The sequence below is a fragment of the Astatotilapia calliptera genome, chromosome 1 (assembly GCF_900246225.1).
Source record: "Astatotilapia calliptera chromosome 1, fAstCal1.2, whole genome shotgun sequence".
NCBI lineage: Eukaryota > Metazoa > Chordata > Actinopteri > Cichliformes > Cichlidae > Astatotilapia > Astatotilapia calliptera.
Genome location: NC_039302.1, coordinates 7571331 through 7643419, shown reverse-complemented (window position 1 = coordinate 7643419; position 72089 = coordinate 7571331). Strand labels below are relative to the sequence as shown.

Sequence of the window (72089 nt, the reverse complement as noted above, 5' to 3'; positions counted from 1 at the left end):
CTGCATTTAATCCTCGCAAAATTCTGCATAGTGGGTGATGTAAATGTTAACTCGTGACCCCTAATTATGTTGACATAATGGCATATTTTTAAGGGCACTGTGAGTCTGAGGAAATATGAGAACATCATATGTAGTCAGCAGTGTGGAATTTTTAATACAAATTCATCAGTGAGGATTTGAGGCCGTGTAAAAAGCAGCTATTCATATATAACTTGTAGGTGCTTTATGCCATCCATTAGAGGCAAACTGTATAAGATGATTGTTTGTAGACCAAACTTGACAAATGGTGGCTTGTTTCAGACAGTTGGAAATACAATGTGGACATAAAATGTGTGGTTTTTTCCCATATTACTAACATGCCAATTTGTTTGTTGTGATTTATTATCAGCCAGACCCATATTTGCTTTAAATGACAAATTTATTTAAGACGGAGTGATTTATCTAAGTCTGGGATGGTACGTGTTAATGGCCGCTCATAGAGCCTACCTGCCGGATCTTCTTTTCATTGATATTGCTGTTATGACTGATGAAGCCGAGCTGTTGATTACCTGGCTTCTGTAAAGGCACAGTTACTGTACTGGTGTTAGTTTATGCTTGTGCAATAAAACTTATAAAAGGCAGCAACCAGATGTCCGAGCCTGAGTACGACACAGTTTCATCAGTTAGAACACACCCTTACGGTGGGAGTTTACTAAATTAAAGGTAGTTAGCTTAGTAAAAACCGTACATAAAATGTAAATGAATGTAAAAAAAAAAAAGTTACAAAATTAATTTAAAAATGTGTAATTATAAATTTATACATCTTCACAGGCCAGTGTTTAAAAATGGCATAATAGCTTGTAGGACCACATTTCAAAAACAAAAACTTGAAGTAGTCATTTTCTGTAAGCCTTTATCAGTCTCTTACGTCGCTGTGGATGTATTTTTGCCCACTTAGCTTTAGAACATTTCATCAATTCAGTGATGTTTGCAAGCATTAATTTTTGCTAAGTTTTCCTACAGTTCTGCATTTCAGTAAAGCAGATATCTAGATTTTGGCCTGCACATTGCATCACCTTTATTTTTTTCTTTTTCAGTCATTTTTGTTGTAGATTTGTTGCTGTGCTTGTCCTGTTGCATGATTTGGTTTCAGGAAAGTTTTAACTGTGGCCAACATGGTCTATCTGCAAGGTGTCTGTAAAAAAAAGCCCAAATCATCACCCCACCACCGCCATGCTTGACAGTAGGTATAAGGCATTTGTATCAAATGTGGAGCAGTGCATTATGGTCAAAAATCTCAACTTTTGTCTCATCTCTTCAAAGGGCATTGTTCAGAAGTCAACTTTGTAAACCTAAGCTGTACTGCCACATTCTTTTTAGAGACAAGAGATGTTCACCTGGCAGACCTTCTGAACAAGTCATACTTGTTTCATGTTTTTCTAATTTATTCTCTAATTATAATGACATAAACATGGAGCATACTAAATGAGGCCTATAAGGTCTGAGATATAGCATAGTCTGGTGTAGGGATGGATTTTCTGGGACATCACTTTTACTCACACTTGCTGAATATAACGCCATAGAATTTCCTCTTAATTCTATGGAAGCAGCAGGGGTACACTTAGTTTTTCACAGGAATGCAAAGAGTCCTCTGAAAAACTTTCTTCTACACATGACTGTGTCTTATTCCTAAAAAATATGGTTAATGGACCTAAAAACGGACCTTTTCTGGCTGTTGGTAGTATTTTCTGATTTATGGAGGGGTGACAAAATAGTGCTGTGACTCCAACATGTCAACAAAAAAAACAAAACAACAGAAAAACCCCAGCATTCACATTTCTTGTCTTGGGTGTGAGTCAGACTATTGTATATTAGACAAATAATACCTCCTTATCTACACATATTCAAACATTTCTGGGGACTTGTAATCCAAAAAAATACGTTGTTAACATAAATAATCAACTTGGGAAATTTCACAGTAATATGACTTGTTAGAACAATGACCTTATTCTTGTGTGCGCTCTCTACGTGAGAGCACACATTCCTAAATTGTGTATAGAAATTATTAATTCAAAAGCCAAAATTATCAGCCCATGCGCACACATGATTTTTTTTGTTCCAACTAGTCAGCTTGGGCTCCTCAGTGATTTGAAATCACTAAAGTTCATGTGATGTGCTGCATTTGGAAATAATTGCTTGTAGTTAGGTTGTTTTTTGTTGTTGTTGTTGACTGTTTTGAGGATGTTCAGTTATTTTTGCTGACTCCTATGCAACATCTGTAATTCTCAGATAAAAGCTGACTCTAAGCCTCACTGGAACCTTCTCAGCCATCTTGCTTTGCTTATCCCCACATGCCATTCGCTTGGTTACAATAAGGAAGCGATACACAAACCTTCTCTTAAAATATAAATTTGGAGCTCTAACTTTCCAACATCCATTAAAACCAAAGCAAATGTTTCAGCAACATTCCATCCCTTCTCCATGGCTGCGTTTTATCTAATTGGATCACGTCATCAAACATTTTTAGAATTCTCTTGGGGAATTAGTGCCTAGGCCTTTCAAGTTATACTAATTTATTTTTTAGTTGGTTGGTTACATTTATTGCCAGCATCGAAAACAAATACTGAATTGTATAAGCACTGAACAGTTAGATTCCCAGGGGCTTGAGAATATTCAAAACGGTTTCAGCAGTACCTCGTATTAACAGAGATTTCGTCAAGGTTTGGCCTGTGATCCACTTATAGACTTGATCCAATTAGTTTAACAGTTTGGAATAAAGGGATCTCAGTGAAAACACAGTGAGTCACAGTCACTTCAGTCACTCCCTTGTTCTGTTCCTGCAGTTCCTCCCTGTAGCTATCTCACACAAACAATTGCTGCTCCTGCCTTCCCCTTGTCTTCTCTCTTTAAAAAATTCTCGGTTCACTTTTTTTGTTCTATTTTACACAATTCACTATGCATCATTCTCCCATTTCTCTGTTGTCATCCTGTTCTTCCTCTCTCCGGCTCTCACTTTCCATTCTTCCTTTGCTCGTCTTCCGTCCCAGACAGGACAGTGCTGTATGATGTCAGGGTAGGAGTGGAGTACTTCTGCTCCATAGCACAAGACAAGACCAAAACCCACACAATGCACATTTCAGAGTGCTGAGCATGTTGACTAGGCTAGCACTGGGCTGAGGCCCAGAGTCTTACAAATTGATCTGCCAAGCAGTTGAGGCATTGTTTCCCTCGTTTCAGTCTTCCAAACAGCACAGTGAAATGAAATCTGTATCAGACTGAGAACGGACACAATGCATGTAAACAGTTAGAAAAGAAACATCTCAAATGTTATGGCATAACTTGCACACCTTGCATCTAGAGAATATTGATTTGAAATCCTTGTTTACATCAGTCATCTGGAAATAAAAAGTCAGTGTCAAATAAATAGAGATGCGGTACGTCGTTGCCAGGAAGTGACACAAGAGTGCAAGAAAAATCATGTTATTGAAATGCCAGTCACAACTGCTGCACAGGCAATAACGTCTTCAGAATCAACCTCATCACTGGATTGCACCTCAAAAAACCCAGCAGACCAATGCTCCATTAGAGAGTAGGCAGTTTGTTGCGTGTTTGGGTCAGCCTCGAACAACAACTTTTAGTCTTAGCTGGTTTAAGTTCTGCTCATCTGACCACACAGAGACACCGACCTCAGGTCACATAAGACAGGAGGACATTTTCCAATCCTCTGATGTTTCAGTTAATTAACTCAGGACAGAAACCTGTTAACCACAGTCTCCACATAAAAGGTAGCCATAGCAACCAGTTTAAAGCCCTAACTTCGGGATTCTTTCATCACCTTTTTTGGTTTTTCAGAACCAGATCTAAAATATCAAAAATATTTAAAGATACAGTAAGTAAATACTGACTACATTTTCGGCTTATCTACTTCTTTCTATTACAGCCCAATGCACAACATATACTCAATGAAACTGCTTTGATTTGCATGTACGTGGGACTTGAAATGCGTTTTGTTAACACTGGATATGACATTCAAGCCGGTAATCAGAGTCTAACAAGCTGAAAATGCTTGTAACTCTATTAGATCATCTAAAAATGCCCAAGTGAACCACTGCAAACATTCTATTATTTGTGCACAGATTCACAGACAGGCAATTCTCCTGTTCCAAGCCAGAATCATGCTGGAGACCTGGTGGAAATTAGATTTGTTGTGTCTTTTAAAGACAGAGTATAAAGGTTTTATGTCGTTTAGATTGGATTATTCTTGACTGCTCTGAATGCTTTAGAGTAATATAAGACTTATAACATTACTGTTAATAACTGCTTGTTAGGCTTAGATTTCATTTTAATATTTGACTGATTACTTTCAGTGACTGAACCAATGTGGCTCCCATGTCTTTCATACAGCACTTTATTTTTTGTGCTCTTTTGAATATGATCATGTGCATCGTCCAACCATAATCTGTACCTGGCAATACAGTTAGGTCCAAAGGCTTTTTTGACATTTCTCCTCTCTGTACATAATTATGCTAAATCAAATAATCAGGATGATTGAAGTGCAACCTTTCAGCTTTGATTCAAGGCATTTAACACAAATGTTGCATTAACTGTTTTTGAATTACAGCCATTTTTATACAAAGTTCTCCTTTTTCAGAGGCTCAAAAGTAACAGGACACAGGTTTACTGTTTACCGATGTGGCTGCACATCTTTTTCTTTTCCCTTGGAAATCACTAAATTCTACGTTTCTTCCTTTGAGATGCTCTTCAAGGCTTTTACTGCGGCTTCTTTGTGGATCTCGCTGCTTTTTTGCCTTGAGTAACTGAAAAGCATGATTGAGATCAGGTGACTGACTTGGCCATTGAAGAGTATTGCATTTCTGTTTTGTGAAACCCCTGGGTTGCTTTTGCAGTATGCATTGGACCAATATCCATTTGCACTGTAAAGCACCATCCAATCAATTGTGCAGCATCTGGCTGAATCTGAGCAGAGAGTATAGCCCTGTACCCTCCAGAATTCATCTTTCTACATCTATAAGCAGTACCATCATCAATAAATACAAGTGACCTGGTTTCATTGGCTGTCACTGCCTGCACCATGTTGAGAAATAATGAGAGATGTTTCAGATAATAAGCTGTTTCTTTCTGACTTCATACGTTTTGCTTCTTTTTTAGATGTCTTCTGATTATCTAATCTGACCTTATTGTTCTTCAGTCTCAGCGTTTTGCACCTGTGCGTTTACAGTTATTTATTGAGTGTAGAATCTAAACTATTAATGCAATAATTTTTAGTTAAATACCTTGAATTAAATATCTTCTGCAGTCACATGACTGCTTTATTAAAGATCCACCCTGGTGGTGTAAAGAGGCAAAACACAAAACAAAGTGTCATTGTCCAAACCCTTGTAGACCTAATGTAAAGCATCAGAATAGTGCTGATCGGATAATTATGCAGTGTAATTATTGTACAAATGTTTAAATTCATGTCTTAATGAATACATTAGATAAATTACATTTAAACAAAGGCAGGGGCTAGATTGTAGACGGACAGCTTGATAGTCAGACAGACCTGATCTACAAAAACATGACATGAACAAGTGACACCCATTCTTGAGATCAGTTGTTATATTATTGGGCACACATTGTTTAAATAATATTTGCTCCCATACATTTCTTCATCTCCTAACTTTTTTTCCCTCTCTTATAGAACATTTTTGGAAAATGTCATATTGCATAATACTGAATTTCAGAACACAATGGCCAAGTTAAAAATAGGCGGGGAGACAATAACAGTATTCTCCATTGCTGCTCTATGCAAAGATCACTACTGCAGGGTGCCAATTTTACAATAAATCAATCACGATAGTGGACAATTGTTAAAGCTTTGCATCCAGTTGGCTTTATCTGAACCAAAAATCTCCAATACTCCCCAACACTGATTACATAGTGATTTTGCACACATTTGTGCTCATTGTCACAGAGTATAAATGTTTGTTTGAGAAGTCAAAGGAGCTTGCAAAGAAAAGCATCTGGACTTCTTTAAGTTACTTGAAGATGTTTCACCTCTCATCCGAGAAGCTTCTTCAGTTCTAAGGTCAAATGGTGGAGAATCCCAGATATAAACCTAGTGGGAGTTTCCCCCCACAGAGGGACAAAAGGACCCCCTGATGATCCTCTAATCGCCTGAGCCAAGGTGTGAAACTGGGTGTGGGTCCCAATCAGCCAGAGTTTGGGTGAGTTCATTGTGAAACCTGGCCCCACCTTATCATGCGAATTCCTGAGATCAGATGGCCCAGGATGTGAGTGGGCATTAAGGCGTCTGGGAAGGGATCTCAAAACTGGATTATCGATGGCAGAGAGTTGGTGTCGTAAACCACCGCCTCTGTTCAAAGATGGTCGCTCACAGTGGACATAGATGGCTTCTTTCAGTCCTCTTTCAAACCATCTGTCCTCAAGGTTCAAGGTTCAAGGTTCTTTATTTGTCACATGCATAGTTATACAAGTATAACACACAGTGAAATGTAGCCTGACACGCTCCTCGACATGTGCAAAAAAATTGGGGGGGGGGGGGGGGGGGGTGTAGAGGAAGAACATATATATATATATATATATATATATATATATATATATATATATATGTAGTATATACATTGGGTGAATGTGCAGTAGTAGCAGCAAGCAGGTGAATTCTGTACATTAATATGAATAGACATCTGACTATTTTACAGGATAGACAATATAAACATATTTAAAATTAAAGGAATTTGAAATGTACATTGTGCCTTGGTTTCGTGTCTGGAAGAGTCCTGTCTCAGTCAATTATAGATGATGTGAGAGGGCGGGTGTGTGTGTTTAGGGCACGGATGGCTTGGGGATAGAAGCTCCTCTTGAGTCTCTCTGTCCTTGCCCGGAAGATGCGGAACCTTCTACCAGATTGCAGAAGTTGGAACAGTTTGTTGCCAGGATGGGACGGGTCCTTCAGTATCTGCGCTGCTCTAGTCCGGCATCTCCTGGTGTAGGTGTCCTGAAGCGGGGGGAGAGCAATCCTGCAGCAGCGTTCTGCTGTACGGATCACTCTCTGGAGAGCTTTTTGGTCCTTCACACAGCTGTTCCCAAACCACGATGTCATGTTCTGTGTGAGGATGCTCTCCACAGCGCCTGTATAGAAAATCCTGAGGATCTTTGGAGAGACCCTGAACTTCCTCAGTTGTCGTAGGTGATACAGGCGCTGCCTAGCCTTTTTGGTCTGGACCTGAATGTGGGCAGCCCATGTCAGGTCTGAGGAGATGTGGACACCAAGATACTTGAAGGACTGCACCCTCTCCACTGGAGCTCCATTGATGATAATGGGCTTGTAGTCTCTGTGCTGACTCCTTCTGAAGTCCACCACCAGCTCCTTGGTCTTGCCGACGTTCAGCTGGAGGTGGTTGTCCTGGCACCACGATGCCAGATTCTTCACTTCATCCATGTAGGCCGCCTCATCGTTGTTGGAGATGGCACCCAACACCACTGTGTCGTCAGCAAACTTCACAATGGTGTTGGAGCCATGGGTGGCCACACAGTCTGAAGTGTAGAGGGAGTAGAGCAGTGGCGAGAGGACACATCCCTGAGGTGCTCCTGTGTTGATGGTGATGCTGTTGGAGAAGCACCTGCCCACCCTCACCACCTGAGTTCTGCCAGTGAGGAAGTCCAACACCCATGCACACAGACGGCTGTTAAGTCCCAGATCCCTGAGCTTTGTGAACAGTCTGCAGGGCACTATTGTGTTAAACGCTGAACTGTAATCAACAAACAGCATTCGCACATAGTTACCCTGTTTCTTGTCCACGTGGCTGAGTGTGGTGTGTAGGACGTGGGCGATGGCATCCTCTGTGGATCTGTTGGATCTGTAGGCGAACTGCAGCGGATCTGTGGTGTCTGGGATGGAGGAGGAGATGATGTTCTTCAGCAGCCTCTCAAACACCTTCATTACTACCGAGGTCAGTGCAACTGGCCGGTAATCGTTCAGGGATGAGGGTTTGCTGTTCTTGGGCACAGGGATGATGGTGGATCTTTTGAAGCATGTGGGGACCACAGACTTCGCCAGGGACTCGTTGAAGATGTAAGTGAACACACCTGCTAGCTGGTCAGCACAGCAGCAGAGCAGACGGCCGGTGATGCCGTCTGGCCCCGCCGCTTTCCTTGTGTTCACTCTCCTCAGTGCCGCTCGGACGTCATGCTCCGCGATGCTGGTCACCGGTCTCTCGCTGATGACGTCACCGTCCTCGGTAGTCAGGCGGTAGATAGCATTAGCCGCCTGGCTAACCTCGAAACGGGCGTAGAACTGATTCAGCTCGTTGGTGAATGCAGAGTCAGCGTTGATCAGCGCAGTGTCCCTGGCTTTGTAGTCCGTAATGGTGCGTAGTCCGTGCCACATACTTCGTGTGTCGCCCTGGTGGAAGTGGGACTCCACACGTTCCCGGTACCAGTGTTTGGCATCTCACACCGCACGCCGTATGAGGCCGCTTTGTAGGCGCTCATATCGCCAGTGGCGAGACCCGCGTTGTAGGAGGCGGTCCTGGCGTTTACTGCAGTGCGGATTGATCTGTCCATCCACGGTTTCTGGTTTGGGAATGTGGTGACTCTCGCAGTGGAGATAATCTCCTCCGCTAGCATATTGACGAAGCATACTGCTACTTCCGTAAACTCGTTGATGTCGACTGCGCATGCTCTGAACATGTCCCAGTCGACGTCGTTGAGTGCGTCCTGTAGCGTAGCTTCTGATTGGGCAGTCCACCGTTTTACCTCCCTCGTGGTCACGTCCTCCCTCCGTATGCTTTGTTTATACTGGGGGATGAGGAAGATGGCGTTGTGGTCAGACTTCCCAAAAGCTGGGTGTGAGACAGCTTTGTAGCCCTGCTTGTATGGCGTGTAGCAGTGATCCAAAATTCGATCCCCTCTCGTTGGACACGAGACATGCTGGTAAAAGTTTGGCATGGCTTGTCTGAGGTTCGCTTTGTTAAAGTCTCCTGCTACAATGAGGGCTGCGCCCGGGTCCTTGTTTTGAAGCGAGCTCAGCACATCATGTAATTCGGACAAAGCCATACCTGTGTCCGCTTGGGGTGGGATGTAGACCGCCGTGGCGATGACCGAGGTGAACTCACGGGGCAGATAGAAAGGGCGGCACTTAATGCTCAGGAACTCCAGATGTGGCGAGCAGCCGCTGGAGAGAGTAGAAATGCTCCTGGCATCACACCACTTTCTGTTTACCATGAAACACACTCCCCCACCTTTGGTTTTGTTCGACTCTGCCGTTCTGTCAGCGCGGAGCACAAAGAATGAATCCGACGGAGTTACGGCCTGGTCCGGCATGGTGGGGGTCAGCCATGTCTCCGTGAAGCACAGAATGTTGCAGTCCCTCATGTCACGTTGGAAGGTGACCCTTGCTCTTAGGTCGTCGAGCTTGTTCTCCATGGATTGTACATTGGCCAGTAGGATACTGGGCAGTGGTGCGCGATGCGCCTGCTGTCTCAGTCTGTTCCTAATACCAACGCGTTTCCCCCGGCGCTTCTTTGTTCTGCGCCTCGGATGAGCGGCCCATCCTTTGTTGTTCTCCGCGCCGCGTAGAATCTCTGACGGCCAGGAAGGGTCAGGTTTAAAAGTGTCCAAGATTAGATGTGCAACCTTGGCACCGATGTTTACAAGTCATAAACTATAAGACTAGAGGATTTTGGGATGAAAACCAGAGCAAAAAATAGGTAAAAAACAAGAAAAGTAGATAGTCGGAGCGGAGTGGTCAGGAAGGCGTCTGGACGTGGCCACGCCATCTCTGTCCAAAATGTGAACGTTGGCATCCTCGAAAGAGTGTCCTTTATCCTTAAGATGCAGATGAACAGCTGAGTCTTGTCCTGTGGAGGTGGCTCTTCTGTGTTGTGCCATGCGCTTGTGAAGTGGCTGTTTGGTTTCTCCAATGTAGAGGTCTGGGCATTCCTCGCTGCACTGTACAGCATACACCACATTGTTAAGTCTGTGTTTTGGCGTTTTGTCTTTCGGGTGAACCAGTTTTTGTCTGAGCGTGTTGCTGGGTCTGAAATACACCGGGATGTCATGCTTGGAGAAAACCCTCCTGAGTTTTTCTGAGACACCAGCTACATAGGGGATGACAATGATCTCAGGCCCTTTTGTTTCAACTGTAACTAAGCATCTATAGTTGTATATTTTATAAAGCCCAGATCATTTCCTGCTGTGCACTGCAGTTCTGTTCAAATATTAGTCACACCAAAGTAAATAATGCATATAATATGGTGCATTTTCAGCCATGGATTACAAAAGTGCTTGGTATATTTACAGCAGCAGGCTGTACTAAGTGAAAATAAATTTCAAGGAGAATTCTTATGACGTGTGCTGACACTAAGGAAAATACATTGTGGAATATATCTGGTTTTGTCCTTTAATCTGACCAAAATTATCCCTGCATGTGTGTTGTATATACTGTTAACATGTCAATGTTTAATCATTTTCCAGCAGTTGAAGCCATTTCTGATGCTCTAACTACACACAGTCATACACAAGATCAAATCATTTTCTTTCAATATGTCTCTACAGCTGCCGTCTATCTTGAAACCATCTTAAATGGAAGTTGCTTTTGCTACCTCTCTGTAGGCGACACAGCACATGTGTCATGGAGAGCACCAGCACCCGGAGGACACAACAGGAGCAATTACACTTAACTCTTGGCATTTGAGTGACAAGGAAACTGATTCAGAAATAACTCGTAGCACAGAGCGCTGTGAAGTACAAATATCTTTGCTTAAAGGCAGTTTTAAGGTAGCTGAGCCAAAACAACAAGCATGTTGAGTTACTATTTTACACAGAAACTCTTCTTGTTAAAGAATTTCAGTGGGCTTCAATACAACAGTCTGCTTTCTAAGACCAACACAGCATGCTAACTGGATAAGATCAGACAGTTCTGCTTTAATATTGTACCAACTTTTCATTGCATGTTCTGCTGATGAGACCGTATTGTAAACAATGGATTTGAAAAATGGATTATATATAATCTCGCTCTCACCCCTGCTGCAGAGGCTGGTATGCGCATGTTCCTCAAGCGCTGGTTCTTTACCAGAGGCCTGGGAGTTTGAGTGTTCTGTACAGTATCTTAGCTGAAGCCACTCTTCAGGTTTCTGGATTTCACCTCCTAATACTCCTATTACCACTGGGATCACTTTGGACTTTACCTTCTACATGTGCTCCAGTTGTTCCTTCAGCCCCTGTTATTTCTCTTTTTTCTTGTGCTCCTTCTTCCACATCTATCAAAACTGTGTCAGTGGTCATCTTCTCCTTGCCAACCAGCGCTATGTCTGGTTGGATCAGCTACTACTGTCTAGAACTTGAAGTCCGACAGGATCTTATTGCTGTTGTTCTCAACCACCTTTGGTCTCGTCTCCCATTGGGACTTGGGGACTTCTGGTCCATATGCAGCACAGATATTTCTGTACATTACCCCTACAACTATGTTGTGTGTCTCAGTGTATGCAGTCCCTGCTTGCATTTTACATCCTGCTGTGTGTTGGATAATCTCCAGGGAACCTCTGCACAGTCTGAAACTTGGGTCCTGTCAGCTGTGGTGATCTGGTACTTAGGGGCTGTTCTTGTGCTGCCCCAGAGTCTCTGTGCTGTCCTTTAAGCTTGCCTTTTCTAGCCACTGATAGGATTTCTTGATATTAGCTACTTCCTCTATCTGTTGATGGGGCCCCATGTAAGGGTTGGTTGTCCATGATTAGTCTCTCATCTTCCTGTTCAAAATCACCATCTGTCTTCAGCTGCCTGAGGCATTTTTGAGGCAGCTTATCCCAGGAGGATATCTTTTATCATAAGGTATTTACAGAAGCTCCAGATCTGGGATTTTGGATTTTTGGACAATCGCTAATTTTCATTCCCTTTCTTTCTGCTGATCATAGAACCTCAGGGTGTTGGACTCTGGGTGAAGATCTTTGTACACCATGAGGAGTTTTTGTGTCATAACATCAGTGGCATCTATCTCCTCCTGCAGCCAGCTTCTTATTCCAGCTGTCTGTCTGCTGACAGCTAGGGCATACGTATTGATACCTTGGATCTTCCTACTGTTCAGCCAGCTTCTCAGCACCTGCTTTAATTTCTGGGGGTATTTGACTGTGGCAGACCTTCACAAATTTTTGTGTTCCTGTTGATTTGCAGGATACCCAGGCAGTACTAGTTGTTCCTTATATCTGCTATTCTGCCTTCTGGTAGCACCACCCATTCATTCATTCTCACCATACCTCTCTTTACAATCATTCAGCTACACTTATCCAGTTGAAGTGACATCCCAATTTTCTGATCCTGGTGAGGTGGAGCTGTGAGTCAATGTTTTGCTCAATCCAGAAATACAGGTTGATGGCATCCATGTACCAGGGGTGGCTGATGGTCACTCCTGTATCGGTATCGTTATCCACTATTAGTGTTGGACTGGCTTAGAAGGGTTGTTTATTTGTGTTTAAGGGTTATTTGTGCTACCATGGATCATGGAGCGCTGTCAGCTTCTTCACCGAGTAATAATGGATTATTTCTGCCATCTTTCAGTATTGCTTAGTTTCAGTTCTTGGTGTGTCTGTCCTTTTGCTGTGCATCCCTTTGTAGCTGAGAGTATACCCTGGATGGATCTGAAAGTACCGGGACATTTATCCTCTTGGCCTCTGCTTCTCTTGTACATCTAGTCTAGTGACCAGACGTATGAGTCTTTGTTTGGCAGTTTCTAAAGCCTCAGTAGTAGACATCTGAGTGTATTTGTTTTTCATCCAGGATCTCTATCTCTCATGCTACTCTTCTGCATCTCACTTAACTGACTAACGTCCTTCCGAGTTTTACTGATTTTGGCTTCAGGCCTTCTTCTTCACAGGGGGCTTCCTCTGCCTGAATCCTTAATCTTATACTCAAGGGCTTCTGGGATTACTGTTAGAGTGGTATTTATGAGCTCACTGGTTTCAGTGATACTGGTATTGGGGATTGTGCATCGCTTCTGAAGGGACTGTCAGTGAGTGCAGAGTCCTGCACTTGTTTGGGTGGCTACCTTGAGTCTGACCACAATCTGCATTTGTCATTGCAGGTAGTTGGGCATTGTGTAATTCAGTTCCACTGCGCTCTTCTTCCAGGGTTGGCACATTATTTCAGAACTTCTCGCTGTTGTTGCCACTGTACTGTATCACAGTTTTATCTTGACATTACTGCACTGAGCTATCCGATATCAAACAAAATTAGAAGCAGCCCCCTTCTCTGGTGGCAGCACACAGAAACAAATACAGTAAAAACTTTAAATTATGAATAACAATAAAAACAACTCTAAAAATACCAAAGTATACAAGTATACAAAGTTTGCTTTGTATTATTGCACTCAGTACTTGAAGGTAAAGACTTGTTAACATACTGGACAGGCAACAATCACAATCAACACGCAAAATTATAATTTCCTTGTCTTTTGAAAGTTTTTAAAACATGTTTAATATCATAATTATGTGAACTGGTACTCTAAGCACTACAGTATTTACACAAAAGTCAACATACATACACGCAGACATGCTAGTATACATAATTTGGCCTGAAGTCACAATAAGCCATTGTGTTTCCACAACACAGTTACACATTTTTTGTTTGTCCCAGCTGTTCTGGTGTCAGTTTTATTCCCTGCTTCCCTTTGTGTGTGTATGTCTCTTTTTCAGATGCTGACATTTCCCACCTGTCCACCAGCCACCCCCATTGTGTTTTCTCTTGTGCCTGACTTCCCGCACAGCTGGTACCCCTCTCCTCTGCTGTGTCTCAATCACTTATTATATGCTAATCCTAAATGTGTTTAGATTAGGTAGTGGTTAGCATGGGATAAAATGGTGGAAAAACAGAAGGATGTTAAGCTCTCTGCCAAAGAGTAACGAGTGTGTATTTGTGACCATGTTGCGTTTAGTAGTACAATTGAGAAATGGAGTAAGAGTTCTTATCTTTCTTTTTTTTATTGCATAAAAATCTGTCATTTGTTTATATTCCTGAATTTTATTTTTGATTCAGAGGAGGCTCAGGTGTATGGTGTTTCATAAATAAAAGCGAGCGACAGAGCAAGGCTACAATATCAAAGTGCTCAAAACAATAATCATCAAAGGAATCTTGACTCATGATAGTAAAAATCTGTATTGCATATCCTGAATACCACAGCATCGCTCAGCATTGTTGCAATACAGAAGCATCCGCTCATGGTCACATTTTTTGCCCTTTTCCAAATGAATGCTTCCTTGAAGAAAATATAACATGACATTGACTTACATTTACTCCAATAGCCGCCACAGTGACTGCATTCAAAGCCAGCAGAGAACCTGAGTTACAATAGGTTAAAACATTTGCAGGAAATATGTGATAGCATCATCAAGAAGAATGTTTCATGTTTACATGGTGGGTGATTGTTCAGTTATGGCAAAATGCAAATATTCAATATTTGTTTTCACTCTTTCATTTACTGTTAGAAGATAATGTTTGGTGGGTAATGTAGCCGGTCTGCCATTAAGTTGTAATGTTATCAAGCTGCTCGAAGCAGTTAATGTTTTGTTTGTTTTTTTTTAAACAATTTAGGCTGTCAGTTTAATAGACTCGTTCATATGAATTTTCTTGTAACAACCTCTTGCATCAGAGTCATATACAGCAAATATGTTGCTACTTTCTGGTTTCCTGTACCTCTGTCCAGAAGGTGATATTTTAGGTAATGCTTGCAAGCGTATCTGTCATTCTGGGGGGTCATGTTAACAATCCATAATCTGGGTTACGTCCGCCACGGTCTTCAAGGTGACCTTAACATGATTACTTGGTTGACAAGTAACAAAAAAACTTTTAAACTATGATTCTTACAATTATAAATATTACCAATATATAGAAATTCCCTTCTAAAAATTTGAAATAGCATGTTGATATGAAGGTCAAAGTGATTATAGTGCAATATAGAACTATTTCAATCTATGTTTCTATTGACATTTATGTTTGTAATGACAACATTTAGGGCATCAAGGGAATGTTATATGGGGATTCTAAGGTTCACGTTACTTTGGACCCCTGACCTCTTCAACGTCAAATAACCTTTCATTAAGTCATTTCATTTGCATCCAATGTTTCACATCTGCCTTTCTTTCAAGTTAACCTCAAAATGCATTCTATCTTCAAAGAAAGTATTCCCAAGAGAAATTCAACGAGCTGCTAAGTTTATTCTAAATATACTGTAGTGTTGTTTAATGAGCTCAAGTTGTTCATGTTCAGGTACTTATAGTAAATACTTATTATTCATAAACATCCTGTCATGCTACTGGATTTTTACAGTAAATTATTTAAAGTATGTACAAAAAGAACAAACAAAACAATACTATTAAATAGGGCTGCACGATTTTGCATAAAATGAGAATCACGATTTTTTGGCTTAGAATTGAGATCACGATTCTCTCACGATTCTCTTTTCCAGTATAAATATTTATTGCACTTATTAACTGCACATCAACTTCGTAACAGTTGAGACTGAACATAAAAACAATAAATAAACATAAAAACAACAAATGTCTCACGTTTTGTCGTTGCCGCAAAATGTTGTACTGCTTCTAATTCCGTCTCCACCGTTGCTCGACACTGCGTGTATAGAGCAGGTAGTGCAACAATAGAAAAATAGTTGCGGGACGGCACTGTGTAGCGTTTGTCTAGGGTGTTGATCATTTTCCTAAATCCCTCGTTTTGCACAGTGTTGATGGGAGCCATATATTTGGTCAGGTGATAAGTGATAGCCTCCGTAATTTCTTTGTGCCTGCGGGAGTTCGACGGGTATAGGGAAGCGCTGTATAAGGTTCCCGTTATTGATGTTTGGGTGGTTGACCGGGACGGATTTTCTCCTGTCACTTTCTCGTCATCCCTGACGTGCTCTCCGTTGTTTTTTCCCTGCTAATTTTAGCATCACACGGCACAGCTTCTGTATCACGTGGTATAAGGCTCCGCCCTTGTCATTTGTTGAGCAGGAAGCGTGAGCGCTTGTTTTCATGCAGATTACGTCCCGGATCAAAATGCGGTACAATCGTCGTCATCTTTTTTTTTTTTTTTAATCGTTGTCATTTGGAAATGAGATCGCACATAAGTATGAATCGAGATCGTGATTTTCTAAAGATTAATCGTGCAGCCCTACTATTAAAAGTGAATATTGGTGGAAGAGTGAGCTTGGCAGAGGTTTGCACTCTCAAAGTGGTTCTTGTTTGGTATGAAATAAGGAGGGACAAGCCTCATCTGGCCATAAAACTGCCTGCCAGTCAACTGTCCAATTTTGTCTGAGCCTCTGAAAATGGGGTATTAAGTATTGAATTTCTGTAATTCCTAATCACCTTATGCAATGCTCTTGCCAAAACCCTTAAATAAAGCTAAAATTCTGCACTTCAGTCACATGTTGAGTGTTTTCTTTAATAACTACTGTGGTGGTGTACAGAGGCAAAATCACTAAAAATGTGTAAATATTCAGAAACTTATGGACGAGACTGTAGCTACTTACCAACAAGCTAGCTATGAAGATGATAAAGCCACCTCATACAAGTATTCAAATGCCTCCATGGGCAATGGCAAATGGCACAGAATGGCACAACACCAACGTTTGCTATCAACATTTTGGTAAAGGTGTTTACAGTACATCCTTTTACTGTCACATTTGCAATACTGTATTGCATTCTATCTGTAAAAGCTGCATTTCTCTATGTTGTTATGAGTGGATGGGGTTGAAAATAGGATCCAAAATAAAGAACAGCAGGCAGACAGCCAGAATGAATAAACAAAAGTAAACTTTAATAAAAACTTACTTGGGAAGTTATAAAAGGAGATGGCAGGAAAAACAACTATAAGTCCAAAAGAAAGAAAGAAGTAGTAATCTGATGAATAAAGAGCATAAGTCCGAAAGGTTAACCAAACACTCCAGCAGAGAGTAAAGAGACTATGAGACGCAATAGCATGTCGAGATGAGCTGACAAATGAAAAAGGATAAAGTTTAGAGTATATACACAGATAAAAAGGTTAACGACGGATAAAAAGGTTAACCACAGATAAAAAGGTTAACGACAGAACAAAATTTGAGCAAAAAGAAGCAAAAATAATAAACCAAAGTAAAACAAAGTGCCAACAAAGAGTGAGACCTCACACACAGAAAAACAGGGTTTTCTGTTTTGAATTTATAGGTGCCAACATCCCCTGAATTGGATAAGTAGTTAAGAAAATGAATGGATGGATGTATTGCAAAATTCTTGGACATGGTAATAAATCTACAATGAATGAAAACTGAATAATTTATAATAAACTACATGTCTAAATTATCTCGGATAAAGATCATTTACACCCATGTTGAAAGTAAGCTGTACTGAGATGTTTTGCACAGCAGAATTTTGTTCACTTCCTGGCATGCACACAGATTTACGACAGAGACATGGGGAACATGGGGAGATACAGTATCTCCAGAGCTGGGATGCAGTTCATCACGTCGCAGAGAGCCTAGAGAGCCTGATAATGGGGAGATGTATGGGTCTGTATATGTGGGAAGTTTTGTGTCTGTGTGTGTAAGAATGAGAGAAGATGAGGCAGAACTAAAACATGGTGTTCTGATGAACTGTGGGAATAACAATGGAAGAATTATATTTGTGACCGTGATGCCGTGTCTGGCTCTGCTCACAGTTAAGTCTGATTAACCCCTGTTACTTTCTTTTCTCTCTCTTTCTTTGTCTTTTTTTGATCTTGAGATCGAAGCGCAGACCCTTCATGATCTGCGGGTCCTCTGCAATCTTAAATAATAACAGCCCTCTGAAACGATGGCAGATCGGTTACAATCAGTTTGTCACTTTTATTGTTAAAGATTGAACATCAAATTTAGACCATTCCTGCAGAAAGTTGGTTAAATGGAGCTGTTTTTACTTTTGTTGTTGTAGCTTGGTATGGTACTTTACTAAATGTAGAATGTCTGCAACTAAGAAAATTATAACATTGATTTGTTTTTTCTTTTCTCTCTTTTTTTTTTGCCAGGCTGCCTCTTTGGCCACTTGGACACCTCAGTGCTCTTTGGCATTGGTCCTGCTTTGCCTGTGTCACAGCAATAGTGAGATTAAACCTATCCAAACAGTGACTAAACGCAAAACTAAACCAGGAACAACAAACGCAAACAGTGCGAGGAAAAAACAACAGAAAAGATCACAGCCATGCAAATTACCCCGCAGTCGCTCCATCTGCCTTCATATGTGTGCTTAAATCAAGTATTTTAAACATGAGTTCTAATTATACAGCAAACACCGGAATAATGTTCATAGATGCACTCGAGGAAGAGCAATGTAGCTTCTCTTGTTATAATTTTACCGCATGTGACGACAGTAACTAAAGCTAATCAGGTAATGTTTCGAGTCATTCCCGTACCCTTTAGTGCTTTGACTGTTTGATCTTGTCACCCCATTGTTGTTTGCCAGAGTCCTTGATCTCATCATTATTAGTGCCTGCATGCAAATCACACGCAACCCACTTCCTCTTGTGTGGTGGGGGTGGCAGTCTGTACAAATGTGATAACTTCCGGTTGGTGGGTCTTACATACATAATAGTTTAATTTTTTTTATGTGTTCCAGTGCTGTTCCCTCACTGGCGTATGCACACTGCGAGGGATACACCAACTTTTGTTCTTCAATTGCAGGCAAAAGCGACAAGCATTTCTCAGGCTGCATTCAGGAGAGCCTTTGGAAGGGGACAGCCTTGTCATATCTGGTAAAGAAACACAGACTTCAAAGGATGCAGCCCTGAATGGGGCCACAGACAGCATGTGTACGAGAGCATCAGTGCACAGTGACGCACGCGGTGTAGACATTATTAATTGGGTTACATCATAAAACGTACAACACGAACACGTCTTCACGCATTATATGTTGTGGCTTCATTACTAAGGTCTTTACATGAATGGGCTTTGTCACTGATCATTTGTTTATAAAGCCATCGAGGGATGGAGCCCATTTTCTTTATGTGTTTATATTACTCATAAATATGGAGGACAATAAAGTCTGAGATCCCATGACTAATTTCAACTGACTGGGCTGAACGCTTGGACAGACTGTTTAGAAAGACTATCTGTGGAGTACCCTGCGGAGACATTTCAACCTTATGTAACTACTTCTAAGTTCAACATATTTATGACCAGGAAGATGAGTCTACTGGAAACTGTTTGTATTCCACTGGTAATCTTTTTAAATGTTCTCTCTGTTCTCGCTCTCCCCCCCCCCCCCCCCCCCCCACACACACACACACTTTTTTGTGTGTGTGTATTTGTGATCATTAGTTGGTTACAGTGCAATATTATTTCTTGTCTTCTCACTGCAAACTAAATTACGAGTTGCTGTTTTCTCAGCTGGGTGCCTGGGACAACAACAAAAAAAGAATCCCCTTTTCTAATCTGGATATGCCTGAGTGAATAACAATAGCTTTCTGACTGCCCTCTGGTGTCAACTTCAGTAGGAGGAGGGTGTCTTTTCTTTGAGGGGATTCAGTCTTCCAAATTGGTTGTTGAACATGAGTAACAATAACCAAAATTTTAATATTATTTGCTCACAAGAGTACAAAAAAGAAATAAAAATTAAAAGAAATTATGCAACATGACTGCATTAGGTGATGTGGAGTTGGAGTGTCCTCCGTTGATCATGTTGAATTCAGGTTGTTATTTACATTCAAAAATGCAAGTAGATGTTATATTTTTTTAATGCAGCAAAATCTTTTGTCTTTTTCGCTTAAAAAATGATTTTGCTGACTAATTGATAATCCAGATCTCATTACTTTTGCAATGACTAAGCATCTCTAAGTGTTGCCATTTTTGCTTTTAAATAGAAATTCAATATTTTATTTCCTCCGCACAATAAAATGCACATTGGAATGATGACATTTAGAATAATTGCCCTTTTTTATTATGAACAAAATCTCAAATGTAGCAGTGGCATCTAACAGCAAGACCCAGTTAGAATTGTTTTAATATCTACCTGTCAACAGATCCTGTCATCACGTGGATGCCACTGGACTCCTATTAAAATCTGCAGTGGGGGACTTGTTTCTTCCTCCTTGCACTTTCTTAGTCAAGGTCACAGCTAAAAATGAATGAGTAACAGGCTAACTTTGTCAAACTAAGCTCCATGTATAAGAGTTTTCAATTAGCCTAACACCAGTGTTATTTTAGCTCATGTAAAGCAAGTAACATCCACATGTTCATAGAAATTTTAAGCTGCAGTAGATCGTATTATTCCAGTTTAAGAAGGTGATAATAGTAATACGGTCTCTCTTGTCAGTTGTTAAAAGCTATTTCATATTTTGTGCACTCTGGTCTGAGTGGATGAAAGAAAGAGATAAGAAGAGGATATCAAAAGGTGAAAAACCTAATAAAAACACACACTGGTGCACACAGTGCAGCGATGTTTAGTAGTTTCAATGGTGGTGTGGGGAACAGGTGTGCAGAGGAGAGCTCTGTATAGCTCCCAAACACCAATGACTTTCACACAATGACTGCTAATGTTAAACTTCAAACTGGCAGTTTAATGATGGAAAATGACTGAGGCTGAATGCCTCTTCAAACAATGGAAGGAAATTCTACGCACTTCTTAACACATTAATTCAGCCAATCAAGTGGTTTCTTTGCAGAAAAGGGGTTGGAGACACGTTTCGCACACACTGCTCATTACACATTTGTTCCAGTAGGCGTCTGTGTGTATGTGTAATAAAACAGGTTACTGAGGTCACATCCTAACCTGCCAATATAGCAGTCGCATCATATACTGACAATATGAAATGATTAGCGCTGAATGAGACCTCTGGCCTTTATATGATACTGAATGCTCACCCGCTGTCGATAGAGACATTTAGGGAATCTGCAAAAAAGAAGAAGCCATCACATACCCATCTATCTATTCTGCGGCTTATCCAATTCAAGGTCGTTGGGCGGCTGGAAGCTATCCCAGGCAAAAAAAACAAGGTACACCCTGGACAGGTCACAGAGCTAACTCAAAGAGACAGACAACCATTTGCATTCACACTAACACCTATGGCCAGTTTAGAGTTTAGGATCACCAACCTAACCCCACTCAGTGCATGTCTTTGGACTATGGAAAGAAGGCAGAGAGAACCCACGTAAATATGGCGGAGAACATGCGAACTCCGGCCAGATGGTGGATTCAAACCCAGGAACTTCTTGCTGTGAGGCAACAGTGCTAACCTGCCCTAGCTTCCTACCCTCAACCCCAACTGGTCACAAATCACTGCCCCTCCCCTCCCCTGGTTTTTCTGGAAGTTCTCTTATGTCAAAAGGGAATTTTTCCTTCCCAGTGTCACCAAGTGCATGCTCACAGATGATTCTATGATTGCTGGGGTTTTCTTAGTATTATTGTAGGGTATTTACCTTACAATATAAAGTGCCTTGAAGCGACTGTTGAATTGAACGAAATATAAACAACAACTTTAGTTGCTGTCTAATAATTTAATATCGATATGAAAAGACCTTTGAATGAAACGGGTTCCTTTTAATTTATATCGTGTGGTCACCCTTTTGTTTACACATTTGTTCAGTCTCTGCTACTTAAAGTGATTTATTATGCAGAAGTGAAACTCCATTAACATGTAAACTTAAGGTGCGAGGTGTCCTGATGTGCTTTGTTAAGAAGTTCTGGCCCAGCTGGACACGCGCGCATAAATGAACAGTGGCAGTTTCATTAACGTCGTTATAAAGCCAACTCTACTTTTAATAGAAATGCGTGTCACTGTTTTGCAGAGATGGTTTAATCCAAAGCTCGTCGCGCGACTGTGATGGAGTTCGCCAGGTTCAGATTGTTTTAAGCAGTTCTGCATTACAGTAAATAGTCTGAACAGCTGGCGGCTCGCAGCGCACCGCCTGGCGACAGCTCTCCAAGCTGATAAGTGCCCTGAAAGTAGCAAGGGAGGGGGGGGGGGTTCCATTGAAGGCTGGGACTCGCCATATCCTCGACAACCCGGAGAGCTGTAAAGTTAAATTAAAGAAACCCCGCTGGTGATCTGGAGCATTAATAACTTAGTTTATGTTACAGTTTTATGTGCCTTGGTGCGATCGGGCGCGCAACAGAAGGTGAGCGCACATGGGCGAACATTTGTCCGTTTGAGTCAGTGACCGAAAAAAATAACTGTGAAAAAAAAAGTTAAGCCAGCGACAGAAGACTAACGGGAGGCTATAATGTCTAATTCTTCCGACCCTCGTCAGGAGAACACACGGAGGGGTTCTGGTTTGGCACGTGGAAAAAGACCACCGGATCTGGAGCTGTCAGAAATTACTTTTAGTGAGCCCGAAACACCTGTGGGCAACAACACGTTTTGTGAAAGGGACAAAATGCCAGAGGACGGGTGTACCCCCAACGATATACCTCCCGTTCACCTCCACCCTTATTTTTCTCATCCCCGGATGTCTGTGCGGATGTCGGTGTACAGCACCGGGGTTCGTCCAGTCCTCACCCGAACCTACATCCAAGGGCGCGTGTATAATTTTCTGGAAAGGCCGTCTGGCTGGAAATGCTTCGTGTATCACTTCACAGTGTGAGTGTTTTTATTTTCCTAATCACCCAGATCCACTGGGTATTCAAGGGCATAATTGCAACTCTAAGATCCTAATTAAACAGGGAGTTAATTGCTCATGTAGAGCCTTGGAAGTCCTCACTACAAAGAACTGTTAATCCTATGAATTTTATAAAGATGCTACACAGATATCGCAGCACAACCGGAGGTCCCTTTAGGAACATTATATGGATATTTTAGTCTTACCGTGGCAGATTTTTAAAAAATGCATGTAATTCATCACAGACAAGAGAGTCTTGGACAAAACAAGACTTCACAGGAGGAGTATAGGAATATTATACAGATCTTTCATTTGGGAGACTATTTTCCTCAGCACCAGTGGGCATTTAATTTTGCAGAACAGTTTGTGTGCAGCAAAGAGGTGTTTTGTATTCAGCAAGCCTCTGACAAGAGAACTTTAAAAACCAATTCAGCCCAGCAGGAAATGTTTCAGTGTTTTCCCTTCCTGACAGCATGATCGGTATGAAGGACTACCTTTTATAAAAACATAAAAGTGGGGTTTATCAAGTGTGGCTCAGGTTATATGGGATAAAGTACCACTGTCATGAAAATTAGAAAACTGATACTTTGTCTTTCTTGGCAAATGAAATGTTGTTACTGAGGATAAATACTGTACACCACTGATATCATGCTATCTTTGTGTTTCTTTCGTTATTTTTCTAAGTGTAACCCATGTCCAGTAAACTCACAGTCTGATATATCCAAGATGGAGATTTCAGGCCCAGGTTTAGGAATGTGGGATATGATCTCCGAGCACAACCCCACCGTGTGCTGTCTGTCCCCACTTGCTGGCACTGATAGCAGGCAGCTAAACTTGGCAGCATGTGTGCTTTAGAGGAGGTAGTGGCCCTGTCTGGCAGTGCCACCCGGTGACCCTGTGGTGTCGGAGGTGATGCAGGGGAACTCGGCCTGTCAGAGCGGCTTACTCTCAGTGGCTCAAAGGGAGCAAAGGCAAACACAGTGCAACTCAAACATGTTAAAACATTACTGAGAATGAGTTGACACTGTAAAGTTAGTACTGTACAATTATAGGAAAATCTTGCAATGGTGTCTCAAGAAGGCAAAATCACAGGGGTTTGATGAGATTAGGTTACATGTGCAGGTGATCATTTTGGAAAACTGGGTTACGAGGTTTCCGCTCTCCTGACATTTTTTTTTCAAATTGAGAAATTCTTATTTGTTGGGTTTTTTTGTTGTTGTTGTCTGGGTTTTCTTTTTGCATGTAAAAGAAAAGATGTAAAAGTAAATGCAGGGCATCATAATACTCTGGGGATCACTGCGAGAGTCACACTGTACTTTGTATTCTGAAATTTGTACTAAATATAGTGATGTGCAAGCAGAATAATCACTTTCACCTTTCTAACTGTGTCCCTGTTAGCAGTGTACATGGTCAAAGGTAAACAAAGGAGAAACTGCCACGATTGGGAGATGGAGGGAGTCTTTTTTTCAGGACATAAAGGCAATTCGATGGCACCCTTTAATGGCAAAAATATTCTTAGTGCCGCACATACAGATTCAGCTTTTTGAAAAATGGAGTACATTTGAAGATATTCAAAACGATTAGATTAGATCATTAGGTTTAATATGGTGGCGTATTGTTGTGCATTTAAGACAGAGCTTTATTGCTACTATGAGAGCAGCAGGTACTTGCTGTAAGTATAGTGTGTAACCATGCAGCAGGTTTTTAGTGTCAGCTTAGTACCTTGTTTTGCAAATGTTTGAGTGGGAGAAAGGCAGTTAGGAACAAGTACCGCCTTATCACTGACCCAGAACTCAAACACCAGAGTGACCCAAAGCCTTATCAGAAGCGCGTGTGTGTGTGTGTGCGCGTGCACGCAGGTGAATGCATATGTAAGTCAGTTTAGTGATATAGCATGCTTTAAGGGTCTGAGGAATGTTTCATTATGTTTAAAAAGAAAGGGCCCATGCATTTCCTTTGAAATGATCATAAAATATACTTAGCTATTGGAAAGAAAGCCTCGCTCCACATATTGCTTTTCTTGTAGCACCACATTTAAAACGAGTCTTGAGTCCCACAGTAAACTCAGCATTGTGTTATGAAGCCATTCCACATGCTGGTGATGGATCAATCAACTGGGAAATGAAGAGAAAAATCAAATGAAAAGTGTTTGTTTTTTCAGACTAACTAGCAGAGGATGTTCAGTCAAAGACAACTTTAATAAGAAGATTTAATAAGAAGAGACATCAAGTTATTCTTTTCAATTAAGCAACTTTTTTTCCCTCCAGTTTAGATGGAGCTAAGATCTAAGTTACCCAGTGAAGCACATACACAAGACTACTCATCATCTAGGAGCTGGTATCTCTGAACTATTAACCCTAACCCGATATCGGCCAAAGTTTTGGCTGAGTTTTCTTTATAGTTTTCTTTTTCTTTTGATTGATTTATCTCTGTTTTATTGCGGGGGGTTTCATGGTACGTGACAGCTGAATGAAAGAGCTAGTTATATGGTCAGCAGCATTGCTACTCTTATCCTTTCCCCCACTTTGTCTCTACACTCGCTGCACAACAGACTGCAAGTGAATGTGTCCATCAATAATAGATAGGAGCAAAGCTTTGAGCTTTTGTTTAGAGTTCAGTGGTGCCTATGTAGCTTAGCCGATGTATTATTTTGTCCGTTGCTACACCAAGCCCACGGGTGCCAGACAGCAACACAGAGCCTGTATTATCTATAGGCCTGGAGGTCAAGGAAGTGAAATATGATGGTGCAGTTATAGTGGAGAGGGACTGACAAGTTAGATAGTCTCCGATGAATATAAAGAAAGCAGAAGTGTATGCTCAGCATACCGAGTGTGTATGTTTACAGGGATTTCAAACGCTCTGAAATAATTTAAGCGGCGCTTCACTGACAAATTACAACCATTAGCATAACAGAGTGTATGGTTTGGAAAGTTTGATGTTCAGCTGTGTTTCTTTTGATCTTCTCTTTAACTGCCTCTGTCACAGATTAGCATAAAGTCTGACAAATTACACTATGTTCTTACCGGTGAACATTTTGACCTTTTTTGTGTAATGTGGCTCGCTCTTCCTCGATGTATTTACTTCCATTTTTACAGGCAGCAGTCTGAAGATGTCGTTTTGAAGAGTCAGCTTACTGTGCTGCATTATCTACTTGTTCGGTCCTTTCAGACAAGACAAGCTGCTTTAGCTGTGTTATGCACCAGCCCTGAGCAGGTTTCTCCTCAGTCTTTTATCTGTGTTGATGTGTGGCGTGCACATTCATGCCTGTGTGTGCGTGTGTGTCTGTGTCTGTGTTTAAGCTAAACACAGACACACACAGGGGGTTATTTCGATTCCTGGCCAGTCTTCAATGAACTGAAGCTGTAGCGTGTGGCGATAAGGGTTTTCGTGGTGCAAACACTGACTGGAAACTGTAACTCTCCACATGTAAAGTTTCCATACAGGAGTGTTTTCACATTGGAACAAGACAATGAATATTTAGGGCTGTGGTGGCTTTGGAGGTGATGGGGTGAGTTCATGTAGCTTCAGGTTTCACTCGCCACTAAAGCTGCAGTGTCCCTGATATGAGTCTGGATTGTACTTAGTGCCAACTTTGGCACCTAAAGTAGATTAGACTAATAAAATTGGGTTTTTTTTCTTTTCCTTTTCTTTCTTTTTTTGTTGGTCGTTTTATTTTACATTTTTCAATCATCTAAGCATTTTACAGCTCCAGCTGTCACCATATTTGTGTACAGTTAAATTAGTTACAGCTGTCATTCTTATATAGCCGGGAGTATAGAAACAACTGAGGTGTTGTTTTTCTCGCACATACGTACACACACATACACAGTGTCTATGTGTGCACTGCAGTGATACAACAGATGGACTCTCTGCAGTAAATGTAGTTAGCATTGTAATTTCCAAACTCTACAGCATTATAGCTGCTGAAGGTTCTCTATGTCGAAGAGCAGCAACTCATTTAGAAGAAGACTCACTTATTCACAGATGTTGTCACCGAGGTCAGCGTTGGTAACATTATACAGTGATATTTCCTTAGTAAACAAGAGAAATTTCAGTGGGGTCCTGCAATTAATCCTGGAACTTGGAGCTATGTGAAGGTTAATCAGCTGAAAGTAACGTCATCCAAATAACCTGATAATGTTATCTCTCTAAATGTCACAGGACTAGCTGCATGTTTGCAGGTTGTCTCGGTTTTGGTTTAATTTGTAGATTAGGTAGCTCATATGTCACTTTCATCCAAGTGGTAACTTCAAACAGCATTACTCTTAGCCCTCCTCCGAAAGAAAGAAACACTTACTACATTTGCAGTTTGCCTTAAATAAATAATTAAATTAAACTTTTTCTTTTTATCTTTGAAAGATTTTTATTTCACCTGTTTAGTTATATAAAAAGTAAATTTTTTAAGTGATGTTGTTTGTATTCATGTTGCTTTCCGTGTGAAAAACGGGTAATTATTCACTATAATTCTGTAGCTGTTTGGTTAAGTAACATACACATATCCACTTGTAAATCTGCTTTTCCCAAAAGAAACAAAAATCACACATAATCTGGTGTTCTTTAACATGTGTACAATGTAGATATGTTAAAGATATGTGCAAAGCTTTTTTGTTTTATTGGGGTTTTTTGATCAGTGAGCCACTTAACACTGACCTATGATTCATTCAGGTATAACCTAACTCACTGGATCAAGCAGTTTTGAGTTTACACACACGTTAGCAGACAGCCCATTTTAAAATGTATCTTTAGGCACTCTCTTACTTGCAGCCTGTCACAAAAGCACATATAATTCTTTCCTTGAATCTAAAATAAATAAATAAATAAATAAAATGCCAAGAACAGCACAGTTTGACAGGCATAAAATAGCATTTTTGTACCAACAGGGTGATTCCCAAAGAGCTATTGGCCAAAATCTTGGCACATCTCAGCATTGTGTACAGAGTGTCCTTCAAAAAATCAAAGGAAACTGGACAAGTGGAGGACAAAAGAAGAGGCAGCCCTCAAAGAAACCATCTGCAACAGATGAACATTATAAGAAAGTCGTGTACTTGGAAAAATTGAGAAAAAAAAAATCTAGCAATGACCTGACACAAGACCTGAGAGATGTATCTGGCCCTTCATTTGATCCAGCTACTGTTTACTGAAGCCTCATCAGAAATAGTCTCATTGGAAAAGCAGCTGTCAAGAAGCTATTCTTAAAGAAAGAAAACAGGGAGAAAAGGCTGAGGTACACGAAAACTGGACTGAAAATCAGTGGCAATAGGGCTTAAGGAGGGATGAACACTATCAGTCATGGATAGGCTTCCTCAGAGCCCAGAGCTAAACAATACTTGAAGCAGTGTTGGGTTGTCTTGAGAGAGAATGGAACAAAAGGCACCCAACGTCCAAAGAATAGCTTTGAATGTCCTTCAAGAAGCCTGGAGAGGTATTCCTGAACACTAAGAAATTGCAAAAAAAACTTGCTTAAGAGAGTTCAGGCTGTGTTTAAGATTAAAGGTAATCATAACTCTGTTGACTTCCAGGCTTGTTAGAATTGTACAAACTCTGTTTTTCCCATGTATGTTTGCAGAGACACAGCAATACATTTGTGTCTGAGTTAGTCGTCAAAGTTTTCTTCTGTCTGACGGCAGGCAAAAACACTGACATTGAAACAAGAATCCATTCAGAAGTTTTGCCCTTTATCAGCAACATTCCATTCCCAAGGTAACGGAAATGAAAAGCCAATCATTTTAACCTTGGCCCTCCTGGCAACTTTTCGGCGAAGTATCGCATGACAGTTCTGTTAAGCTGCCAAAGTGCGAGTACACTGCTCGGTAACACGGCCGTGGCATCACTGGTGACATCATAATGAAGTGAAAGAGGACAGTAAAATACTATCTTAACTGTGGTGTCATATGGGATCAGAGATATGACTAGAAACTGTGTTTAACTCTGGTTCTCAGCAATGCACCCTGTGATTTAAAAGTAGATCATATGTGATGAGCAGCTGTTGAATTATTGGCTAAAGAATTGCAATGCTTAACACTAGCATTACTTGAGCTCTGTAAGCTGAGGTTACTGCAGTACTGCAATGATAAAAATTTAAAACACGAACGTCTGTCTTGTTGGACTGAAGCACATGTGAGAAGGTTATGGGTTTGAAAATGGTTTATCACTTATATTACAGTTAGTCCTGCTTTTCCACCTTCCTTTAATGTCGTCAAATTAAACAAAACCTTTCCCTTTGACTTTTATGAACAGCAGAGGGAAAAAATCAATAAAATTGATGTTATGTTACAAGGTACTGTGTAGACTTTTTAAATAAAGTCTGCTCTTTTCTTTCAAATAACAAAAACATTGTTAGAATTTAATCTCAAGGTCACATGGGTAGTAGGTTTTTGGTTTAGTGTCACAGCAGTTTAAAGCTTTATATCAACAATATATATTACTCAAGTAGTATGAGGAGTTTCAGACATCTCATTGTTTCTGCATTTGAAATGCTTGTGACCTTGAGAGGGATAAGGAGAATGTTAAAGAGCAATTTCATGTTTGTTGATACTGCTTGTGGGTTGTGTGCAAACCAGTGTTCCTATTATTTGACAAGTTTATCATGTGCTTTGCATTCATATGGTTGAGTTCAAAAGGTTCCTACTATTTCCTCCAGAGGGCTGTCTTTGAATGTTTTCTCAGATTCAATCAAATACTTTTCATGGTAAAAATACAACATAATGCCATGCTGTCTGGAACCTTCTTTTTTTTTGTAAGGTTGTTCAGAAGCTTAAACCCAAAGCAGACACCAAAGCTGACTGAATTTTTGCAGCTTAAATCAAAGTGTGAACTGCTGACATAAATATGAGGTGAGGTATTGAAAAATGGAGTGAGGATTTTGCAGTTACATGTCTTGACTGACAATTTATGCAAACTTTTGACTTAGGGAAAATAAAACTGATTGATAGTGAATATCCATTTGGCTAGTAGTATGCAATTGGATGTTATAAAAAATTATGGTGCTATGTATGAACTGTATTGTAAAACTTCATAAAACCTTTTAATCAAGATTAATGTATGTTCTCTTTCATTCTCTGCAGATTTCTGATAGTTTTGGCCTGTTTGATCCTCAGTGTTCTCTCTACCATTCAGCAGTACCAGGCCCTGGCGCATACAACACTCTTCTGGGTGGTGAGTGTTCAATTTTAAAATTAAGAAAAGGAACAACTGAGATTTTCTTAAAGAACATTGGTTTGTGCCTGGTTTGTTGTTATTTGGGCTTTTTCTTGTGTATAGAGCTTTACATAGCGTGGACAACAAATTTTACAATAGCTTTAATATTTCATCCAGAAGGTACCCCTGTCCGATGCTGGAACCGCCTCAACTGTTTAGACAAACAGTGGCTTTACTCTGAGCTCCTCCAAAATGACCAAGCGTCTCACCCTATCTCCAAGCAATGGTCAAGACATCCGATTCTTGTATCTCAGATATTATTTTTTTGGTCATAGCTCACAGCTTATGCCCATAGGCAAGGATAGGAATGTTACCAAGTAGATGAGTTAAAGTATCTCTGTGTAGACTGTGTAGACATTAACATCTTTAAATATACCTTGTCATTATATAAAATTTTAGTGATACTGACAAGAAATTTTCATAATTACGTGACATTTTTTTATATTGTGTCTGTTTATGTAAAAGCAAAAAAGGTCCTTTAGTAGCCATTGTGATTATGACAATAGAGACAGACTGAGTCAGATACTGTATTCTGCAGGTGATTAGTTGTTTGCTGTTCTTTTCCCTTTTATCAGTTAATGTTTATTTCATCTAACCATGGCCATTCCATGACCTTAGCTTAGAGTGAGGCCTATAAATAATGCAGCATTCTCATGCTGTAATCTCCTCTGAAGTGCTGAAGGCTCAGTTACCACCTTTTAATACATAATCAAACCAACCAGGACACAGTGACTGAAGATACCACGGGGGAAGAAAGAATTAATACTATGGATTCCAAAAAAAGATCTGTTTGCACATAATCATAAAGAAGGTGTTTGCTAGATGCTCAGTGACCCAGCGAGTTCTAGAGGGACTACTCTCTCTAGAGGTACCAAAGTTTATGACATAAAAACAATCTGATTTTGTTCCTGATGGTCTGCTGTAAGCTTCAAGTAGGCATACAAGGAATAAAAAAGGAGTCACTGTGGAACAGGAGGTCCTGCTACCGTACCTCATGTTGTGCTATAATAACCACACACATCCACAGGTACAGTCACGGCCACAATTCACATTTCATTTGACAACAGAAATGAGTCATGGGGCTCATAAGCAGGGGGCTACGAAACAGGTTTGCAATTATTTTATGAATATATTGTTTGCTGTATTGAATTCACTGACAGTTTCCAAGGTCCTCGTGTCAAATCTGCTGTGCCGTATGACCAGACAAACTACCAAATACACGTCACAACAACACTTTCAAGCAATTACTGACAGTATCGGGATCTTCATGCTTGATGGTTGCAGTGATCCACGAAAGGTAGCAATGTGCGAGTACAAGATAAGGAAAAGAAGACAGTTCTAAAAAAATGTATGGATATATTTTTTAAGGTTGTAGACTTACTTGTTAGGCTGTAAAGATATGCAGGGTGCGTTTGCCAAGAAATGCTGAATCTAAACTGGTTTTGTGTATTTTTAATTATCCTGATCAGCAGTCTGTGACCCACTTGTTTCTGAAAGACGGAAGAAGTGTGACCGAGGTTTAAAAGAATACAAATCAAAAGCAAGATTCACCTCTTTTTCTCACAGCCTGTCCTCCCTTTTGAGTCTCCTCATCCGATCTTTTATATGACTTCTATCATCTGCTCGGCACCTTTGTTTTGTCTCTTTGTGTTGGCCTACGTAACACAAACAAGCCCAATTGGGATGCAGAAGGCTTCTGTTCTTTGCTAAACAGCTGTCTTTAAATCAGTTTTTAAAAATGATGATGGTGCAATTAACAGTAAATGGTAAATGGCCTGTATTTATATAGCGCTTTACTAGTCCCTAAGGACCCCAAAGCGCTTTACATATCCAGTCATCCACCCATTCACGCACACATTCACACACTGGTGATGGCAAGCTACATTGTAGCCACAGCCACCCTGGGGCGCACTGACAGAGGCGAGGCTGCCGGACACTGGCGCCACCGGGCCCTCTGACCACCACCAGTAGGCAACGGGTGAGGTGGACGACCGAGACTGTCCAAGCCGGGGCTCGAACCGGCAACCTTCCGATTACAAGGCGAACTCCCAACTCTTGAGCCACGATCGCCCTCAGTGACCGAGTTACGATGTATATTTTGATTTTGTCTGTGCGATGTGATACGTGGATAAAGCACTGTCTAAATGTCAGTGTCACGGTTCAGCTGGTCGCTGATCAGCTGTTTCGCTCTCCCTCTAGTTCTCTTTCTCTCTCTCTCTCTCTCTCTCTCTCTCTCTCTCTCGCCAGGGCGGAACTCATTATGGGTTCACACCCTTGGCCTCCGGCGGAGGTATGGCAAGTGGAATGGGAAAACGGAACAGGAATTATGAAGACGAGAGTGAGCAACCCATGCAAATAGGACGCTCCAGATTAACGCCGGAAGAGCGACAACGGCGTTGGAGAGCTGGTGAATGCTTCTACTGCGGCCGTAAGGGCCATATGGCCGTTTACTGTCCTGACCAGCCAAAAGACCGCGCCCGCCAGTAGAGGGGATAGTACGGGTGGGCGAAGTTTCCTGTTCACAATCTCCTCCTCGCTTGATGCTTGCGGCTAAACTAACGGTTCGTTCTGTTTCTCACCCACTCCACGCACTAATTGATTCAGGTGCAGAGCAGAATTTCATTGATGAGTCCCTCGCTCAAGAATTAAAACTAAACACTAAACCACTGCCACACTCACTCCAAGTTACCGCCCTCAGTGGGCAGCGTCTCCCGGATATCACCCGTATTACTGAGCCAATATCATTAACCCTCTCTGGTAATCATTCTGAGATGTTGCAGTTATTTGTGTTTAAGGCTAGTCACCACTAGTCTTAGGGTTCCCCTGGTTATGCCAACACAACCCAGTCCTGGATTGGAGGAAGTAAAGCATTCTAGGGTGGGGAGAGGAATGTCATATGTCTTGTCTAAAAGCCGCAACTCCACCCGCGAACCCTCAGAGTAACCCCCCACCATCAGAGTCACCCGATCTCTCATCTGTGCCCTCAGTCTATCACGATCTTAAGCAGGTTTTTTGTAAAGATAGAGCACGTTCTCATTCCCCTCACCGGCCGTACGACTGCGGAATTGATCTTCTCCCAGACGCCCCATTTCCTACCAGCCGATTATACAGTCTTTCACAGCCTGAACGGAACAGCATGGAAAAGTACATTAACGAGTCGCTCGCCGCAGGTCTGATTCGCCCGTCATCATCCCCTGTTGCGGCGGGGTTCTTTTTTGTTGCTAAGAAGGACAAGAGCTTACGGCTGTGCATAGATTATCGAGGCCTCAACAATATCACCACCAAAAACAAATACCCAATACCACTACTGATATCACCCTATGAACTGCTCCAAGGGGCCACAGTTTTTACAAAGCTGGATCTGCGTAACGCGTACCATCTGGTTAGGATACAAGAGGGGGATGAATGGAAGACGGCTTTTAACACATACTTGGGCCATTTTGAGTACCTCGTTATGCCGTTTGGTCTAACCAATGCCCCAGCTGTGTTCCAGGCTTTTGTCAATGACGTGCTCCGAGACGTCCTTAACCACTTTGTGTTCATCTAACTTGACGACATTCTCATCTTTTCACGCTCCGTCTCTGAACATGAACGTCCGGCTGGTTTTGCAACGTCTTCTCAAGAACTGTCTCTTCATGAAAGGTGAGAAGTGTGAATTTCATGTGACCACCGTTTCATTCCTGGGCTACATCATTGAACAGGGTAATCTCAGGCCCGACCCAGCTAAGGTCCAAGCTGTCAATAATTGGCCCGTCCCGACAAACCGCAAGCAAATCCAAAGTTTCCTGGGTTTTGCTCATTTCTACAGACGATTCATCCGTGACTACAGTAAGCTTGCTCTCCCACTAACTCGTCTCACATCTCCCAAGGTTCCCTTCTGCTGGAAGGAGTCAGCACAAAGGGATTTCAGCCTCCTGAAGGCTCGTTTCTCCTCCACACCCATCCTGGTTCAACCTGACCTCGGCCTGCAGTTTGTCGTGGAGGTGGATGCCTCGGACACAGGGGTGGGGGCCATTCTATCCCAGCAACAGAAGGGTAAGCTCCATCCCTGTGCCTTCTACTCTCGCCGTCTCTCATCTACTGAACAAAATTATGACGTTGGGGACAGGGAACTGTTAGCCATTAAGCTCGCTCTAGAGGAATGGCGTCCCTGGCTGGAGGGCGCTGCCCAGCCGTTTGTAGTTTGGACAGACCATAAAAATTTGGAATATATCCGTTCAGCGAAGCGGCTTAATGCCCACCAGGCTAGGTGGGCCCTGTTTTTCACAAGATTTCAGTTTACTATAACCTACAGGCCAGGTTCCCGCAACACCAAACCCGACGCTCTCTCTCGTCAATTCACTGCCTCTGAGGAGACTGCTCGAGACTCTCCCATCATTCCCCCCTCGTGTGTCATTGGGGCCCTGACGTAGGAGGTTAGGAGGTTGAACCAGCCATTAAGGGGGCCCAACGAACAGAACCAGACCCAGGAACTGGTCCTCCTGGACTACTCTTCAAGAAGCCTGGAGAGGTGTTAATCAGCCAACCTCTGGTCTCCTTCAGCCCCTGCCTACGCCAAGCCGCCCCTGGTCCCACATCGCTGTCGATTTCATCACGGGATTGCCACCTTCGTCAGGTAACTCTGTCATTCTATCATTGATCGTTTTTCTAAAGCAGCTCACTTTGTTGCCCTTCCCAAGCTTCCCACGGCCCTGGAAACTGCCCAGCTCCTGATGAACCACGTCTTCCGTCTCCATGGAATTCCGGTGGATATAATCTCAGACAGGGGTCCGCAATTCACGTCTCGTGTGTGGAAGGAGTTCTGTTCCTCCCTGGGAGCTCAGGTCAGTCTTTCCTCTGGCTTTCACCCGCAGACTAAGGGTCAAACAGAGCGAGCCAATCAGGAGCTTGAGGCGGCCCTCCGATGCGTGGCCTCCACCCATCAGACCACCTGGAGCAAGCAGCTCCTTTGGATTGAGTACTCCCACAATAGCCTCACCTCCTCGGCCACCAGAGTGTCCCCTTTTGAGGCGTCTCTGGGTTTCCACCACCTCTGTTTGCCGCTGTAGAGGGTGAGCATTTCGTACCTTCTGTCCAGCAGCACATCCAAAGGTGTTGGCGCGTTTGGAGGACCACACGGGCTGCCCTTCTCCGCACAGCTGAGCAGAACAAGTGCCTGGCGGACCGCCATGGGACCCCGGCACCAGTTTATGCACCCAGACAAAAGGTTTGGCTGTCGACCAGATTCATTCCGCTTAGAGCTGAGTCTAAGAAACTGTCTCCTATCTTTATTGGTCCCTTTGTGATTGACTCTCTGGTGAACCCGGTGTCGGTCCATCTTAAGCTGCCCTGAAACATGCGGATCCACAATGTTTTTCACGTCTCTCAAGTGAAGCCCTGTCTTTCCAGCCCCCTGTGCCCTCCTTCCAGGCCCGCCCGGGTCATCGATGGCCATCTGGCCTTCACCATCTCGCGCATCATAGATGTCAAGCGCAGGGTGCGTGGTTTGCAGTACCTTGTGGATTGGGAGGGCTACGGAATGGAGGAGCGGTCTTGGATCCCACGTGCGGCCCTTCTGGACAGGAACATGGTGCGGGCGTTCCATGACGCTCATCCTGAGAAGCCTGGGGGTCGCGGGGAGGCTCCCGTTGGGGGGGAGGGGGGTACTGTCACGGCCTGGAGGTTCAGCTGGTCGCTGATTCTCTCCCCCCCAGGGCGGAACTCGTTATGGGTTCACCCCCTCGGAGGAGGAAACACCTGTGCCTCATCAGTGTGGATGGCATTTAAGCCAGGAAGCAACGGCTGTTCTTCGCTGGATCGTTGTGAGAATCGCGTCAGTGAAAGTCGAGCGTCTAGCAAGTGTTTTTCCATGTAGTTGTGTGTTTGGGATCTAACGAGCATTTCTTTGTGTGCAGACCCTCTGGACTATTTTCCCTGGTGTCCCCTGAGTGACGAGTGTCCGAGTGGATTCATGTTTGGAGAGAGACAAGAGTATTCACCTGGATTTCCCCCGGAGCCCTGCCCCTCTCACCTTTTGTAGATAGCACTGCCTCACACCTTTTGTATATACACTCATTGGACATTGCTCATTAATAAATTCTCTTGTGTGCATCAATCCCTGGAGTCCAGTGCGTGAGTCCACCTTGTACACCGTGACAGTTAGAGTAAACAGATGTTTCATTTTGACCATTTTTTTGTTTTGAAACCCCAAATGTCAGTGTGTGCTGTTTAAAAAACAACAACAATCTATTTCATTTATTGATGGCCCTGACCGCTGCATTACAAAAAAAACAACAACAAAAAACATTTTAGGGACAGTTTTGCTCATACTATATAAGTGACTTTTCTACAAACAATTTCAGTGTGTCCCGCTGGCCTAAGAGGGCAAAAGCGCCTCCTCTAAAATCAATAGTAAATGAGATCAACTTAACCCCGAGACACCAGCAGCTGAGCACAGAGGAGCTGTCTGGGTGATGAGTGAGTCACTCAAGCTTGGATAAAAGAAAACCTAAAGAAAGGATAAAAAGGATTTTGAGGAGGACTGGAGCGTGCCACATGTGACAAGTTCACCTTGGCCTGAGGATAATGGGATAAAATAGTCATGGTGGGTCATGAGTCGGCACATCTCAAATCCTACAGGTTTATTTTCTGCTTCATATACAGGGCTGCTGTGTGTTCTTCTGTTTAAAAGTCAGACTTGTAATTTAAAAAAGAAACCAAAAAAGTCTGAAAGTCTTTTATTAATAAATACTATGGTATCATCAAATATACATGCATTTTATTGCAACCTGTTTTTCTGCCTTAGGTTCACCCTCTGGAGATATTTAATCTTCTTATTCTTCTCTTCTACACAGATAATGAATAATTAATATTTGCTGCTAAAATCTCAAACATTCATCTCTTCCATCCTGCATCCCTGAGGGACTGTTTTGTACTTTGTGCTTTCTAGTTTAGAGATTTGCTCTGACCCTGCTACTCTTTCATTCTTTCCTCCCCCACCACTGAAGCCTCTCCTTTGTCTTGTTTCTTTCTTCCTGTATGCTCAAGGTTAACAGAAACCTCTCTGTTCTTTAGTTGGAGATGGAGCTTTGGCTGGCACTGTGTAGTAGTGTTTTTGGCCAGATGCTTGGCGGTTTGCCCAAAGGATTCACATTCTCAAAAGAATTTGTTTATTTCTTTTTGGATCCAGAGCACCGTGACCTATTTAAAGTATAGCTGCATTGTTTTTGAGTGTGTCAAAGTGCAAAGGAATTCAGGCAATCTAAGCTGGCTGACCTGGAATTTCACTAATGGAGACCAGTAACTCATCCTTCAGTGTAGATTACTATTAAATAGATTTGGGGGGGGGGGGGGGGGGGGACACCAAAGGGTGGGATCTCAGCCTGGTTGGGGGGCTCCTTGGCCTCCCTCCTGCTGTGTGCCCAGCCCGGAGGCTGCGGTCTGTGACCGGCTCCCGGTGCAGACGGCTCTCTGTTATAATGTTTCCTCACTTGGCTCATGCGAGCCCAGCCCAATTTTTACTCTTTAAGTGTGCGCGTGTGTGTATGTGTGTGTGGGTGGGGGTGGGGGGATATATGTGTATTGAGAGTGTGGGGAGTGAGTTGGAGGGTGGGGTGGGCTGCTTTTAACTATGTAAAGCACTTTGTGCTACATTTTTTCTGTATGAAAAGTGCTTTATAAATAAAGATTGATTGATTGATTGATTGATTGATATAGTGAGAGTCTAACATAAGGGAACGAGGCAGGAATGAGAATCAGTGATTTGTCTCGGTCAAAAGAAATCTTGCATTGAGGACTTCAGGGAAGGACCCTCAGCGTGGAGACAATGATTTCAGGAGGTGTTTTCGATTTGTTGTCACCCCCCCTTGTGGTTCTCATAATAAGACAAAAAGGATGGAAGAAGCAGAGTTGGGTGGGTTTGTAGGGGTGAGGGATTTGAGAGGAGTGAGATCTAGCGTAGCAGCGGGGCTAGGCACGAGAAGCTGGATGAGAATGAGGATTGATCTTTGCCACCTTTTTTTCGCTTGTTCACCCCCCCCCCCCCCCCCCCATTTCCCCATTTTCCCTTCTGTAAATAGCTTCCTTGTCAAAATGTGCTGCATTGTTTTCTTCTAAATAAAAAACAGACAGCTGTGTTTAGGTTCGATTTCTGACCAAAGGACGCATCCTTAAGGTCTTGTAAACAAAAAACGATAAATTCCTAATCTTAACTAATAATTGTTTGCAAAATCATTTTTCTCTCTAAATTCCGAAAACCACATCGTCTTAGCTCACGTCTTATCTACTCTGTGACTGATGGCATGTTGTCACCTGTCAGTGAAATAGAGTAAAACCACTGTCAGTATTCTGTGCATCAGCTGTCTATAACACTGTTGTCACGTGCAGACACAAGACACAAACACTAAAAAAAATTGCTCTGCAGTACCCGAGGTAAAGAAAACTTTTAACTCAAGCTCCACGATTCACACCAGAGCTTTTGATGTAGAAATCCTTGCTGCAAAATTAAATACTTTAACATTTTACATATTAGCTTCCAGGAACACACTTTAGCATATTAATAATCCAATTTTCATTTTACAAGGTTTACATTTTTAGCTCAAATAATGAAAACAGCTCCAAAAGCTCTGAGATTTCGCCCTTAAAACACAATTTGCTCATCCAAAAAAAAAGAAAAGGAAAAAAAAAACTAAGGAAAGGTTAGTGATTTACTGTCAGACAGCTGCTATCCTGAGACGTGGAGTTTATTGTTGCCCCATCAGTCCCGTCCACATAGTCCGAGAACCGCTGGGTTACACAAGCAATGTAGCTTTTAATGATAAGTATATCTTAAATATGTTGATAGGCTGCTTTTAGGCTTTGCTAGCTTTAGACCAGATTAGTTCCTACAATAGATGGTAAAAAGTTACCATTGTTATACGCCCCACTGCTTTTTGCGCCACCATTTTGAAGCCTTTAAGTTTGCAACTTCCGTTTTAGCATCTTGATTTTTTTAAACTGGGTGAACCACATTTGACAAGGAAATGTGGCTAAGAGTAGCACTGGCTGCTAATTTGGTTAGCAAGGTGCATTGACAGGCTAATACTCAAAGATCTTAAAGAAATTTGGACTTACCTATCACATAAAGGTACTAGGACACTAAACAAGCATAACTTTAAGCCATAATACATTTTAAATGGGTTATTAAACTATAACTGCTTTGCTATTATCACAAAGAGGGAACTTAGCTTAAGAGAACGCAATAGTAAACATTTTTCTGACACAATGTGACAAGAGGCGCAGGTCTGACTGTGGGATAGGACTTCTAACTGAAAATTCCTTAGCCAGTGAGCCAGTGTCATACTATAGCTAATCACCATTTTAAAACATAGTATGACTGAGAGTTACAAAACAGACTGAACCTGTTATTCTGTAACACCCATAATCACTGACTGAGAACATCAGCTCAACAGGAAAGTGTATACAGTAGTGCGGTCAGAAAGCTGTTTTCAGTTAGTGTTCAGATACAGTATGACTTTAAGGCATTTTCACATTGGCTATTTTTCTTGCTCTGAAACTGTGTCAATGCTTGGATTTAATTATTTGGGGCAAGCTGCAAATTATATTCACGAAACTTTCACATTGGCTAATTAGTCAGTATAACCTAAGAAACTGTCACTGGGCTACCAGCTGCTATGAGTTTTCTCTCCTCTACACTGTCATTGTAGACAACTAAGCTAGGCTAACAAGCTGCTGGCTGTAGCTTCACTGTACAGAAAAATGAGTGGAACTTCAGATAAAATCAAGTATCTTTTCTAGAATGTTTAAGTTTTTGTTCTATTAAAAGAAAAATATCAAAATGGATAGTTTGCCTTCCTCTTTAAAACCACCTTAATCCTTGGGTAACATTTGCATGTGAGCAGCTAATGTAGCTTCAAGCTGCCACAATCAGCAGTAATGGGTGGGCTACAGAGGTCTTATAACCTACTTTTTTTCTCACTGTACACCTCCAGATTTTCATCAAATCCCAGCTGATGCTGACTCAAGTACTCAAGTCACTCTGAAATATATCAGATCTTATACGACTCTCTCCGGAGATAGAAAGACTTTATGTAACATTGCTCACATATATATTCTTCAAGATTTAATAACTTGGATGCGTAAAATAATCAAAATCCAGTTTCAAAATCAACTAAATAGAGATAAAGATTATTGAACCACCTGTCAGAAAGCACACATACCTTATTTTATCGGGTACATTAAATTATTTTAACAGCTGACTCAAATCAATGATGTGATACAAATAGGAAGTAGCAAATGGAGTATGCACAGAATGAAAATGAATATTTGACAAATTGGAAGTGTTATCAGGTTTATCTTGGTCATTAATAAAATTTTATCCATATTATTTGTAACACAAACATTGTTTTAGTCAAAGCAGCTGTTCAGCCGTTTTTGGACCGAACATCCTGCAGCAGCATCTGATGTTTGTTTTTTTCTGCCTCCCTCCCTCTCCCTCATTTGTCTGACAGGAGATTGTCCTTGTGGTGTTCTTCGGTGTGGAATATTTTGTCCGCCTTTGGTCAGCAGGCTGCCGCAGTAAATATGTTGGCATCTGGGGCCGACTACGCTTTGCCAGGAAGCCAATATCTGTTATAGGTAGCAACACAACCCCCGTGCACACACACACACACACACACACACACACACACACACACACACACACACACACACACACACACACACACACACAAACACACACATATCTTTACACATGCATGCTGACAGACGTATCACTCCCCACCCACGCACAAAATTTAAACAATATCTGTAATATACCCTGAGCTTTATCCCAAAATGAGATATTTAAGACAAATTCAGCATGAAATTAAAACTGTCACTGCAATATTTCTTCCACCTTCAGCTTGTTATTCTTAAATTTGATGCCTCCAGGTGTTTTTTTTTTAATATGTTGCAACGAAAATTAGTATTAATAATGTTTGTAACCCGTCTAAGCTAAATTGATTAATAGAATCATTCTGAAATGAAAACTGATGATAATTTCCTAAAATAACACTTTCTGTACTTTCTTCTTTGACCCCCACCGTCCCACCCCACCCCCATATGGAGAACAACACTTCTTCATTTCTTGTTGTATTAACATCATAATCATGAGTGTAAAATTATTCACATTATATACGTTATTGGTTATGGCATATGTAGGCTTAAGACCCCTCATTCTCTATTAATGCAGATCTGATTGTAGTTGTTGCTTCGATAATTGTGCTGTCAGTGGGCTCCAAAGGCCAGGTCTTTGCAACCTCTGCTGTAAGGTAAGAGACTGTGTCTAGTATGTACAAGCAGAAACTTTGTGGCCATAAGTATGAAGATGCTTTCTGTACCTCTGGCCTCGATAACATAACTATGTGCCCCTGCACAAAGCCAGATCCATAATGAATGATTTCATCAGTTTGGGGTGAAAGTTTGTAGCCATGACTGTAAGAACGCACTACACCTCTGGGATTAATCGCTGAACTGCAAGCCAGGCCTATTGCTCACTGCTCTGCAAGGGAGAAAATTAGACGAGTTTGCTCTAACATTTGTAAACGTCGAAAGTCTTTACATAGGAATGGAGACCATTTATGATATATGTGATAAAGATGCACACATGCTTTAGGTATCCAAATATTTCTAGCCTTATTGTGTGTACATGAATATTAACATTCAATTGCTGTGCAGAATAATATCTGCATATAAACACTTTCTCTTTTCCTTTTCCTTTTTTTAATTGACCAGAGGGATTCGCTTTCTGCAAATCCTGCGTATGCTCCACGTTGACCGACAGGGAGGAACGTGGCGTCTCCTGGGCTCAGTTGTCTTCATCCATCGGCAGGTACACAATCACTCCTTTAAAGGCTTCAAATTAGATTTTACGTCCAGAACTATTACCACCACCAGAGCTTCGGAGCATTATTAGTTATCTGCCAGCTTTCTGTCAGGGGATTATGCCAAGGATAGTCTGTCCTCTTCATGTTTTATTTTTCCTTTCTATGCGGTATAAAGAGAAGGTCCTCACATGGGAATACCTCATACAGTTAAATGAGTATTCAGCCGAGAACCACAACAAAAGCGCCACTGCGTAATAGCTTGGGTTTTTGGGATATAGGCTCATCTGCTGGAGAGGGCCATGTCTTTCTCTAGGGTATCATTCAGCTGAGACACAGAGGTGGACATGATTAGCCCCAGTGGTCACAGTAGTTGTCCTTAGTGTCAGTATAAAAAGAGAGAGTGATGAGCAGGGGATCAAGGATGTTACTCATCCAGTACCACCTACCATGCTTTCTTGTATTGGCCTTGGCTGATTTTGCTTGCAGCTGAAGCTGGTTATCATCAGCCACTGACCTCTGCTATGAATGTCAGCACAGGGACATATTGGGGCATTTTCAAATCTGATTTCTGACTGGCTGTAGAAAGCACTTTAGCTTGAAGGTAAAAAAAAAAATGGTGAAGTTTGGAATGTACTTGTTATTGAAGGAGATTGCAGTATCTATCACAGCTGATATGGCTAGGGGATGAGTTCTTGTTAATCTGCTAAGTTCTGTTTCCTTAGAAACCTCCTTTGTGTTGCATGCTGTGCTCCTAATTAACCGATTGTTTTAAAAGGTCATATTCACCTTCTCATGGTTAGCTCAGCTAAATTACTATTGAATAAAAACAAATATACACACAAATATACCATCTGCAGTGAAAACTTCAACCCAAGAGTGTTGTGCTGCATCTGACTAATTTTGAGGAAGTAACATTTCTTACAAAGCAAGAAAAGGTTAACAGAGATAATGAACATAGTTTATGCAGTCCATCTACAGTTACTTAGGGGGACTGAGACAATGGGATAGTTTGTTTGTTTGTTTTCAAATGTATGCAATCAAGATGTTATTGTTTTTGGTTTATTTCAAGGGTTTAACAAAAGTGTTGCATTAACCTTCTAGCAATTAAAGTCAAGTATACAGAATTATATATATTTCTAAACAGTTCCTAACAGACAAGCAGTTTCATGGTCAAGTCAGGATATTTTCCTGATTATTCTATGGCAAATTATGCAGATGAAAGATCTGGACTTGATTTCAAGTGATGAAATCAGCTGTCCACTGGAACATTCAGAGATCCTATTTTTTTTTTTTTTTTTTTTTTGGAGGCTTTTGCTATTTTATTTTTTAATAAACAACCTATATGAACACAAATAAACCAAAATAAACAAATAATCAAAAATAAACAAACGGGTGAACCATCTAGTGTGTATATATATATATATATATAAATAACCACACACACACGTACATACACATACCTACATACATATGTATTTGCCTATACACATACATACTGACATATACATATATACACATAACAGTTCAAAAATATGGCATACATAATTACAGAGATTCAAACAAAATCGGGTCTCCTTGACAAAATGTAATGTTTCCATTTATCCCAAATATCACTAAATATGTCATATTGGAGTCTATTAATGAAGGTAATTCTTTCCATTTTAAACATCCCATAAACAATCTCATACCAGTCATTTAGTGATGGAATTTTCACACTAAGCCATTTCTTGGTAATAGTCTTTCGGGCAGCCAGACTCAGAATACCATACAACAGCTTGGACATTTTATCTACATTCACTGAGTATAAATATCCAAACAAAAGTTCATCCCAATTAAAAGGAAGTTGCATACTAAAAATAATCTGTAACTCAGAATGAATCGATACCCAAAAAGTGTTGATCAATGGGCAAGACCAAAACAAGGAAGTGTTTTATTTCTTGGGCCCCACAGTTTCTCCAGCAGCTAGAGTGATTAGAATAATGTTTACTTTGTGCAGGAGTAATAAAAAAAGGAACATTCAGAGATCCAAGGATCAAAAGTGGTGCATTCTTTAAAAGAATGAATGCATCGGCCAGCTCAGCAATAACAAAGTGCCAGGACGACAACGGAAGACGACTAAAGTAGACGATCACAGTATTCTTTCCACCTTCACAACATCTGGCCAAAATGCCTTCATGACTGCACATTTTTATATCAAAAGTTTCTAACAAAGTGCAAACCGCTGGTTGCAATCCAAAAAAGGAAAGTCAGATTAGACTTCTAAAGGAAATTGACAAGATCTGGGGAAAAATAAATCCTTGGACAGATGAAACTAAGATTAACTGGTATCAGAATGATGGCAAGAGAAACAAATTGAGAAATAAGTGAACAGCTCAGAAGCTTATTACAAATCTGAAAGATATCACATCATCTGTCAAACATGGGTGAAGGTAATATTGCACAGGCATGTGTGGCTGTCAGTGGAACCAAGTCAGTGTTTATCAATGATGTAACTGGTGAAAGAAGCGCTTGCAAATGTTCTCTACTCAGCTAAATCCTGCAAATTGATTGTATGGCACGTGAGACTACAAATAGACAACAACCCAAAGAAAGCTGCAAAACTTTCTCAAGACAAAGAAATTCAACTGACAGGTGAGTCACCTGATCTCGACCGAACACAGCATGCTTTTCACTTACTGAAGGCAAAACTGAAAGCAGAGAGATCCACAAACAAATAGGAACTGAAGACTGCTGCAGTAAAGGCCCGACAGGGCATCTCAAGGGAGGAAACAGCATTTAGTGATGTTCATGGGTTTTAGACTTCAAGCCGTCATTCAAAGGATTTTCATCCGTGTACTGAAAACAATCACGAGATTTAAAATTAACCATGTTCATTTGACCAATTAGTTTTGAGCCCTGAAAATAGAAAACTGTGTATAAAAATGACAGTAATTTCTAAACAGTTAATGCAAATGTTTTGTTATGCCCCCTGAACTAAAGCTGAAAGACTGCACTTGAATCCCATCTTGATTGTTTGATTTAAAGTCCAGTGTGATGGTGTTCAGAGGGAAAACTACAAAAAAATGTGTCACTGTGGACCTAACTATAAATCGTGGCTTTCTTTGTCTTTCTTAATCCTTTTAATCATCTTGTAACTCCCCCACCCCCCAAATTTGCATAGAATACACCTACAGCACGCAAAACCATGTGGGACTTATTTCAGGTTTTCTCAATTTTCCAAACCCTGCTAGCTGAGAGTGACAAGCCTTCACTGATGTAGACCATTTAAGGGTTTCACTGCCCAATTCCACTCACACACTGGCTGGGCTGTTCCTAAATAGACTCTGAAAGGAGAGGATGAGTGTGAGACTGACTCTAGGAGAGGCCTGGCTAAATTCAGTCCTGATTGCAGGCATCAGAAGTCATCATGTGTAACATAGAGGGAGCTGTTCCATGAGAACCACACTCATCACATCCATGCTTTATTTTTGTTTCACCTCACACTGCAGCCACTGTTGGTATAGTTCTCATATCTTCTGCTAAGGCTCTACACAACTCCAACAGCCGTGAGGGAAATACATTGTGTACTCTCACAACAGCCAGTGCAGTAGGGGTCAAGTTGCCATCAACCAGCTGGTCTCTGGTGTATTGTATATAATATATGTTCCTTTGTGAGTTTCTTGGTGTTATACAGAGCAGGAATATTTTGCTCCGCTAGACTCTCGCATAAACGCATGAAAGTGCAGCCCCCTCTGTGTTAACAGCTGGAGTTTTTAAAGTCAATGGAGTTTCATTCACTCCAATCAGTATCCAATCCTTGTGTTATAACGGCATTTACATACACACACAGTGGCATTCTAGTGCCTGTGGCTCTAAACACAATTTGCACAGTTGCTCCTGGCTGATACTGGCAGATGGGAGGCACACATCTTGTGAATGTGTTTGCCAGGTCACAGTGACAGCAACACATCTACTAAACCTCAGGTAGCAGCTCAAGGAAAATGTACCTGAATGCGTTAAAAGCTGTTATTTCCAAGAATCAAGTTGCTAGCAGTACGGATGACTTGAAGGTGTTATAGAGGCTCTGTCAGGTGTTTACTAGCAAAGGTCTGATGCCCAGAAACATTCCCAAAAACAATGTGTGATGAAATGAGGAAATGCAGGTGCAAATGTGGACTACTGGGAGATTGTAAGCACCGTTTGTTTAGAGCAATGTAAGGCTAGGATGCTTACATCTGCTGCTGCTTCTCTGTGTCGCAATCTCAGAGTGACAGTTTTGGGCTGAGACACGAATAAAATTTTCACTTATCAGGTAGCGCTCTGGCACTTTGAGTAGTTAAACCCAGTTTAAAATCACGTAGTAGGTGAGTGCACTTAGAGAGCTTTTTCACAAAGCAGTAGTCTAATTACACTCAGACAGGATGAGAGCCCCAAACCCAAGTAGACCTCCTGAGCAAAGTGTAGACAGTTGCTTATTGAATCTGCAACACGATGCTTTATATATATGATAAATACACTGGAAGACATCAGATGTCTGGGTTTCAAAGTAATTTATGATGATTTACCGCACATCTGAATTCAATCAACACCCCTGCGGTGATTACTGATTATTACTGAATTTACTTTCAGTTTAAACTCATTAGCACTTATGGCCCCTTTAAAACTCAAGACATTTTAGTGTTTGCTCCGGCCAAGAATACCATGAGCATTTTAATGGCTTTTCACTTGATCAAAAAAAAACAAAAAAAAAACACTTATTCTGAATAGAGTCGCACAGTTTTGGTTGAGATAGAGCGTCATAATCAAATTTCAGATGGCAGTTTTCAAATAAGATCCCATCCAATAGATGTTCGATTGAAAGAACTGGTGCCGAAAATTAGCGGCAAAATGACAGGTTGCATGATTAAGAACAGCTTTGCATTCACTTTTGGTTATTGAATGACACAAGCCCGCACAGGCAGCAAAATGCTCCAATGGAAAAATTTAATCATCATATTTACCCAGCACTCTTACATGAATATTCACATCCATATGTCATGTTATTAGCAAACACAGCCACATCGAGCTACAGGCAGCTGACTGGTAAGCTAGCTGATGCATTTTGCCAGAAAGTATACATAAATTCACACCTCATATTACTTAATATTTTCTCTAACATGGTCACATGTCCGAGTTTGAAATATGTAATGTCTTTGTGCATGTGTATTTCAGGAGCTGATCACAACCTTATACATTGGCTTTTTGAGCCTGATCTTCTCGTCGTACTTTGTCTACCTGGCAGAGAAAGATTCTGTTGACAGCAGTGGCACCACTGGTTTTGGGAACTATGCTGATGCCCTGTGGTGGGGAGTGGTAAGCATTTGTATTACTTATAGTGTATGGCCATAAATCATTGTACACACATTTTTGGGACTCCTGGGACAAAAAGGGAAATGATAATGTCAATTGAAAAAATGAACTGTGAAAGCATATATATGGAGAGAGAGAGAGACTGGCGAGCAGTCATGTTGAAACAGGAAGGGGCCATCCCGTTCCCACAAATTTGTTAACAGTTGGAGCTAAGGGGCTGAGCCCAACTCTTAAAAAACAAAACCTACTTGAGCCAAGCGCACAGACTCATCACTCCAGAGAACACATCTGCACTGCTCTAGGTTCCAGTGGTGGTGTGCTTTACATCGCTGCATCCGACACTTAGAAGCTAAGGCTCAGACTAAGGCATGGATGCAGCTGCTCAGCCATGGAAACCCATTCCATGAAGCTCCCTCTACGCTCCGTTCTTGAGCTAAACGAAGTCCACATGAAGTTTAGAAGGTCTGTAGTAACTGCCTGCAGAAAGTTGGTGACCTCTATGCACTATGCGCGTTCACTGACCTCGCTCTGTGATTTTACGTGGCCTACCACTTTGTGGCTCAGTTGCTGTTGTTGTTGACTGTAGTAGCAAGGAATTTTCATGACTATGACTATTACAGTACCATCCTGAAAATCACTGAGCTCCTGAGTGCGACCCACTCGCTCACAAATGTTTGTAAAAGAAGTCTGTATGTCTTGCTGCTTGATTTTATACACCTGTGGCCGTGCAAGTGATTGGAACACCTAGATTCAATAATTTAGATGGGTGAGTGAATACTTTTGGCAATATAGTGTATGACACACAAAAAAAGGAAAATTATAATAGTCTCTTTGTTGAGTCTTGGGATTTGGCAAGCAGTTATGATGGTTGAAGAAAGTCTCCAGAAAATGAAAGTAAGTTATTGAAATGTTCTCTAAAATGACAGAAACATGAGCAGAGTTTGCCTGGGGCTCTGAGGAAAATTCTGCTAAGGGGGCCCTCCTAATTTACCCATAAGCCATGCACGCTGTGTGAGATTGCCACACAGTCCCACCTGTCAGCACAGTGCAAACAATTTGCTCAATCTGTTCATCTACAATTGAGTATACTTATACAGAAAAGTATGAGATAAACAAACACGATTTTTTTCACACAGTATATTCTTTACAATCTCAAGATGACACATGAGAATGAAATGCTGCACGAATGACTTTTTGTTTTGTTGTTTTTGTTATCATTTCATATGCACAGCTAAGGAGAATTTATATTCTAATACTGAATCAATTGTAATTGTCAGTCACTGGCTTTGCAAAGAGTTTCCTTTTTTACATGATCACTGTCGAGTTCAGGGTGCTTTTGTGGAGTGCAATCATACTCCTACATTGTATTTTCTGGACTGGCCCTTGCAGAGGCTGCTGCTGTAAAGCATATGTTTCATTTCACGAATGTGCATACGAAGCCATATGGTCACATATGAACACATGTGAAGTGTGAATTGCAGTTTCTAAGCCTTGTCACTTTAGTCAGCCACAAAGACAAAGAACCCAGCCATGGAAATGGTTAACAAGCAACACACAGACATACCAAGAGATGCTCTGTCCAGCTATGTTAGTAAGACAGACAGGCTAGAGGGATTTGCACTACAAGCAAGCACATCAACTTAATGTTAAGGTTATTTGCTGACATTTTTCTTTCTTTCTTTCTTTTTGGAGAAAAACTGGAGAAGCTATGTTATGGAATATTTCAAGCGCTCTTGGGGGCCCTCTGCTGTCCATGGAGCCCTAAGCAAACACTCAGTGTGCTTGTGACCTGATTCAAGCCAGCTCTGTGTGTGCATGTGTGTGTGGGGGGGGGGGGGGGGGGGGGGGGGGGGGAGACCTACCAGATTCACCTGTGAATAAGTATCTTTTCGCTGATCTGTGTTATGAGTTATCCCAGTTTTAATCATGTTTGGGATTGTGGTATAAAACATAACCAGAGTGTTCACATCCCTATATGATTCTAACATTATCTCTATGAGTTCTATACTGAGAAACTATAACAGAAGTCATTAATATGAGAATGTCACTGCTTTGCTTTATGGTTCACTTTGCCCCATTATATGCCGTACAGTTCAATATTCAACCCTATGTCAAATTTAGTGATGCAGTTTAGCTGTTTTACAACTGAATAGGATTAAGGACATAAAGTATTCCTTATAATGTAATATATATTATATATAATGTCATAATATTTCCCAAATACAAGAAGATCTGCCAAAGACTTAGATAGACACTCATAAAACTGTGAATTAGCTAAAATACAGCAGCACTTTAGAACATTTGTTCGACTCCACAATGTCACTGAAAGATACATAAAAGGCCTGCTGTAGGACATATCTGGGCATGTAGTATTATCTGTCCGGATTATGATTTTTCCCAATGAGGATGAAATTGTAATGTTTGCATAGAACGTAAAGAACGTGTTTACTCATGTCTGATACACAAAGCCGTGTGAGCAAATAATCTGCACGGTTGCAAAAGCAGCAGCCGGCAGGTTATATCAGCAAGAGTCAGGCCCCAGTAGAGAGCCTTTCAACAGTCTGTCTAGCTGGTGTTGAGAGCACAGTGACCAGTGTTTGTTCAAAGTAAGGTGTGCTTTAGATGTTTAAAATTAATTACAAAATATTTTGTCCTTACCTGAGGTGTCCTGGGGTCCTGGGCAACTGCCCAGCGCCCTTTAACTAGAACAGAAACCCGTGTAAAATGTTAGTGAAATTATCCTTAGAAATAACTGTCAAAGTGAAATGATCCGAAACAATTCAATTATGATTGTCTTCTGAATTCTGAGATTTGACATTTCTATCCCGGCACAAATAAGATTTTGCAGAAAACCATGACTTGTTGTAAGCTGCTTTTTACCAAGTGAAAGGTCAAATATAGACTGTTTTATCTGTACTACTGATGTTACAGTAGGAGTTGTGTGAAGCCCCTTGGGCAAATCCAGTGGGCTGCTAATACAAACAGCAAAACAAATAGTGCAGAAAACACGGGATGAAAATTTATTTTCAGACAATAAGTCACCACCCACTCGGCCTCATGGAAACTTCAGGGACTCTGATATTAAAAAATGCACGCACACACACATTCTCACACATACACAGCAAAGTCAATAACTTGTCTCAGTATGAAATGAAAGTTGTTGTTGTACACATTAGATCCCATGATTTATTTTTTTTTAAATCTGATTTGGGTCTGCTGTCACACACGCTGAGAGTCAGTTTGGGGTATTTCAGCACATGAAGATGTTATTAAGAGTCCAAGAGGTGAAAAGATCAGAGTTGTAGTTGGAGGATTGGGAAATCAAGGGTCTAATGCACTAAAGACTCAAAGCAGAGAAAGTATTTGGTCAAGTAAAGTCAATAGATAATTGTGGGTTCAGCTGTGGATGTGATGATACAGTTTTTAAACTGTTTGCTAGCAGTACTTTCACTGTTTTTTTGCAACCACACTAGCAAAATGTCTGTACTCTAAAACGACTACTACTGTTTTTGGATCAAGTCAGTGTTGGATACTTTAATGATTTTCTGTACAAATCTAATAACCCCTGTCAGTACCAAGTCATTAGCCCAAACTATCAAGTTAATGCTAATGCTAATGCTAAAGTAAGCTCTGAGCACATGCATGGAAATAGATGTGCAATGAGTAACTCGGTCGATTAGAAAGATTAGAATTTATTAGATTAGATTAGAAAGTGTTGCCCTGGTGCCTGTGTGCCTGAGCTATCCACTCTAATTGGTAGTGTTTAGAGTGTTTATAGCAGTTTGTAGCCTAAGCTTTTTAGGGTTACTTTACACATTGTTCTTTAAAACTTTAGCAGTGTTAAATATTAGCACTCCAGCCTTGATAACACTATGTATATATGTGATAGAAAATAAGGAAAAGCATAATAGGTCCCCTTTAATGATAGGGTAGTGGTTAGAATTAGGGATGCAGTGATAATAAGTCTCCAGAAAGTGCATACAAGTTATAATACTATCCACTGAAATGACTGGAATATGAGCATTGCAGTTTCACAAGAGACATCTGGAGCTCAGCTGTGTTTCCAAAAAAAGTATTATTAGCAGCCTAGTTACTGAAGAGCGAGGAAAAGACGGCATCAAATTGGTATTTGAGTCAGCAGATACTCAAGAGTGTGGTATCAGCAACTGCTCTAGCCTATCTGCAGGGACCACGGATGTACTACTGACTTTGATGATCCCCAGATTTTTCAACCAGTGATGATGATATGTAGTAATGGCGGCCATGTCTCAGGGGACCAGTGGTGTCCTTAAGCAAAATATATGAACCCCAAAATCCAGCTGTGTGTCCAATATAAATACAGAACATAGCACAAAGCAGTTTGTGATACAAACAAACAAAAACAAACAAACAACCTTTATTTGTCACATACACAATTATACAGAGTACAACATGTAGTGAAATTCTTGTGTCCGAGCTGCAGACAGTCTGCAGACATAGTCGCGCCATTCCAGGACTTGGTTTTTAGCATGGGGGGTCTAGCCAGGACCTTTACTGGATACCGGGTGGGAATTGAACTTGTGACTCCCGCTCCGAAGGTGTGTAGTTCCCATTTAACTTTTCATCTAGTGCCTCAGGTAATTATTTAAGCTGTCCTATACTTTGGTTTATTAAAAACACATACCCTAGCTGTATATTTTGATGAACGCTAATTATAAAATGCTACTGTCGTCATTATCTTGTCTGTGTTTTTTTTCCCTTTAGGTCACAGTGACAACTATTGGCTATGGAGACAAAGTGCCACAAACCTGGATTGGAAAGACTATTGCTTCCTGTTTCTCAGTCTTTGCCATTTCATTCTTTGCCCTGCCTGCAGTAAGTGCAGTGAGAAATTTCCATCTAACCATATCATTGAGTTGTGCCGTGAGGATTACAGAACAGCAGTGACTTTGCTGAGAAACATAGTAAGTCAGTGAACCCAGTAAAACTGGGTGAAAAATTGGATTAGACAAGTATAGTTTTCCTCATCACTTTTTATATTACCCTTGGTTCAATATTCATAATAAGGTTTATGAAATGTCTCAAATACTTAGAGCCCCAATTATTTACGTTTAGTTCAAGAAATAAAAACGCTTAATCTCCCCATTTAAATCTGCTAATTCCGTGTTTATGAAGGTTAATGGGAAAAAATAAATTATTCTCAACCGAATAGAATCATGAAGGATCTCTCTTTGTTTCTTCCTTCTTTCTCTATCTTTCGGATCGTGCAGCTGCCTGAAAGTGTGTGGTTAAAACTGAATAATGAGAAAAAACTCTGCTATGCTGTTCTTCACAGGGAATCTTGGGCTCAGGCTTCGCCCTGAAGGTGCAGCAGAAGCAAAGACAAAAACACTTCAACCGACAGATCCCTGCAGCTGCCTGTCTCATTCAGGTATTTGACCAAGAAAATACTCCCAACAGTAGCTCAGTACAGCCGGGGGATTATGCTGTCTCAGAGCTACAGTCTTATTATGGAGACCATCCTTTCATGTAACCTTTTCTTTCTTTTCTTATATGGCAGACATGTTGGCATGAAATTTGTCCTGTCCAACCAACGTATTGCTATTTTTATGCCCCTCCAGACATCGTGGAGATGTTTTGCGGTGGAGAACTTTGATTCTGCCACATTCAAGATGTTTTTGAGAAAAAGATCAAACATCCCTGCCTCTTCTCTATCCACCCCCAAGCCCAAGAAATCGGTTAGTAATCATTTTATAGATTTCTCTGTAACTGCTTCATACACCCGGTTTCCCGTTTATTAGACACAGGCAAAGTGCAACTAATGTAGTCTGAAGCAACACCCCTGCAATACTGTAAATCCTAAATTTACAAAGGTTTCCATGAAGGTTTATGTAGGCTGTTTTTGTTTTTCAGTTATTATGTGCTCACTGTCAAGGCTGTAGTCTGCTGTGCTGCATTGTGTTGCTTTATACTGCAACTTGTTTCTGATGTTTAGACTGCACTCAATGATGCAAATCTGATATCTGATATCGATGCAAAAATACTGGAAACACCATAGTTCTTATGAGAGAGGTCAGTCTTTTCCGACTAGTAATGGCTAACAAATAATAGTAATAATAGAAAAAAATAATAGAAACAAATAAACAGAATTATTGTAAATAATTTCATAAATTAATGTCAGATTGGGTTTCAACCCCCTCACTCACTCTCTACTATCAGACAGGCTTAATCAACTAGTTAGATTTAAGAAAATCATCCATTACTGTAGCATAACAGAATCACAAGACTGGATATCAGATTTTGAAAAGATACACATAAAAACAAACAAGAAACGCCTGACAAGGGGAAAAAAGTCAGCAAGTAAGACAGCCAGAGGCAATTTAATAATGATATTGATTATTCAGCATCTTTGCAACCAACCATACATCTACTAATGCATCTGTTTTTAAATGTTGCTTATGTGCAGTCAGTAACAGTGTTTATTTTGGCCCTCTTTTTAGACTCTGATCCTCCTACTGTATTTCCATGTAATTATCATCAACAGAAATGATAAATTATTTAAATGCTTGACAGCTCCACACTTTTTAAAACAGAGAGTGGCGGTAGAGAAAGGTAGGCAGATTATGAAGATCATTACATCACGTAATTTGGCGACTGATATGCCTTTATGTTTACGAAGGTTTGTTGGCTGCTAAATCTAATTCCGTTTGACAGTTGAGACTTTGGCTGCAAAATCAAAATGTAACTCCAAATGTTTTTCCCACATGGTGAACACGGTTACCTTTTTGTGTCACTCAAGTTGCAGCCAAACACTTCATTGAGCTGTTTGCATTTTCTCGAACAGGTGAAGTTGAGGAAGAAGTTGAAGAGCAGTGACAAGGATAATGGTCCAACTTCCCCCACAGTTCCGAGCATCACCTTCGACTCTGTGTTTGACAGCGGGAGGGAGATGAGTTCAGATGTTTACAGCACTGTTGGCACAGGTACTAAAACCTATTGAAAGAGTGAAGAACAGTTTCTAGAAGAAAACAGACTGATGTTTGTTGCAAGTGTGTAGATATATGGAGTGGTGCCTGTTCTTTCCTTCAAATCAGAATCAATACTCACAGCATCACTTAATGAGTAAAGATTTCATTAGCGCTGCTCAGGTGTCAAACCAAAAATTCTTTCATGATACAGAAAATAGAGAATGTTGAATTTAAACTGCAGATATAAGGCTGTCCACAGCAGGTGAAGAGGACAAAGTCCAAACATTAAAAATAGATGAGCGCATTGCAGGAATATAACGTGAGGTTGCATTGATGAGTATGAACTGCAAGGGTCCTCTGCTGAACTTGTAAAAATCTGCACAACAAACAGTGCTGCTGATTCAATGATGAAGAACTAGGAGTCAAATAAAGAAGGTATTCAAATCAATACTGCATCCTGTCAGTGTCACTTAAGATTATGTTGTGTACTCCAACTACTTTGATGAGTTCACTTTAAATACTTCAAATCAAACCTTTTCTAATAGCTCAGGAGTAGTGCCACCAGCAGGTCAAAGTTTTCCCTTTTACTTTTCACTGACACTGAATGACTTTTTTACATTATTTTACTTTAATGTATAAATGATAGAAATGTTCCTGAAAACAGCCTGAATCACGAGCTAGACAGTACAATGAAACACTGTCCTTGCATTAGTATTTAAGAGCCATTTGAAACTACTCAACACATCTAACATTAGTCAAATTGAACTAAATGTATTGTGGAGCATGTGGAGCATGCACACTGCATAGCATTGCACAGACACAATTTAATATGCAATTAGATTGTGGCCAACTTTAGCAATCAGCAGTCACCTTAAACCCTTTAATGTTAACGCTCCCATTCTTGTGGTCAGTGTAGTCACAGATTTTCTCATTCAAGGGACTATGTGGCCTTTTAAAGCCTACATACAAACAAATCAGAATGTGAGTTACTTTTCCAAAATATCATATGCCCCACTTTCTAACTTCCTGGTTTACAACATCCTGTCATGGAGAGTGGGGGCTGCAGCCTTTTGGGGCTGAGAATATTTGAGCTGTTCTCATCAAAAAACAAGCTGTGGAACTTTTGCTGAAGTAACATATACTGACTAATTCAATATCATCCTTGAAAATGCCTCTTTCATTTTTTTTCCCCTGTCAGTTCATTTTCCATGTTCATTCATTTCTCTCAGAGTGTATTCCCTAATGTTGTTCTGCTCACCGAGTAGCCTATTTTATACCTTTTCAAAAGATCATCATTATTACTCCTCTCACTGCTGTATGAAGGACATTAATGGATAGCCTGATCTAGTAGACTGACCAACCAAGACACAGGAGAGGATCATCTGTTTACTTTTTCAAGAAGATAAATATGGATAGTTTTAGCACATCCATAATATATAAACATCTAATTGGATGCTACTCTTTTCAGGCCCTCATTATATAACCTCTTTCTTTAACACAATCTGGTAATGTGAAAAGCTGCTTACATGGGTGACTGCAGCACCACCAACACAACAGTGCCAATGGTTTTGCTTTGCACTCACTTCTCAGTACAAGGGGAGAATTTAATTTGCACCATTGTACGGTTCTATGCATGTCTGTGCACTTCACGATCTCTGATGCTACAGGTCTACTGCACATCTTACATTTACAGCATGGTGCTTTTAACACGTCCATTTTTTACTAAGTTGCTACATTGCCATCTGTTGTATGCTTGGGGTGAGGGGATGCAGGCACTGATGCTGGCTCAAGTGCTTAGCTCCTTACAGAGTTGTCAGCTTACACTAAAAGCGTATCCTGTCTTCTGCATTGAACAATTTCATCCCTGCGTTAACCTTGTTGGTTATCTCTGCTGTGTGGGCATTTATTCCTCATAATTCTGTTCACTGGGTATGTGGTTACATAAAATAGATACAAGTCATTATAATTTTGATTGCAAGAGTGGAAAAACTGAAGGAAAGTAATTTTCCATCAGTGTTTTTCAGTTCATAATAAATGGAACTATCAGGTGTATTGCAGATGTGGTATTTCTTTTTACATTTTAAGTCTTTCTGCCTCTTTTTAATTCTCATTGTGCTTCTTCCATTCAACTTAACTGCCTACTTCCTTGCTTGTGTCTTTTTTCTCTTTGTGTTTATGCCTGATTTAGCAGGACTCTACACTCTGGGAGGATGTGGTGAGCTGCATGTTAGTGTCCACATCCTGGTCACGTCCTCTGCGCACTCGCTATCCTCTCCTAATGCTTGTTTTTAACAGCCCATCAAGTCACTTTTTGTCATTGTCAAGTTTTATAACAGCATGCTTTCTTAGTCAGGCACCCATGAGGTAATGAAATGTTGTGTTGTTTTCTTAATGACTAATGACTATGAAAAAGGATTCCAAGTGCCACATTCATTTTTCAGGATAATTAAAGTTAATAATTTATGCTTGTGTTTTCCATCATGTATTCTTCAGATCGCCAGCAGTCCTGGACATCTTTGTCCTCTCTTCAGTTCAGCTCACCACCTCCAGGTAACTTCAGAGCTTAATGTTGTTTTTAATGTTACTTTGTTTGCCTTGAAGATACAGTCTGGCGTTCATATAAAAAGTGCACATGGCCAAAGAGATGGCACTCATGAGGTTGTGGATTATTGTTTTGGAGCCTTGAGTTTAGTATTCTGACCTTCGCCATCTTTACTGCTGCTTTCTTGTTAGATTGATGTTAATTATGACCACCAAAAAAAAAGGTTGTGCACAAAATGGACACCTGAGAAAATACACAGCCTACAGAATAGTCGATTCATGGCACCTTCCTGTCTCTCAAAGTGTCCAGGCCCCTAATAATGCAAATAATGCTAATGCCTTAACAATTTAAACCCCTCTACAAATGTCATAAGAAGGAAAATTAGCTAGTGAGGTTTTGTGGTCCTACAACTGCTAACCACGTGATGTTAAGTGGTCCACCATTTTTGATGTGTGACTATGTATAATCAATTCAGCAAGACCTCAGTCACGATGCCCTAGAGACGGTGCACAATAATCTGGCAAGGGAAAAATATGTATTACCAAATAGATCTTGGAGGTTCCTAGCTGTTGCTAGGTCGCAAAGAAGATGCCTGTATGTGATTGCTTTGGTTCCTAACTCCAGTTGCCCACAGTTCGTAGGAAACATGGCAAGTTGTCTGAGACTGCAAACATTTGCCAACTACTCTTCAAATGGGGATGAAACTATAAAAGTGTGACACAAGTGAGGCACAACTCTTACTTTGAAGGGAAATGCCCTCAATTTCCAGTTTGTGTCGAGTTTGTGTTGCACTTTTATAAGTTTTCTTATAAAAGCGAAGGTTTATAGAAAAAATTAGTATCTTTGATGTAAAAGCTGCAGCAATCTTCAACCACACCAAGGAGGTTTTTGGTGCAGCACCTTCTTTATGACCAACTTCACCCAGTGGCATGAAAGCAGCTTCCAGGAACCACTCATCAACTGGATTACACATTTTTCCCTTGTGGTTCCCTTATGATGGAGGAGGCCAACGGTGTGCATATGATGTCATTTGAGAATCCTCTGTAGAGATTGAAGCCTTTTCCCAGAAGAAAAAAATGCATATTTCTGTTGTAAAGTTAGAAATTTGAACATGGATGTCTATTAAGAACTTTTGAAATCGACTTCAAGTGGTCATTCCAGGAACTGCAGATTTTTGGCACTGGGGTGCTGGCTTCATTTTTCAGTTTTAGTTGCAACAAGTTTTGGTTTCATCATGTGTGATGTTACATACAGTTTGAAGTGTTGTTGCCAAGAGGACTAAAGGTCTGATGTGTTTAGATGATATGCAAAGTAATGTTTGGCATTTCATCTAAAAAGCTGCCCAGCAGGGAGTTAAAACATTTTCCTGCATTCTGTTATTGAGAAATATCAGTGTGCTGGTCAGGGCAAGTCTTGTCACCAGATGACAACACCACTTAAGATCATTTGATTTACAGTGCATTTCAAGCAGTGCCATTTAACACCTTTTTTTTAATTTTTTTTTTATTTCACACATCAAAATCATGAACCTGTTGTGTCATACGTCTCTTAATGGTGCAGTTTCAAAACACTCCAGCGGCAGATTTGGATAATTGAGGGGTTACATTTTGTCTTTCATTTTTTTTAAATTAAATTTTACCATTTTAAAAGACACAAAAAAGTCTCTTTATCCAAGTTTATGTGGCAAAGAACAGAAAGTGCCACCCTGCTGGCATGTTGCATTTGAGAACATCTACATAAAAAAAAAAAACCCATCTGTGTCTATCCAAACGGAGTTGTTTCCTCTCTTCCCTGTTTTTGCAAGATGACTGTAGCTGTAAATTCAGATCTCTTTTCCCATCTAAATACAGCACTTTTATAATCCTAAACAGAGCTCTGGAGAGTCAAGATCCCAGGTCACATGAGGCCTAATTTTCCCACAGTTCACAAGCCCTCACTAAATCACTAGCGATTCTGAAAGCTACCATAGGAATGTCTTTTTCCCCCCTTTCCACTGTCTTCAGATAATGTTACTTTTAATGCAACATATGGGCATATTTTTGTTGTTGGTTATATCAGCATACACAACATTAGTGCATTAAGAGAAATTAGAATACATTTAAATGTGTAAGTAAGTGTAAATCGCAAAACCTGTTTGAACAGGATGTACACAGGGAAACTTTATCTGCAGTGTCACTGCAGACACATATTAATAGCTAAAGTCTAATGAGTGTGTTTCTGGGTGTCTGTGGGTGAACGTGCAGTGAAAAGAAGCCCTGGCCTTTTAAAAGTCCACTCGCCCAGCGCGCTCCAGAGGAACTGCAGCTTTGCAGACGACATGGAGCTGGAGCCAGAGAGAGAGAATGAACTGGCCCCAGCCTCCTCAGTGTCACAGTGAGTTTACCACCATAGGATTCTGTGTTTATGTGTACGTTCGTTTTAATGACCATGACAGGGAAGGTTTTTATGCATTTTGTTTTAGGGTTGTTGTTTTTTTCCCGCTATTTGTAATTAACCTTTGAAATATGCCAAACCCCAGAGGGCTCGTGTCTCTACTGTGTAATGAGTGTGTATCAGGAAAAAAAAATCACTTGCATTTGCCGAGGCACTTGCACAGCTAGAGACTGAGAGTGATATGAGGAAATGAGTGTTAAGTAACTGCAGTGCAATGTGAGTGCACAGTAAGTGAAACAAATGGAGCGACAGTTTTGACCCGTGGGACTTCTTTCTAAACGGAGGAGTAATGATGCAGAGTGGGAAATGCATGCAGCAGCGTTGTTGGCAAAGATCACTCTGTGCTCTGCTGACTTCAAAATACGTAACCAGCTGTTCTCATAGAGCAGCGCCACATCAAATCCCATGCTGCATTGTGCCATTATAAGATACTACTCTTTGTGTTATCCATGACGAGACAACACCAAAAATATGAGAGAAAAAAAACCCTTGAAGAATGTGTTTCTCTTCACCAGGTTTGTCTTTGATTACACGCTTTGTTACATATTTAACACCAATTTGTCAGTTTTATTTTATTTATAAGACCGGAGAATAGCTCAGTTTAGTCATTGGTACAAATCGTGGTGTATAGATTCTCGCTATGGAATACTTCCCAGGAGTCATATTTCTGCAGCTGCCAGTTCTGACTTTGCAGTGCTATGTTTTGGCAAATTGATAATAATCGAGGTACTGAGACTTTCAACAAAACTGCCAAACATTTGTCCCAAACAAACGAAAATTACACACCCAGTTACCCAGAAGACGGAGCTTTTAAAGTCATAATAAAAGAAAAAAAGTGTGTGAGGCAAAAATGTAAAGCTCAATAGAAACTTTTTTGAAAATCTTTTTCACATTGCATTTTTGTTTATACCAATCACATGAAGCATTTGGAACAGGGGCGATTCTAGGATCAGAGCTTTGGGGGTGCTGAGCACCCAGAGAGCTGCCCAGCCAAGCAAGATAAACTGTACTCGTCACGATGAGACTTCTTCCCTGTCTCTGTCAGTCCCTGCATCCTTAAATGTCTCCAGTTGTCCTGAGTCCTCTCTGACTGTCTCCTTGGTGCATTTAACCCCTGTTCCTCCCTGTCCTCGTCCTCTGTTGTCTTTGTTTCCGTTATCAGTCATCATAATTTTACCATCTCTGTGCAAGTCTGCAAATTTCTTTATTAAATCATAAGATTCTTAAATTCATCAAGTCTCTCTGTGCCTGGGTCCTCGTCACAAAACATGACATCACTGTTTTGTACATTTTAACACAATTGAATCCCCACATTTGTAAAAGAAAAGAAAAAACACTTTTTTAAAGTCTGTAACAAAACCATCAAATCAGATAAAGGTTAATTAAATGCTGCAAATAAAGAATGGATTGGAATTAAAAAAAAAACAACGTTTTAATATCAGTCATTTTCGACATTTCAGCATAAAAATGTCGACAGTACAAAAAGCGGAGTTCATGTGCCTTTAGACCTTTCAAAAAAGCCACAAAAAGCACTCGAGGAATGTTCAACAACCATTATTTGCTTGGGTTTCATATTTTTTAAAGCACAAATTTCTATGATGAAGACAGACTCTGTGGGCTACATTATTGATCACTACTACTAATAAATATAAGGCAGGGGTTTGAAGATACACAAAGTGTAGATTTCAGCTGTTTTTGGAAGTCTTCTCTCTGAGTTCATTACATACCTCGCAGAAGCAGACAGCAGCAAAATGAGTTTTTCCAAAGTTAAAGAATTGCATGTATTATTGCATGTAACCCACCTGTATTTACTTATATGTTATATTATCAATTATTCTCAATGTAGAGACACAGTCAGTCAGAATCCATGTCACCTTAAAAATTTTTATGGATGTTTGCCCCTATTTGAAAAGTCTCCTCATAACTCATAGTGATAATAAAACCATTGGTACAATACTGATCGTAAGAGTAACTTTTTGAACTGTCAAAGCATGACAGCTAATAATAATGAATTATTCATATCAACACGTTACCGAGTTCTTTTGATTCCTCAGAGGCATCCGATGGAAGACAAAACACTGCTCAGTAGACCATTCTAAAAGAATATATGGCACTAATAGTAATCAAAATGCCTTTACTGCATTAAATAGCACATTTAGGTGCTATTTAAATAGCACTGTATATATTAAATAGCACAATCAAGTATCCCCTAACGGCTCCAAAGACATCCTTCTAATCTTGCTAAGGCTTTAATCCATGGGATTTCATTCCACTTATCAAATTTAGGGTTGCAGGTGGGATTGGAGCCTATCCCAGCTATCATAGGGCAAAAGGCAGAGTACACTCTGGACAGGTCACCAGTCCATCTACAGGGCTGCCGCAGAGAGAGACAGACAATCATTCATTCTCACAATCATGGCTAATAGGGAATTTAGAAATTCCAATCAACCTAAACCACACGTCTTTGAGAGATGTGATGTACTCAGAAAGAACCTACACATGCATGAGGAGAACATGCAAACGCCACACAGAAACACTCCAGTCAGCTGGTGGATTTGAATTCTGATGTTGACTTAAAAAACTGCCCAACATGTTGCCTGGTGACTCCAGTGGAGTAAAGATCAAAACTTTTGCATCTGCAACACACATATATATGCAGACTAAATGACTGATGTACTCAGACCATGATAATGATCAACATTAATAAAGTTCACTGATGGCTGTTACTACAAAAAAATGAGAGTGAAAAATATGCTTACTCACTTCCTTCAAGCCCTGTAGAATCTCACTTCTCAACACATCAGGTACTTATTTTGAAGCACTGAATATCTAATGTCACCAGGACATTAAAAACTGCATTTATAAAATCACCCATTAAATCTGATAAAAGAAATGAAAAAAATGTTTGCTGACTTTCCCCAAACAGGATTTAAAAAATCTTTTTCCTTTGGGTGCGTTAAGCGTCATGTTTGTCTCGAACCACTAATGTAGCTGACTATTCGTTAAGATCTCTGTTGAACATAAAATGATCATAGTGACTTTGGTTTCTACTGAGGAATACGTAGTCCAGCACATAATCCCCTTTAAATCTGTACAGAGTTAATTACTAAGCTTGCTAATAGGTAGACTTGGATGCTTTAGATAGAGCAAGGCTAAGCTCCTCTTTTTATTCTTTGTGCTACGTAAAACAAACTGTCTCTTAATTCCAGTCTTAGATCTCCTCTTTTTAAGTTTAATAAGCTCCATTTCCAAAATATTTAACAATTTCTTTAAGGATTATAACCTTACAGATCCCTAGGATGTTCACATCACAGTGTTCATTGATGGTAGATGAAAATATTAAAGAAACATCTTTGATATTCAAATGCTTCCTTTTTTTCTGAAGAAGTCACAATTTGCCATTAGAGCTAAAAGAAATTTGTCTCACTGCCTGGCTTCTGCTTATATCACTACCACATAATCCTTTTATGATGTAAAATGGATTCTATAATAGTTCAGGAACACATTATTGACGTTTCATAGTGCTAATTTGACAAAATGTTATGAAAGCTGTATGTGAAAATCAGCCCATTGCATTGCCTCTGAAAAGTCCATTATGAGACTCTCACCTACCTTGTTATACACCGGACTTAACAAAGAACTCGCTGCGCTCCCACCTCACATACTCGCTCACTGCTTTTCCAGGGTAATGAGCCTGTTAAGTAATACCTATTTAATAATTCCCACAACATAATAATGGAGGCTAAATGCCCGACAATCACTCTAAGCTTTGTGCTAATGATTTTTCGAGAAATGTGCAGACCTTGAAAATTACCCGCCTTTGTTCTTTCTGTAACTCACCTTCATCACATTCAAAGGAAGACAAGTAATAGAGGAGAGGCTTTTGATGTAGATGGAGCAGTAATAATGAAACTTAATATTTTTGCCTATACTGATAAGAGTTCAGGTATGAAGGTTAATGTCTGCCACGTTCATTCAATTCAGTGAAAGAAGGGGTGTAAACAAGTGTAACAGGTTGAAGTCGACCAACCTTGATGCAAATGTGTTTTTCACAGACTCACAGAGTCTCACCGAAAAGCCATCCGGGTGATCCAGAGAATGCGTTATTTTGTGGCCAAGAGAAATTTCCAGGTAATTATTACAATTTTTTTAATAGCAAAAAAGAATAATATTCACACATTGGGAAATAATTGATGTTTATGTGCTCTACTTAAAATTGCGTAACCTATCTGCATACTCTGAACACCTGCTAACAGCTTGGTTTCACTAAGCAGTATTTATTCATTTCTAACATTTCAGTAGTTATTAACTAAGTACTGTACTGTTATTTACTGTCACACTGTCACTGTGCAAACATCAAACACAACAAAAGAGATTGGGGAGCAACAATAATACACTTTGCTCCAGGGTCACAGCAAGCAGTGGTTCAGCTGAGTTTGCAAATGAGCAGTGGTTCAGCTGAGTTTGCAGATCAGCAGCATCATTATAGTAATAGGTTTTTGAATTGGATGTGGAAAAAAGATGAGTACATCTGGATATGAGTCCTATACTGTATGTTTTTTTTTTCTTTTAGATGATGTTAGTAACGCTTTTATGACTTCTCTAATTCTAATCAAAAGCTCAAGCCATGAAACGCTAGCTGTGCCACAAGAAAAAGCTTGTATTGGATTGTTTCTAATGAACAAAAACTGAAGAGACAATCTCAGGATTTTTTTTATTCTGTTTCGGTTGTAAGTTAATGTGGCAGCTATGGCATTTTTGCTTTGCTTTCAAGTATAAAAAAAAATAATTCCACTTCACTTTATGTCCAGCTAACCTCTGTTCAGTGGTTTGTTTGTTTTTTGTTCTTTATCAGTCAGTCACAATAACATTTCCATGATATTAAATTAATAAAAATTACTGTGTATACAGGATTTACTTTATATCTGGTTTCTAAACCTCACCAAACATCTGTGGAAGAGAAGGAGCACTCTCTTTCTGTTCTAAACTTTTACATTTTGGGGCATAATTTAAAAAAAAATCGTCTGGGCCTTACCAGATCTTTAAATGATTCGAATTTATATTCGAATCATTTAAAGATTCGAAAAGGGGGGAAAAGTGTGACATACCAAACTTTATGATTATTTATTTAACAAAGAACCAAGCCAAAGAAGAAGCAGTGGATGAGAAACTAAGTATACCTCATGATTCAGTACGCTGTAGAACCACCTTCAGCAGCAATAACTTGAAGTAATTGTTTTCTACATGACTTATCAGTCTCTCATGTCATTGTGGGGGAACTTTACAGCATTTTTTACGTCTTTACAACATTTGCAGGCATTCATTCATGCACAGCTCTCTTAAGGCCCCTTTTTTTCTCTGCAATTTCTCTGAGCATTGCACAGCCTGACCTTGGAGTGAATTTGCTGACATGTCCATTCATAGTAACTCTAGAAATTATTTTGTATGTTGTCCATGTGTGAATAATCTTTCTCCCTGTGGAACGATGGACTTAAAATTGTTTTAAAGTGGCCTTGTAACACTTCCCAGATTAATGAGCAGCAACAATTACTTATCTAAGATAAGATCGTTGCAATGGTCTTTCCTCGCTGGCTTCGTATTAACACACTGCTGAATGCTCCAGGGCAGTCATCAAACTTGCTGATGAGCAATAAGACTAGTGCACTAATGTTACCCTTTTAGTTTCTATGAAAGCAGTAAGTGTGTACTTAGATTTTCACACACTGTCTCCTGAATTTTGGCTTAGTTTTTGTTAAAGAAATAATAACAAACATGTCATGTCATGTGTTGTTGTTCACCCGAGACTTGACTTAACTAATTTATTATTTCTATGCCATGAGTAAAACCTTTCTTTTTTTACATAAGTTTCTTTGACAGAATAATTTTCTAAAGAATATCCAGTTTCTGGCATGTAAAGACATTCGTACGGGTTTGATCCTGACAAGACATTTGTAATAAAAGAGATGACGTTTTGATTAAACAATCTGAAACTCTCTGTTGTAGCAAGCTCGTAAACCGTATGATGTGCGAGATGTGATTGAACAGTACTCCCAGGGTCACCTCAATCTCATGGTGCGCATCAAGGAGCTTCAGAGACGGTAAATGGTTTAAATAAGATGAGCTTCATGTGAATTATATCCCCTGAGTACAGCATGGATATATGTGTACAATACTGTCAAAGGCAAAGAGATAAATTTAAAAAAAAAAGAATGGAGAAGATCTAGGAAGATGAAAGGGGAAGTAGAGAGAGTGTGTAAATATTCCTCTAACTTAAGGCTCCCATTGTTTCCCCCAGACTGGACCAGTCTTTAGGGAAGATAACTTTGTTCCAGACAGGTTCAGGTAATGAATCACTCCACTGACTTCTCGAAATACATTACAGCAGCTATGGTACAAACCACAGACCTAATCCTTCTGTCTTGTTATTTACTTGACTGTTGTCTGCCTCTGAAGACCGAGCCAAAGACAAAGGCAACAACTCTATCGGATCCAGACTCAACAGGATGGAGGACAAGGTGGGATTTGTGCAACCTCAGTGGAAAAATACAGTAACACTCACAAGCCTTGTAGAGTTTGAGATTCTTTCTTTTCTTTGTACAAGAGAAAAGTCAAATATTTAATTCCGTCTCCATTTATCTTGCACTATAATTTGAGCTTTTATAGCCGTTCACAAGGGTTATCCCAAGAGGATGTTTACAATGACAATTTACAATTCAGTGAACCCTTGAAAATAAACTGCATTTGGGAATTTTCTGGGTAATGCAACAAGAGCTGCCTTTGTTTACTGTAATGTAACATGAGCCACTATGTATGTGTGCACATGTGGCCTCGTTTTTGTTGATTCAAATATAAAACTTTAAGAGCCTGTTCCAGTTCTGTGGCATAAAAAGAGGAACTGTTTGCTTTCATGTATTTCAAAGATGCATCAAAAAAAAAGAAAAGAAAAAGGAACACAATGTGCAATTCCCTCCCTGAGTTTTTATATACATCTGTGATTTTTTTCTCTTTGTTATTTGTGATTGGATGAAAAAAAGATCAAACTGCGTCTAAAGCTTTTAAAGAATTTTCATCTCATAATCCTGTAATAAACATCACTTTAGTTTGTGTTTCATAACTGACCATGAAAACTACAATCATTAAAATAATTGGCCCAAACTAAAGATGCTGTTTGTGCCACACGGGTTAATTAAAACTTTATGAACAACGTAACCGTAGCTCCTTCGTTTAACAAGTAAACAAACCTAATTTAATTTTAATTACTAAGAGGCACTGTTGGTGTCATAGCTGTCACTTAAATGAATATTTGATTGAACTCTTACAGATAACACACATGGACCAGACTTTGAATCGCATTGTGGAGTCCCTCGCATATCTGCTGGAACAGAAGGATGCTGGTGGCGACGGTGGGGGCGGGTCAAGGCTCGGACCGACCTGTAACGTCCTCCCCAGCCAGGACAGCCTGCCAAGCTATGACCAGCTATCTTCACCCTCTTTGTATGCCTCCTCCAACACCGCCAGCACAGTGGTCTGCCCCAACCCGCCCCCGAGCACCACTGGCAGTCAGGATGAGAGCTGATGAAACCAATAAGCAAACACCAAGTTTTTCTTCTTTTAGTATAATATAAGATATTTATGATGAATGTCCCAGCAGACCATGGGGAATATGGACATCTGTGAGAGAAAACCAATAATTCAACACTGCAATATCTCTTAAGGATTGCTATTAGATCTTTGTAATTGCCAGGATTGAGTATTGTACTTAACATTTATTCAGGTTAATGCCAAAAACCCTGCAACTTCAACCTCCATTCTTCCTGTTTAGCATATGCATATGTAGAAATTATAATAATTTGCAGTAACTTTATTACTCTTAGGGGCCTTACATTTCTATATATCACTTGAAAATCCCAAATGAAAGGCTGTTTTCACTGTTTTCCACTTTTTCACTTTTTTGTTAATGTGAAGATTTCCTTTCTCTTTTGACAATAAAATAATGCAGTAATCATAATCATGCCTGTGTGATGTGAAGCAAAAAACTTTCAATGGTTCATGTTTTTATGAGCCAATCCTGTTACAGTCTGAGTTACTTTTTTTCTCAAGCATTATCCTGCAATAGCATATGATTTATTTCAGTAAATCGTTTGATTAGGTAGAGGATCAACAGGGGGTTCTCACCCCCTTGGGGGACACACCCCTAGGACTTAAATATGGGGCTCTCCACCCTTTGACCTTATAACTGAAGAAGCTTCTCGAATGAGAGGTCAAACATCTTCAAGCAACTTGAAGAAGTCCAGACGCTTTTCTTTCCAAGCTCTTTAGACTATGTCAGTAGTCTCTCTTCCCCCCAGTGGATGGTAATGGTACTTCAGGTGGGCTGTTGTTGAAAGTGAATTTGTATGCTATGATATGATATGATTACTTTTCTGGCTGATTTCTGATCCTGAATTTGCCTTATATATCCATAATAATGGGGGAAAGTATGTAGAAAGAAAGGGGCTATGACGTGTCATAAGCAATGAGTTAAATTGCAACTAAGGAAAAACATGACCTTTGGCTTATATTATGACCAAAGCTCTAATGAGAGGTTTGGGTGAGCCACAGAAAACATCCAGGTTTCTGAACTGATCATGGGAGTCTTAAATTTAGGAAGTGCTGATTTACATTGTAGCTGACCTTTTTACAGACTTTTTAATCTGCATTAGTTTTTTAATCCGTAAAAGCTTAAGGTGCATATATTGCTTTAGAATCAATTATTATATTATTTTAATTACTATATTGATTACTGAAATTTCAAAGCAAGATCGAATTATTGAGAAAGAAAAATGCAAATAAACTTCCCAAATCTGGAATAAATAAAATATCTTAAAGTCATCACTACCAAGCCTTCTTTGAAATAATACATTAAACTGCATTCATCTTTGAGATTGTTCTTATACATTAATAGGTTTTACTTAAATATATGCCATTATTTACTATACAGTTTCAGTTACTATTTGTTGTTTAGCACAACTTTTACGTAGCAATAAAAGATTGAACTAATTATTACTGAGTGTCTATGTATTGAGTCTGCTGGCCTCGAGCAATCTCTCACTAAAACCAGTGAGATAAATATTTGAGTTACAGAAAGACATTTTTCTTTTGTAATAGGTATTTTGAAGGAAAAGCAAACAAAAAAAGTCAGTATTTCACACTAAAAATGAAAGCAAATAATCCAACTAAGAGTCCTTGTCTTGAATGTCTGGAGCACCGTTCAAGTCACTGCTTCCACAAGTATTTTGCATCACTCATGTTTTAACACAATGAGGTGGAGCTGTGTGTCGTGTCCTCGCCAGCTTATTGAAACAGTCAAAAGCATGGCTAATACCATGCTCTTTAGACAGCTGACCTTTGAGCGGCAGATGGTGACCTTTTCCCTGCTGACCATCCGTGGGGTGTCCAGGCATTCCTTCATACAAGTACCCATGTGGAGAAAGGGCCCAAATGACCATCTGCCTCTGGTGTGGACAACAATGGGCTGCACCCTCCTAAAGTGTGCTGAGGGTGCTTGGCCTTTGTGGCGATCAGGAAGAGGGTGAGGGGAGAGTTTCATTACAGGGAGGGCGTGGATTGTTTGGGATATTGGAGTAATCTGCGTTATAAACAATCAAACAATACAGAAAGTCATTATGTCCTAAAGCTACAATGAACTGATTTTTTTTTTCATGTTTCTTTAGCATCTGCTTAGGTGAGGCAATTTGTAAGGCACATTTCATACAGAAAGAAAAAAGAAATAAAACACTAACATGCTAATTTTGCCAGCAGTTTGCTTCGCATCAAAGGATACAATTTCCTCAGATTGTATTTGTTGAGTGATCAAACACAAGTGGAAGTCCTAATGCGTGTCTTTTCTGCAATTTCTTCTACTTTGGACAATTTAATGAAATCCCAATCAGCCAAAAACAAAGCAGTACTCTTTGCAGGATGCTTTTTGTTTTTTGTTTGTTTGTTTTTTAATCAACCTATGGGTCATTATGAAGGAACAGTTCTTATTCTCTCAGCAAAATCACTCTAGAATTGCATGAAACAATCATTGCAGGCTTGTTAGTGACAGTTAAATTCACAGATAATGTACTGATGCTTGTAATGCTTCTCTTTCAGGAATGTAATTACTGCTGGAGTTGGAAACCTGGGAATCCTCTATCCTATGGGAACCTATGGACCCATGGGACAGTTTGCTATTTATTTTTGACACGTTTATTTGAAAAATAAATCCACTGGAACAAAGTGAATGATCATTTGTCTCCCATTCAGAAATAACACAGTTAGCAACGTCACCGAGCCTTTTAAAAGTGTTATTGTCTTTCTTTTTTCTTGCTTGTGTAGCAAGTATGAACAGGTGGCCTTTGGGAAAGTGACATTTGAGCAATCGTAAGGCAAAGTAAGAATAAGCGTAAGTGGTATTGCTTCAGGCACTTGTCAAGGATGATAGCAACTTTGACTATGAACAGGGACTAAGTGAAAATAGAAAAGCCGAGGGAAGACCTGGGGGTGGGGGGGTCGAGGAGTGCCAAAGGCTGATTTGCAGGTGAAATAGATGGCACGCTCTGCTTTGTTGCTATTATCCTGCTCTCAGGCCAGATGGCCTCTTGAAGTTCTTTAGAGCTGAAACCCCAACACTGCAGGAGTGCACATACTTATGCGGGATTTGGCTTTTCTAATGGGCTAATTTGGCAATTACAGTTTATATTAATGGATATAATTTAAAGCCTGACGGCACATTTCTTACAATTGTGATTATGAAATATCTCATAATAGAACCCAGAAAATGCAATTACTCTGAAACAATTTTCTTCTTTGAATTGCTAAACTTACAACCCGAATAGTTTTTTTTTCTTCTATGACTTCAGAGAGAGAGCGAAAGAGAGAGACTTATTAACCTACTCATCTGTGTCTGCTGCAAAGACAGCAAAAAAACACTAAAGATGTACTCTCTCATAAGACTGCAGTCATATTGAAAAACCAATAATTTAGAAATCTGTTCACCAAAGGGCACGGCTATAAATAGATGAACATTTTAGTGTAAGAAAAAGCAGTCTCGGTGTCTTGCATATAAAGACAAGACTGACAACACGTTTGACAGCCGGAGGATAAAAAGATTAAGCTCTATTCAGTGTCAGCAAACTGTCACAGTGCAAAATGTGGTGGACATTGTTTTGGATATTACCAATCTGTAGTTTTTACATTGTGTATTATTGATGTGCTGCAGTTCTCAGTGTATGTCTTAGACAAGTATAGATCTGTAAAGTATTGACTGGCAATCATGCATGAGCTTCTGAATGGCTATGTCTGATTTTATCAAAGAAAGAGTTTTTAGAGATAAAATTCACATTAAAAAGGTTTGATATAGGAGATGAAAATGAAACTATCACAAATTTGTTACTTTACACGAAAAGTTTCCTGGTGTTAAAAAAAAGTCAACAGGCATAAAATGTAATGATCAATAATCACAGTTTATTAAAACTGTAATATGCACAGAAATGTGCTACATATTCATTTTATATAACAATAATGACCTAACAAAATAGTGCTTTTTTCAGAACAAGTTAGATTAGCAGCACGAGTGTATAACAGATTTTTTTAAATGCCAGTGAAGAACATTCATAACATCCATAAATAGAATAAATATTCTAATAAGAGATGCAATCTAAAAAAAAAAAAAAAAACTGCTAAAGAAAAAAAAAGAATAAATAAAATCCACCAACATACAATAAAATAAAATAAAATAATTTGTTGTGGGGATCAAGTCCATGAAAACAAATAGTCATTTTCAGCTGCATGTTCATCTTAAAGTCTTGCGCAGAGCTGCTTCATTAGAACCGACGTGAAAATGATTCGGGATGCTCTTGGCTCTTGTTGTTGTCCTCCTTCTCTTTGCGAAATAATCTGAAAATCGGAGCGCGAGATTGGTCAATATCTTGGCATTACATTTGTCGATAAGCCAACAAACAAAAGCCAACGGGACTCATTTTCCTGTACCTGTGATCCGTGCATTGTCTTTGAGACTGGCTGCCGGTTTGGAGAGCCTGTGGAGCATCTCTTCAGTGGGACTCTTGCGCTTGTTGGTGATGTTGGAGCAGTTCTCCTGGTCGGTCCCTGCGCCGTCTTCGCCGTCGCTCGGCCTGTCCCCACCTGAACGGTGGGCAGCGTCCTTCGGCCGTGCGGCTTCCTCCCACTGAAACCGGCCGGGCAGCGGGGTTTCACACTCGAAGTTAAAATTCCAGCGCCGCCTGTCCTGCTCAATGATCTCCTTAAGCTTCAGCTTCAAGTCCCGGCGCAGCTGGCTGTGGTCCACCGGGCCAAACAAGCTCCTGCAAACAGACTCCCTGCGCCTGGTGGGCTCCATCCTTCAAATGGTTAAGTTTTTGTTGGAGATAGTGGTGGTGCACTCTGCTCTGCTCCATACTTGACTGCAGGTTGATTTAAAGGCTGCAGGGCGCAAAACTTTTTTGTTTGTACACAATGACAAGACTTCTGATTGGCTGTTGGAGAGGGACAGCTGTGGTGTGGGGGTTGCTGGTGGTGATCCAATCATTGTGTGACGAACTCAGCTGAAACACTGGATAAAAGCTCCTGATTGTGTTTGTTAGTCTGTCCTGTCTAGTGGTCACAGAAGAATTTCTTCTTACTCAGCATAATCCAGTTCAGTTATGTTTTATTTATTTTGAATCACAACAAAAGTTACCTCAACGCACTTTAAATTTTAAGGTAAAGACCTCACAATAAAACAGAGAAAAGCCTAACCATCAGATGACCCCCTATGAAAAAGCACTTGGTGACAGGAAAAACTCCCTTTTAACAGCAAGAAACCTGCAGCAGATCCAGGCTCAGGAAACCGATCATACTGTGGAAGAGAACAACAATAAATTTATTAAAATATGAGACCTCTTGCCTCAGTGAGATTTACCTACCTTTATACATGTGAAATAACATTTTTTTAAATTAATAATAACTAGTGATTAAATGCAAACTGGTGTATAAACACATAGAGACTGAAGAAAAACACTCAGTGAATCACAGGAAGTCTCCAGCAGCCTACACCTATTTTAGTGTAACTAAGACATTGAGGATCACCTTAGCCAGTCTGATCTATAAGCTTTATAAATAAAAAATATTAAAAATTAAAAGAAGAAAAGCTTAGAGCTTAATCTTAAAAGTAGAGAGGGTGTCTGTCT

At 40.4% G+C, this 72089-nt stretch overlaps 2 protein-coding genes across 2 annotated transcripts; one reads left to right on the top strand and one right to left on the bottom strand.

The window, feature by feature from the left end:
* The first annotated feature begins 21975 nt into the window (after positions 1-21975).
* kcnq1.1 (potassium voltage-gated channel, KQT-like subfamily, member 1.1) lies at positions 21976-66802 on the top strand. The gene is made up of 17 exons (XM_026161486.1): positions 21976-22569; positions 29653-29743; positions 40273-40399; positions 40995-41073; positions 41537-41633; positions 46819-46959; positions 51700-51810; positions 52271-52366; positions 52557-52673; positions 53780-53918; positions 56397-56453; positions 58689-58818; positions 62934-63009; positions 64882-64976; positions 65174-65220; positions 65332-65393; positions 66200-66802. The coding sequence occupies exons 1-17, from the start codon at positions 22214-22216 to the stop codon at positions 66452-66454; spliced, it is 2076 nt and encodes a 691-aa protein (XP_026017271.1). The 5' UTR covers positions 21976-22213; the 3' UTR covers positions 66455-66802.
* Positions 66803-70696: 3894 nt separating this feature from the next.
* On the bottom strand, positions 70697-71294 carry cdkn1ca (cyclin dependent kinase inhibitor 1Ca). The gene is made up of 2 exons (XM_026158374.1): positions 70894-71294; positions 70697-70800 (listed from the first exon to the last, which is right to left on the bottom strand). The coding sequence occupies exons 1-2, from the start codon at positions 71258-71260 to the stop codon at positions 70697-70699; spliced, it is 471 nt and encodes a 156-aa protein (XP_026014159.1). The 5' UTR covers positions 71261-71294.
* Positions 71295-72089: the final 795 nt, after the last annotated feature.

Coding starts and splice junctions, on each gene's coding strand:
- kcnq1.1 (XM_026161486.1), top strand. CDS start 22,214: ATGTCTAATTCTTCCGACCCTCGTCAGGAGAACACACGGAGGGGTTCT. Junction 64,977..65,173: donor ATCAAGGAGCTTCAGAGACG/GTAAATGGTTTA, acceptor TGTTTCCCCCAG/ACTGGACCAGTCTTTAGGGA. Junction 65,394..66,199: donor TCAACAGGATGGAGGACAAG/GTGGGATTTGTG, acceptor GAACTCTTACAG/ATAACACACATGGACCAGAC.
- cdkn1ca (XM_026158374.1), bottom strand. CDS start 71,260: ATGGAGCCCACCAGGCGCAGGGAGTCTGTTTGCAGGAGCTTGTTTGGC. Junction 70,801..70,893: donor AGACAATGCACGGATCACAG/GTACAGGAAAAT, acceptor TCCGATTTTCAG/ATTATTTCGCAAAGAGAAGG.